This window comes from Rattus norvegicus, chromosome 16 (assembly GCF_036323735.1).
Source record: "Rattus norvegicus strain BN/NHsdMcwi chromosome 16, GRCr8, whole genome shotgun sequence".
NCBI lineage: Eukaryota > Metazoa > Chordata > Mammalia > Rodentia > Muridae > Rattus > Rattus norvegicus.
The window spans coordinates 55,498,059-55,570,147 of record NC_086034.1 but is presented as its reverse complement, the minus strand read 5'-3'; the positions used below and the strand labels follow the sequence as shown (position 1 = coordinate 55,570,147).

At 40.9% G+C, this 72,089-nt stretch overlaps 1 protein-coding gene across 3 annotated transcripts in view; it reads right to left on the bottom strand.

The window, feature by feature from the left end:
• Zfp42 (zinc finger protein 42) overlaps positions 1-1,245 on the bottom strand; it is an 8,981-nt gene extending 7,736 nt beyond the window's left edge. The window contains exon 1 of one of the 3 annotated variants that reach the window (NM_001402569.1): positions 824-1,245. The gene's annotated coding sequence lies outside the window, so the exon portion shown is untranslated. The remainder of the gene's footprint in view (positions 1-823) is intronic. The other 2 variants (XM_006253172.5, XM_039094996.2) reach the window with 2 other exon arrangements.
• Positions 1,246-72,089: the final 70,844 nt, after the last annotated feature.

Here is a 72,089-nt window from a genome sequence, read left to right as displayed (position 1 = left end):
CCAAGAGTTGCTTGTAAATGTAGTTTAGGGAAAATGGTATTTCCTAACACATCAAAGCCATAGAAATAACATTTACTTTTCTTGGTTGGGTTATTTATCAGAGGTTTGAACACTATGCTGTCCTCCACCCAATATGCATGAGAATAGCAAATAAAGTTATATAAAGTGATTTATTAAGGTGTTACTCTATGTGGTCAAAACTGATTTGAACTCCTAATCTTCTCTACCCTTCTTTCCAAATTCTGGAACAGACACGCACCACCAAATAGGCCCCCAAACCTCTAATTAGTCAAAACAATCATCCAAAACGCTTACTGGTAAACACAGAGAAAGACAAAGTCTAATGGCATGGGATAAAACTAATGGTTCATTTCTCAAACACAAAAGAAATACTTCGATCACATGACAATGGTTCAGGCAATCAACATAGAGTGAAAAATACGAGACCCAAAATCCACGGTTATCAGAGCCGTGCTTCCTTTATGTGGGGAACACAGAGGGTAAACAGTATATTAACAAAATGGTTTCAGATAAAGGAAAAATTCAAGTATGCGATGACGTACAGAGGGACACTGTAAGAACCCATGCAGCGTTCTCAGACATAAGTGCTATCCCCCTGTACTGTACACCCCCTGGGAGAGAGGTGAGATTAGATTCCCACAAATCCCTGACTTTAGGAAGAAGTGTGCAGTGTCACTGTAAAAAAAATCTGATTCAGGTTGTCGGGAAACAAAATAACCCAGGATAAAGGTTTAAGTACAGAAAGACGCCATATTTACTACGGAAGGACGCCATATTTACAACAAGAGGAAGCCATGTTCACCATAGAAGCCTTCGTTCTTTTTTCCCCTCTGGTTTTTTGAGACAGGGCTTCTTTCTCAAGGCAGCCCGGCTGTCCTGGAATTTGCTTTCTGGACTAGGCTGTCCTCCAACTCAACACAGATTGCCTGCCTCTGCCTCCCTGGTGCTGAGATTACAGGCAAAAGGACACCGACACAGTCAGGCTTGAAGCCGTAATTCTTAGAAAAGCCGGTCAGTAGTACCTCGGCCTGAGGCCAACCGCAAAGGAGGCTGGGAATTCTACGGACAGTCATTTGCGCTGTAGTTCAACACCAAAGGAAAACCACTAGAGGGTTGTAAAGGAGCAGTAGGCGCTGGTTAAAGTTAACGACTTTTCTGGATCTACTCCTGAGAAACAGAAGTGAAAAGAGAACTCGGGCAATTTGATAACCAAGAGATCTGGAGGTTGGAATGCAGAGGGTGAGAAGACATTTCTTTCCAGTTTGCTGTTTGATTGGAAAATGGAGTGAGAAAACTGGAAAATCAAGTAAAGAAAAACAATTACTTTTAAGAGCAGTTTTTTTTTCTTTTCCTTGAATAATCTAGGGAAATTTACAGAGGTAAGTGGAGAGAAAAGGTAGGTGCCCTGTTACCTCACTACCTTAAGCATTTTAATGTAAATCGATCGAGGTAGCTGAGGTGAAATAAAGCTCATGAAAATTTGAAACAAAATTCAAAACACAATTTCAATGAGATTCCAGCCTGAATTCCCACTTTCGTTAATGTGCATCTACCTCGCTCCTTTATGTATTTGAAAACGTGGTGGCCAGTGGCCCAAGGTAGCTGGCGATCGATGCAGTCTGAAAGCCAGCATTTTACTTGTCAAGATCTTCACCAATTTGCACGAGTCAAAACTCTAAATTGGTGATTTTCAAACCCTTCCCTCTTCCCTGTCTTAATAAAAAAGAAAAATCCCAGCCATTTCATGAAACAAAACTTACCTAGTACCCCAGCGATGTGCTCTAATTATTCCTTCTGGTTTACTGTCTGAAACCCCAAGAAGAAACTTCCACTCGCACCCAGAGCAGCAGTGGAGACTTAGAGGTTCAGGAGTTCCGCTCCTTGGACTCCTCCCTTTTTAGAAGGATGAACCTTTACTGCCGCCACACCTATCAAGTCACTAACTCTGGACTGGGTAGGCTGGAAGGCACAAGGTGAAACACTCAAGGTGGGGGTGGGCGGGGGTGGGGCCCTGGCCCTTCCGGTGGATCCCGGGGTCCTAGGTCAGCAATGGGAGGGCGGGGCAGAGGCGGCTCCTGCTCTAGTTATGCAAATACCTCTTCGGAATCCCGATCGCCTGTCCTTGAGACGGTCAAATCTCTGTACCTGCGTATTACACACATGTAACCGAATTTGTGCTTTTATTACCCGATGAAAACAAAATCAAGCAGAGGATGCAATTTCTACTTCCATACACACACATCCAGAACTTTCTTTACACTTTCATCCCATCGCCACTCTGGATCCCAGTCTTGCCCCGACCCCACCACATTTAAAGTTCTCTAGCTGCCTTAACTTTTTCCAGCCATTAATGTGACTGTTGGAATCCCGCAAAACAGCCCAACCCACTTGGAGAGCGTGGGTCAAGCAGCGTTCACCACTGACTACTACGGTCTAGTGAAATTTAGTGGTTCGTATAAATACACCGGCCCCATTAAGGCAAAAAACCAAATCAATATTTAAGATCCTCTTACATTTAACCTGAAGCTTTTCTGTAATTTACTTATCAGGGAGGAATTGGTCATTTATTCTAGTTTGCTTTTTTAAAAAAAAATTCAATTGTGAGATCGAGAAAAAATTTCGGCTGATGAAAACCTAAAGTCCATTTATGAAGAAGCTTCTACTAGGTGTCCCTCTATTCCTCTGAACGAAGTAGGATAAACCTTGCTTCTGTCCTCCCTGGTACAGGTCCTTTGAAGTGAGTTTGTGGCTGAATAGAGAATAAGAAGGTGCTATCCTTCAGGTTTCCATAACACACCTCATTAAGCCATTTTAGAAAATGCACTGGCAAATTCTCAACAAGTTCTCTGACCACCTTTGCATGGGCTCTCTCTGTCTCTGTCTCTGTCTCTGTCTCTGTCTCTGTCTCTGTCTCTGTCTCTCTCTGTCTGTGTGTGTGTGTGTGTGTGTGTGTGTGTGTGTGAGAGAGAGAGAGAGAGAGAGAGAGAGAGAGAGAGAGAGAGAGAGAGAGAGAATAAAAAACGGTAACAGGTAATAGATGAAGCCAGCCCCGGATTACATAGTGAGGCCCTGGTTATTGTTTAGGTTTCGAGGAGAAAGCAGAAAGCCTTTCTTAGTAATTCAGAGCCTGAGCCACACCCTTTTGTTATCACGTCTTTAACCTCGGACGGAAGGCACTGAGCAAACTGGATTAATGTGTAACCCCTCTTTCAGCCGGAGTTCGTCTGCCCTCTCATGCACATCAGGGTGAGGCCGTAGCCAGGGACTCGAAGACAATATCAGGACTATCCCGTCCGGCATTCCAGTCCATTCGCCACCTCACAAATCCATTATTATTATTTTTTATGCCATTGTAATTTTGCTTTCCTTTCCAAGTATCTCCTCACACTCCAAAGGAACCCTAAATGAACAAACTCATCTGCTCACGTGTGACTTTACTTACGGGAAATTTCGTTTCTCCAAAATGAGTTAGGGAAGCAATTCGTGCACAAAAGAGAAGCGGGCTGTCATTTGAAGTGCATGAAAAGGAGAATTTCTTCATGTCTGGTGGGTCTTGCTTGCAAACCCAGCGTTTGGGTGGCTAAAGCTCTAGGAAGATTTTTGAGTTGAGGCAAAGCATAGTGAGATACAGACTACCCTGGACTAGACCCTGAAGCAGGCAAGCATATAAACGGCAACAATAAAACGCAAAAATGTGGGGCTGGAGGGATGGCTCAGTGGTTAGGAGCACTGACTGCTCTTCCAAAGGTCCTGAGTTCAAATCTCAGCAACCACATGGTGGCTGTAATGAGATCTGATGCCCTCTTCTGGTATCTGAAGACAGCTATGATGTACTGATAGAGGGAGGAGTTCGAAACAGGGTTTCTCTGTGTAGCCCTCACTTTCCTGGAACTCACTCTGTAGACCAGGCTGGCTTTGAACTCTGAAATTCCCCCTGCCTCTGCCTCACAGAATACCATTTCAATACCTAACAGATCTTTCTGCCTCTGAAATTCTGGAATTAAAGGCATGCACCATCCCCTCCCCGCTGTGTACGATATTCTTTTACAGAAATGCTTGAAAGTCATGTGGTGGTGGCATCAGGACCTCATGCCTGTTTATTTTTATTTTGTGGTTTTTCCAGACTGGTTTTATCTGTGTAGCCCTGGCAGTCCTGGAAGTCACTCTGTAGACCAGGCTGGCCTTGAACTCAGAGATCTACTTGCCTCTGCCTTCAAAATACCGGGAGGAAATACAGTGATTAAAATTCCTAGCACTAGGAAGGTAGAGGCAGGGCGGGGATGGGGGGTGGGGAGGTGGGGGGTGGGGGGATGGGGGAATGAGGATCTCTGAATTTGAAGCCAAACTCCTAGTTTACAGAGTACATTCCAGGGAAAGGTGGTCTTGAAAACCTATGTAAATAATCAATTAAATAAAAAGATTCTTGAGCAGGGTGGTGGCCCATAAATAAAGGTCGAAAGGATGTGGCTTTGAGCAGGAAATCAGGTTCTAAGAGCTCAGATTTTATGAATATGAACAGTGCCTTTTAGGAAGATGTTTGAGTGAGGGGGGGGCAGAGGACCATAGAGGGGGTGTCCTGTGGAGCAGGTGATCACCTCCTATGAGCTCTGACTTTGTGACAGTGAACAGTACTCTTAAAAAAATGCTTGAGGCCAGGGTGGTGGCCCAGGAATTTGAGTTCAGCCTGATTTACATAGTGAGTTCCAGGTCCTTGGGTTTGGGGGAAGGGTGGGGTGGGACCTAGTACATAGCGAAAGCTTTGTGTCCAGAAAAAGGAAGAGAGAAGCTTTAGAGAGCCCTTAGGTCACTCAAGGACACATGAGATGCATCCCCCCCTCCCCCCAAGGAACGGGCCTTGAGGCCTTGATGATCTTGAGGTCTGATGTTGCCCTGATCTGAGACTTCTTGCCCTCCAGAAGTACAAACGAATTTCTGCTGCTTAGGAATGATTTAATCTATTTTTGGAAGAGTAGGTTTGAAGATTTAGACACCTTGTTCTAGTGACCTCCTTTTCCTCCATGCTCTGCTGAAGAACCCACTAGAACTGGCCTCACCTGGGGGCTTTCCTGAGCTAACTCTGTCTTACATTACTTCTCAAATTTCCTTCTCGGGGTTTTGAATCAAGCTCATGTAGAATGGTCTTTTAGTTATTATGTTATGCATGCAGTTGAATGTATGCATGGATTGAAAAGCTATTATAAGGAGTTTCCATGTACACTTTAACCAGCCTGTCTTAATATATTATATAGCCAAGTTCCATTTACTGTAAGAATTTCACAGTGGCAGAGCGATACAAATCAAACTCTAGACTTCCTTGGACTGAAGGAGTTTTTCCATGAATGTACTTTTATCTGTTCCAGGATCCAATCCAGGATGCCACTTTGCATTTAGGATCAAGTTAAAAGACAGACATCCAGTTCTACCACCATCAAATCCCAGTTCCAACTCAGAAAACAAAATTTATATCTTGGAATATGTGTTCTTGTACCACTCCCAGAACAGTTAGCTAGCCCGACCTACAATCCCCAATTTATGCTCTTTGCAAACCTCTCAGTGAGAATTGAGAGTTCATAGGAACCTTTGAGAAGCCCAGTGCTGTGCCTACCTCTACCGAACCGTCTAGAATTAAAACAGTACGTTTTATATCATTTAACCTTGAAAAGGAAGTTTGTATGTGAGGTGTGGAATGTAAAAACCAATAAGATTTACATCTGTCTAGGCAGAATGTAAAATGGAGACTGTGTAGAGCAGTTTGGTTATTGGTTTGTGAGTGATATTTGAAAAAGCGGCAACACATGATGTTCATAGTTTGCTAGTGGTGCTAGCTAACCTTATCCCAGCAGAGCAAGACCTAGAAAATAAACACATTGGTAACATGTCGCTCCATATAGCTTTATAGTCATTTAGGACTGCTGAGATGACTTAGCAGGTAAGGAAGGGTACATGCTGCCAAGCCTGAAAATCTGAGTTTGATTCCCTGGACCACATACATGGTTGAAGGAGAGCAGTCACTTTAGCAAGTTATCTCTGACTTCTGCATCTGTGCGATGGCACACGTACTCTGACAGATAGATAGATAGATAGATAGATAGATAGATAGATAGATGGATGGATGGATGGATGATGGATGGATGGATAGATAGATAGATAGATAGATAGATAGATGGATAGATAGATAACCTCCCATACTTGAATTTTAGGATCTTAATCTTCTTTCTTTCCTTCCTCCTTCCTTTATCTCTCTCTTCTTTCCTTCTCTCTCTCTCTTTCCTTCTCTCTCTCTCTCTCTTTTTTTTTTTTTTTTTTTTTGGTTTTTTTTGTCCGGAGCTGGGGACCGAACCCAGGGCCTTGCGCTTCCTAGGTAAGCACTCTATCACTGAGCTAAATCCCCAGCCCCCCTCTCTCTCTCTCTTTGTTTCTTTGTTTCTTTGTTTCTTTGTTTCTTTCTTTCTTTCTTTCTTTCTATCTTTTGGACAGGATTTTCAAGATCCCAGAACTCACTCTGTAGACCAGGCTGTCCTTGAACTCAGAGATGTGCCTGCCATGAGCTTCCAAGTGCTGGGATTAAAGGCATACACCACCACCACCTGGATCAATCTTCTTTTCAAATTGAGGTACAACAAATTAATGGGCAGGAGCTTGAAAACGTGGCTCCAAGGGTTGTGTTTACATTTATGGTTATACAAGAAAAACTGCCATGGATGATTAAACAGGTCTGTTTATGATCTACCCACCACCCTACTCCCAAGCAAGTAAACCATCAAAATTGGAATGCACTGTATTATTTTAAAATGCCAACTTTCATTTATATCTACATTTAATATCTTATTTGTTTATTTCTTTAGTGAGGCTCTGTCTTACTAAAAGTAAAATAAAATTGCAGCATGCGAATGGCAAAGGGCAAGTGGAAGTGAGTGGAAGAGGGCCTGGTCTCCTCCAGGAGTTGGTCACCTCTCTTCACTATGGTGAAAGGCTCTGCTCTGACGATTACCCCATACCTGTCCAGCTAGCATCAAACTGGAACAGAGGCTGACTTTAAACTTCTGATTCTTCCTGCCTCCACTTTTGAAGTTCTAGAATCTCAAGCCTATGCTGGATTTTCTTTAGTGCTAGGAAACAGGACGACTGGGCAAGCATTGTAGCAATTGAACTACTTACTAGCCCCAACCATTAATGTTTTAAATATAATTCATTAAAACGATGAAAGGATAGATAGAACACAAGAGAATAGAGCTTAAATTCGACCCAAAATGTGAGGTGACTTGACTCACAACTATGGTGGCCCAAAGGAGACATGCAAAATGAATACAATATATGTCTAGCCTGTCAGTGAACACCTACCTATACTATATTCCTAGTAATAGGAGATAGAGACAACAGGGTAAGGCAAGGCTAGTCAAGACTATCCTCAGCTACATAGCAAGTTCAAAACTTACTGGGCTGCATAAGACCAAGTCTCACTAAAACTAATATAAAATTTTAGTATGCACGAGCGATCAGGAAGCCAGCAGAGCGGCCCTAGCAGGAGCTAGTCAACTCTTTTCACTTTGCTAGAAGGATCTGCTCTGACAAATACTGTCTAGGATGCCATATCTGGTGGCAGAGGATCTGAGGTATAGCTTAACTCTTTCGTGGGGTTGGCAGAAGTGGTTATTCAAACAAGGGCTCAGGAGCAAGTCTTAGAGATGCCTTGCTGGGTAAGAATCACATCTGACCTGTAGGTAGATGGTGGTGATCCCCTCACCCTCTCTCTGCTGAGGTTCACTCAGAAAGCCAAAGTGTTTTATGAAATTGCACATTGCAATTTTCAAAATTCAAGAGTAACTTGAGTACTGGTTCCGGGCTGAACCATGCTGTGGATCTTTTCCATGAACTGTCCTTCCTTTTTACTAGCAGATTCTTCCAACCTGTCATGTCACTGAGATTCTTGTCTACCCAGTCGCTATGTCTTAGGTGTTACTTCCCCTGCCTGCAGCCTTCACAGTTCTATTTACAGACACAGGATCACTATTGAGACATTTTCATTCCTTATTGTATGTTTAGAAAGCAAATAAGTATATTATTAAAATAAAATGTATTATCAAATTATGTTAAAATGTAAAATTAAATGTATATTTGACATCTTTTCATAAAATAAAATGTATTATTGAATTATGTTGAAATGTAAAATTAAATGTACATTTGGCATTTTTTCATTATGGTTATTTTACTTTTAGTGATACTCAATGGGTTAGACGTCCTCAAACCAAAGATTCACTGAACGGATAACTATGCTTCCTCTACAAAAGTGACCAAGTCTCTTTTGTTTCTAATTCAGCCTTCTTCATATCTGTCTGTCTGCCTGTCTGTCCATCAATCCATCCACCATCTTCCTTTCAGCCATCTATCCACCTACCTATATCTGTCTATCTACCTATATCTATCTATCTATCTATCTATCTATCTATCTATCTATCTATCTATCTATCATCTATCTATCTATCTATCTATCTGTCTGTCTGTCTATCTACCTATCTATCTATCTACCTATCTTAAATAGATCTCACTGTGCAGCCCAGGCTAGCTCTCTACTTATAATCCTCCTGCCTCAGCTTCCAGAGTGCAGGTATTCCAGTCATGTTGCCACCACATCCAGCCAACCTTATCTGGCTCAAGAGCACAATTAGATAATATTTGCCTCTCTGTTAATTTTGATTGAATTTTAAAAGTATAGCAAACTTTCCTCTAAAGTATAAAAATTTCAGCAGCTTTTTCTTGTGATTCCCTCCCCCCAAACATACATGTATGTATATACGCACGTATGTATGTATTTTATTGGTGACCGGGAAGGGGCAGACGTGCCATAGTGCACACATGGAGGTCAGAGGACAGCTCAAACCATGTGTATCTAGAGATTGAGCTCAGGTCACCAGGCTTGGCAGCAAGCTCCTTTCCTACCCTGGTTTATTTCTCGGTAGTTGTACTGTGTAGTTCAGGTGACCTTCGGCTCACCGTCCCCACCCAGCACAGTGTTTGTGGTCTTCAGTGATTCTAAAATCCTCACGGGTGCTTCTTCCACAGTCATCTTTCACGTGCTTACCTCAACTATTCATTCTTAGTTCACAGTCTGAAGGTGTCACTACCTACGTCTGTTTTCCTCTTATTCTCCATTAGAAAATCTAATTTTGGGCTAGATGGCTCAGGGTCGAGAGCACTGACTGCTCTTCCAGAGATCCTGAGTTCAATTCCCAGTAACCACATGGTGGCTCACAACCATCTGTAATGGGGTCTGATGCCCTCTTCTGGCCTGCACCAACTGTTCACACAAAACACTATATACATACATAAATAAAAATAACAATATAAAAAGAACAATTCCTTTTTAATATATACATATATACATATACATATATACATATATTATATATAAGTACACTGTAGCTGTCTTCAGACACACCAGAAGAGGGCATCAGATCTCATTACAGATGGTTGTGAATCACCATGTGTTGCTGGGAATTAAATTCAGGACCTCTGGAAGAGCAGTCAGTGCTCTTAACCACTCATCTCTCCAGCCCCAACAAGTCTTTAAAAAATGTCTAATTTAATATCTTTTTCTCCCCTTCTCCGCCCTTGTCCTCTTCCTCTTTCCCTCCTCCTCCTTTCTTTCTTTCCTTCCCCCACCCCCAATATCTTATATATCCCAAACTGACTACATAACCATAGCTGACCATGACCTACTGATCCTCCACCTCTAATACTGAGTGTTGTGCCAGCATGCCTGGCTACAATCTTTTTTTTTTTTTTTTTTTTAAACCACTTTTTATTTTGAAAGATCTTTTGGGACTTTGAAATTACACATGGGGATTGTACAGTCGAACCTTCAGCTTCCTTGTTCCTTTTCCTATCCAATTACGCCCCAGTACAGCTGCCACCCTACTGAAAGAGCTCCGTCTCCTTTGAGTTTACATTTAAAGAGCTGAACCAAATACATTCGCGTGCTAACATTTCCCGGTGCGAGTATTGTGGATCCTCTTCTGTGGACCACTGGTTAGATCACGGTCTATGACTCTCAAGGATAGTGTCGCCCTCTAGAGGACATTAAAATGTTTCTGGAGATGCTTAATTTGGGCAGACACCTTGGTCAGTTCCACCATAGCAGGAAGGAGGAAAGAAAATGAGAAAGGGAGGAATCTGGTCAGACCAAGAGCAACTTTTTGTCACCCTCCTCCTCCTCCTCCTCCTCCTCCTCCTCCTCCTCCTCCTCCTCCTCCTCCTCCCCCTCCTCCTCCTCCTCCCCCTCCTCCTCCCCCTCCCCCTCCTCCCTCCCCCTCCCCCTCCCCTCCCGCTCCCCCTCCCCCTCCCCCTCCTCCTCCCCCTCCCCCTCCTCCTCCCCCTCCTCCTCTTTTTTTTTTTTTCTTTGAGACAAGAGTTTCTCTGTGTATCCTTGGCTGTCCTAGACTCGCTTTGTAAACCAGGCTGGCCTCAAACTCAGAGATCCACCTTCAGGGTGCCGGAACTAAAGGCATGCACCACCACACCTTGACCTTAACAACTTCTTCTTAATCCTATCAACTAAGTGTCTTATTACAGTGAGAAATAAAAACCAGTCGGAAAGGAACGAGCCTTCGTGTCCTTTACTGCCCACTTATGTACACCTGCACCTGCGCACTTCACTCTCCCTCTTGGTACGGTGAGTTAGCACGGTGGTCTGTGCTAACCTCTATGGCGTCGTCTTTTGTATTCTTCGGTGTTGCATCCTCTTGTTTAATTGGCAACATTGTTCAAAGGATATCCATCCCTCAAAGAGAAACAAAGGAAAGGGAAGAGAAAGAAAATCAGTTATCTATTTCCCTGCTTCACCTTCTCGGGATCAGAGCTTGGGCCTTACCCAGCCGGAAGGAGCTCTGTCTGAGCTATATCCCCACCCCCCATTTTTGTTCCCCACTCTCAACTTCACTGTTCCCTTCAGCATACAGATACCCATGCGCTGACCATGTAACAATTCCCTTCATTCCACAGCCTGCCCCACACAGTTTTCCCACGGCCTTTACTACTATTCACGTTTTAAAAGATTTATTTTGAAATTTTTAAAAATTTATTTGAATCTATGTGTGTGAGTATGCATATGAGTATGTGCATGGAAGTGCAGTTGTCTGCAGAGGACATATTGGAATTATTGGTGGTTGTAAGCTCCTGATGTGGGTGCTAGGAACCAAACTCCGGCCAGGAGCAACAAGCACATGTGTCGTTTCTTGATTTTTTTTCTTTCACTGTGCAGCCCTGGCTGTCCTGGAACTCACTCTGTAGACCAGATGGTCCTGGAACGCCCTCTGCGTGCTGACATTAAAGGTGTGCACCACTATCTCAAGCTTGCAGCAAGTGAAATAGCAGAGCCATCTCTCGGATGCCCTGCACCATTCCTTACAGAAAGACTCTCTGCCTTTACTAAAATGAGATCACACCAGCACCATGGCATCGCTTGATAGAATAACACCTCTCAGGTCCGACCAAACACCCACTGAATCAGAAACTGCCCTTTAGCAGGGTCTCCAGGATCACAGTGACATTAAAACTCCAGCAGCCCTAATTTGTCAAGTCGACTTTCTGTTCTCGAGGTTTTCTTTAATACATTTCACTAAATCTTTCCTCTCTGTTTTCCTATGAAGCAGTTCCTTTAAACCTTACCAGTTTTCTCCACGAGGTTAAACCCAAAAGCTCACTTTCCCCTTTTCTGGTTCCCATTTTTGCTGGCTCATCCCTCACTTATGATAGCTGCAAAACCCATTCCGCCTTCAAGCTCCCTCAGTTTCGACATCAGTAATGTGGCTGCCTGGGTTCAATCTCTGGGTGTCTTTTCTTATACTCTAACTAGTCTCATCTAGTTTAAAAGCCATTCATAGAATCTGTGGGTATGACATCTCGTGGTTCATAGTTCAAGGCTTAGGGCAGAGACAAAACATGGGGCATCTCCAGAGTTCCTGGGAGAAATTAATCACTCGTTCTTTCTTTTTTCTTTTTTTAGATTTATTTATTTATTAGATATGTACACCATCGCCGTCTTCAGCCGCACCAGAAGAGGGCATCAGATCCCATTACAGATGGTTGTGAGCCACCATGTGGTTGCTGGGATTTGAACTCAGAACCTTTGGAAGAACAGTCAGTGCTCTTAATCACTGAGCCATCTCTCCAGCCCCCAATCACTCTTTCTTAACAGTGGATATTTCCACCCCTCAGTACCTTTAGCTTCTGATGTTTTCTAGTTTAACTTATGCCTCAGTTCAAGCTCCCTGGAGACAAAATCCCTATCTCATTTACCTCTGTGTCCCACCTTTCAGTCTTTGCCTTCACCATGCGGGTTCAGAGAATTTTCCTATATACACAAGGCTCTTGAATATTTCCTTCCAAGATTGATTAATTGATTGATTGATCGATTGATTGGTTGAGACAGGGTCTTACTACATAGCCCTGGGTCAAAAAAACTTTTTTGCCTGCCTTGGACTCCCAACTGCATGAGCTTAGCCCAGGCTTAGCCCAGCTGGTTCATGGGTGCCAGAGACCTATCTCCAGCAGGGCGATCACATAGCCACTTTCCTTTATGCTGTTGTGTAAAGGGTTTAATGAATGGATGAGAGAGGGTTGGATACTTACTGGGTTTGCAAAGTGATACCCAGTGAAAGCCACAGAGCGCCCAGCAGAGCAACGGTGAAGAGCTCAGTATATAGTGAATGGTGAAAGCTGTACCTAGACAGCGTGTTTTCATTCCAGCCAAGATGACTTTCTCCCTCTCTTTGTATCTTGGCTTTCGTGGGATCATCATGCAGAGGTCCTGGTCATCCCTTCTAAATCTTATTTTGTAGGCATACGTTATCCACTCCTGTGCTTTGTTTCCATCATTTTCAATTTGCTTTGCATTAACCCGAAGCGATTAGCTCCATTGTCTCCGCTGTCCACGTCTCACTCCATTGTCAGAAAAGTGCCTGGCACACCGTTTGTGCTCGGTACATGTTTGTCACACCAACAAGTGAATAAGTAAAGACAGCCAGAGAACATGGGGGAGTCTTTGACCTGGAACTTCTGTCAAGAGTTAAATGTAATATTTTCTATTAGCTGAGGCAGGAGACACCTCAGTTGGTTAAGGCTAAGCTGGATGACCTGGGCCCTAGCCCTGGACCTGCCTGGTGAAGGCAAAGTACAGGGTCATCGTCCTTGAACCTACACACATGCCCTGGCACACTCAATGTCCCCTACAATAAAAAAATAAAATAAGTAAGGAAGCAGGTAATTAAGTAAATAAAATGAATATAATAAGAATTTTAAAAATACAAAATTTGTATTAAAACTTGGTGTTGGTCATGGTGGCACGCATTTGCAATCCCAGCACTCAGAAGAAGAAGAGAAATGCAAGCTTGAGGCTAGCCTGGGCTACAGGCTACACACTGAAATTTCATATCAAATACAAAACAAAACAAAACAAATCAAGCCAGATGGTGGTGGTGATGGTGATGGTGGTGATTGTGGTGGTGGTGTGTGTTCCTTCAATCCCAGCGCTTGGGAGGCAGATGCAGGAGGTCACCGAGTTTGAGGCCAACCTGTTCTACAGAACAAGTTCCAGGACAGCCAGAGCTACACAGAGAATCCCTGTTCAAAAACAAACAAACGAATGAACAAACAAACCAAAACCAAACCATCTTTCAAATCCAAACCCAAGCCCAAGCCCTAAGCAAAACCCCAACTTAGCCATGAGGAGATGCTGAGAAGGGCGCTGACCAGTGAAAATCTTTGTGAGAGGTGAAATGGCAAATGTCTTAGACACTACTTGTCAAGCTAAGATGGAAATATTTTACTATGGACTTTGTACTTGTGTTCAAAAAATCTTGACTAATAGACTGATTTGACAGTTTACTTGGCATAAATGACATGTAAGTAATTGGCACAATTTAACCACCATTTGTATTGAGCTTCAGAAGAGGACAAAGGACAATACACAGTATTTTTAAATTATTTATTCCAGCTACAGTTTTTCTCTCCCTCCTTCCTTCTCAGGCTCTCTCCTTGAACCTCTATCTCCCCACAATCCACTCCATCGTCGTTTCCCTTCAGAAGAGGACAGGCCTCCAGGGATATCAACCAAATATGGCATATCAGGTCCCAATAAGACTAGGCACCTCCTTTCATATTAAGGCTGGACTAGATAATCCAGCGGGAGGAAAGGGGTCCCCAAAGCAGGCAAAAGCCCCAAGGACAGTCTCCGTTCCCACTCTTAGGAGCTCCACCAAAACGCAAGCTACACAATTATTAACATAAACTTAGAGGGCCTAGGTCAGACCCATGCAGGATCCCTGTCCATCTCTGTGGGCTCCTTAGGAGCTCAGGTTAATTGATTCTGTGAGTTTTCTTGGGTGTCCTTGACCCCCATGGCTCCTACAATCCTTCACTGTCTTCTGAAGGATACCCGAGCTCCACCTAGTGTTTGACTGTGGGTATCTGTACTTGTTCCATCAGTTGATCAGTTGCTGGCTGAAGCCTTCTCAGATTGACAATTGGGCTACGCACTAATCTAAGAGCAGAATATCATTAGGAGTCATTTCACTGACATTTTTGTCCCCTGCCAGTTGTGTTTGGTTCTACCCTAGGTCTCTGGGCCATCCAGCCTCTAGGTCCTGGCCTTCCAGGCTGTGCCAGGGATAGGTTCCCTCTCATGAGTCTCAAGCTGGACCAGTCATTGGCTGACCACGCCACTCCATCCATCAATTTCTGTGCCACGTTTACGCCGGAACATCTTTCAGGCAGGAAAGATTGTAGGTCAAAGGTTTTCTGACTGGGCTGGTGTTCCAATCCCCCCGCTGGAACCCTTATGTGGTTATAGGAGATGGCCCATTCAGGCTCTGTATCCCCCATTGCTAAGTGTCTTAACTAGGGTCACCCTTGTAGATTCCTGGGAGTTTCCATTGCACAAGGTTTCTACCATACGTCATAAATGTCCCCCTATTTCAGGTGTCTCTCCCAGAACTCTCTTCCTCTGTGCTCCCCTGACTGACCTGATTCCTCCTTGTCCTGTCCCTGTCCCCATCCACACTCAAGTTCACCCTTTGTATCTATTCTATCTCCCCTTCCCAGGGAGGTTCATGTTTGCCCTTTCAGTCCACTTTCTTACTCAGCCTCTCTGAGTCCACATACACAGTATTTTTAAACCAACATGTAATCTTAGGTGAGCAGTTTTGGCAGCACCTAGAAACGTATATGTGTGTGTGTGTGTGTGTGTGTGTGTGTGTGTGTGTGTGTGTGTGTGTGTGAGAGAGAGAGAGAGAGAGAGAGAGAGAGAGAGAGAGAGAGAGAGGATTTCATACTGCTCACCAGACTTTCTGAGGTTGAAACTAAATCTTAATAAAACATACAGACATTTCAACAGATACTTAAGTCTTGGGAGCAGAGTACCAGATCCATATCTAGGAGGGCATGAACTGGTTTTAAGGAGCAAAATGTAATGGCTGATTCTAAGATAGCAGTGGATACCAAGATTAACTCTGACCCGAGGAGTGTCTACACAATGAGTTAAGGGGAACAAATAACCCAAACAAGGCTTAAAGTATTCATTTTCACCTTGTGCTAAAAATAAGGGTGGAGACATAGACGTCATTGAATCTAATGAGTAGTCTAAGATAGCGTAGGTGTTTGCCGTTAGACAGAGAATGGAAGACAAATCTATTTTCTGACTTGACAGTAATAAAACACATATTTTTGTTTTTCTGGGACAAGGTCTCACTTTTGTAGCTTAGGTTTATACACGGCTATCTTTCTGTCTACTGGGCAATTCAATTTATAGCTATGAGCTACCAGGTTTAGTCTGAAACATTCATTGTCCTTGTTGAGAGTCTTCATTCAATGCTTAGTGACAACTCGTCAATTTCCTTTCCTTTCTTTGGTGTGTGTGTGTGTGTGTGCGCACGTGCATACATACACATTCATGCTCATGTGTGAGTAGAGATGCCTTCAGAGGTTGTTGGGTCATCTGTTGTAGTACTATGTGGTTGGGAGCCATCAGATGTAGTTGCTGAGAATTGAACACAAGTCCTCTGCAGAGAGCTAGGCTGCCTCTTGCCTACCTCTATTTTGAGACAGGCTTTCCCAAAGATGTCCTGTGGTTATATTGGCTAGCCAGTGATTCCCAAGGTTATGCCTGTCCTGATCTCTTCCCATTCCCAAACTAGAATGACAGACTTCCTCTCTCTCTTACATCTTTTTTTTTTTTTTTTTTTTTAATGTGGATGATGCAACTCCTGTGCTGGGGTAGCAGGCATGTACTCACAGAGCCCTCTGCTCAGCCCTGAGCTTCAAAAAAAATTTCCTTAAGGCTTTAATATGCTTGCAGCAGAGAGTGAGTCGTCAGAAGGTAGGAGGTTTGTTCTTTGTGCACTTGACCAGGTTCGGGTACAAAGGAGACAGAAAGAAAATGTTGTAAAAGTTTGTCTGCTAGAGGCTCTATGGAACAAGGGCTGTTGAAGTAGTGTCGGATTCTTGTGTGTTTATATATAAGAAGGGATTTGCTTTCCACCTTACTGAGGAGAACATAAATTATTTTATAGATGTTATTTGGGAACAAAGGGAAGAAGGAAAATTGTGTTCAAGTAGACCTTCAGAGGGGGCAGGGGACTCATATCCTGAGATAAAAATCCAACATGAAATAGATCGTGCTTATTTGCTTCGATCTGGGGAGTTGGGGTGATTTACTTATGCACTCTATTGCCCTGACATCTTTATGAAGTCACTTTAAGCGTTCCTATATTTTTAATTAGAAGTCATTTTGCCAGTCTCTCTTCCCCTTGGCAGCAATGGACTTAAATGGCTTTAGAATAAAAAATGAATAATGATCAGTACCTTTCCCTCTAAACATCCCAGCTTGACCAAGGAGAAAGAGTCACTCCTTGAATATTGAAAGTTTTTCTTAGGCAAAGGTCGAGCAAATGAGGTTTTCCACTTCATGCTCCGGGTTTCCTTCAGTTTCAATAGTTTGCAGGACAGGAGTTCCAACTCAGAGCTGTGCATTCGGAGGTGGTGGTGGGGAGATGTCTGTCCCCCTACTGTTCATCCCCTCTAGGGAGCCTCTGTGAATCCTCCTGGCTTTGAATGAGAAGACTTGAGTCCTAAGAGAGGAATGTGAACTTCAAGGGTGTGTTTCTGTTTGATATCTTCACCGCAATCCACCACTGTCTAATCTTCATGCATCCAGACCCAGGATGGGCGAAGACCATGAAAGAGCAAAAGATATTTCGCACAATTCTACCTCTGACTTTCTTTCCTGTATAGTGTCTAGTAGAAGTCAGAGGACAATTTGTAAGAGTTGGTCCTGTCTTTGAGTCATGTGAATCCTGGGGATGAATGTCCTCTGGTTTAGTAGCAACAATGTTTACCTGATGAGACCTATTTCCATATTGAGGAAGGAAATCACAGGTGTACTTCTTCCATTGTCAGAGGGTGGGGCATGTGCAAAGCTGGAGTGACTTTAACACAACCTTTACATTTGTGTCATGTGTCTCATTTCTAAGGCCAAGATCGATCACACATGGACTCAGTTATGACAGCATCTGTTATAGATGCTTTGTTTACTACCATTCTGAGCTCCTCTACAGATTATGAATGAGATATTTAAGAAGTACATTATAGCTGGGTATGGTGGTCACACCTCTAATCCCTGCAGAGGCAGTAGGATCAAGAATTCAAAGCCAGTGTGTGCTATATAGTGAACAGTTTTCTGCTTCTTTTCTTCTCCCCATCCCCCATCCACTCTCTCATTTTGTGCTTGTGCCTCAAAAACTATCACACATTTATTTTCTAAATGGATACTATTAGTGCACGGTACAGAGTAAAAGGTAAGGAAAACTATAACACAAGATCTCGTTTCTATTCTTGATCTTCAACAGCGGAACTATTTTCCCAAGGACAACCAATTGTAGCCGTTATTTTTCTTTTTCTTTTTCTTTTTTTTTTTTTTTCGGAGCTGGGGACTGAACTCAGGGCCTTGCGCTTGCTAGGCAAGTGCTCTACCACTGAGCTAAATCCCCAACCTGTAGCCATTGTTGTCTAAATATTTTTGCTCCAACTTTGCAAACTTCCACAAGCAACACATTGCATACATGGTTATTTATTTGTAGTGGTTTATTAAATGCAAAGAAAACCTCATTGCTTCCTAGTATTCCTGAATAAGAACCCAGGAGACAATTCTTGAAGTTTGGTGTCTTAAGAAAAAGAAGAAACGACAGAGATCCTTGCATATACAGGTCACCCCATGGGGATTCATCCTGAGTTTACTTATTTATTGGGACAGGCATTCTGAAATAGTCATCCCACTCCCCACACCAGGGTACCAAGAACAAAATAGTAGCTTCATGACATAAATCTTTCATTCTTCACAATGACATTTAAGAGCTGTTTCTGATTCCAAATTAAGTTATTCATACACAAGAATGAGAGTTAGTAATATTGTTCGATAAAAAGGATATATGTCACTATGTTCTATATCAAAATTAACACTGAAATTTTTTCAGTAAAAAATATAGACTTGAAAACTTTTTAAAATATAATTTTATTGAGTGTGTGTGTGTGTGAGTGTGTGTGTGAGTGTGTGTGTGAGTGTGTGTGTGTGTGTGTGTGTGTGTGTGTGTGTGTACCTCTGGGTGACAACATACTTGTAGAGGTCGGAGAACAAATTGTTAGAGCCAGTTCTCTCCTTCCACCACAGAGGTTCCAGGGATATGAAACTTAAACTTAAGTCCTAGGGCTTCACAGTAGGTGTTCTTAGGAGCTGACTCACCTTGCTGACCCTCATAGAAAACTTGCTGACCTTCTAAGAAAACTTCTGTCTTGACCACTAGAAATCGATGGAAAAGTTTGGCGAGCATTATAAATAGAAAAATCTCCGTGGAACTAAGCCTATGTAAAATGCGAAGCAAAGAATAGGTGTTAAAATTGGTGTGTGGGAGATGAGCAGCCCTTCACTGCCTCAGTCAAATGAATTCAATTTAATGATGGAGCTGTGCGTGATTTAAATAAGAAAACAGAGATGAACCCCAACCACAGCAAAGAATGTCTTTTTAAACAGGATTTTTTTTTTTTACGCAGTGCAACAAGAATATTTATCTTGCGCATCTAAAATTAAGATAATTTGAAAATTTCTGTCAAACAGATGTTGAATTAAAAATCATTATTACAACTCTGAAATACAACATTTTAATAAAGGTTTAAAAAAAAAGGTTAGTCCTATTATCTACAGACAGCTAATCTGTTTTTTGCTTGTAGGAAAAAAATAATGAAAGAGAATAGCAAGAAAGGACAGGGAAAGTATGAAAAAGAAATTAGCTTTTTTTTTCCATTGTCAGTATTTAAAAATCCCATGATTTTAGATATTTTTTAATGGCATCCTGAATTTATTCAACTTCTTTGAACCCACACTTCATTCACTGACAAAATTCTATCACTAGATTTTATATTAGCAATTTAAATGAAAATATTTTAGTATGCTTTTAAGATATTGATTTTCATGTGGCTGATTTATAACATAATGTGTGACTGGTACAGAGTGTAGTATCTATGTTTATATGTTACATTTTATTTTATTCATTAGAAGCAGTCAATTAGAATTTAAACAATTAGAAGCAAGCACATCAAATTTCATATAGTCAAATCTAACCCACAGAGACTGTGAATTGAAAGTGAATCGTCTCTATTAGATTGCTTCATGGTCATGTCTGTGAGATATTTGCTTGTTTAGGGATTGATGTGAAAAGACATTGCGTGGTGTCATCCCTGGGCACGTGGTCCTGGGTTGTGTAAGAAAGCCCTTTGTTGGGCATCCAGCCCATAAATATACAGCCACCAAATCTGGACAATATTGTTGATGCCAAGAAGTGCATGCTGACAGGAGCCTGATATAGCGGTCTCCTGAGAGGCTCTGCTAATACAGAGGTGGACTCTTACAGCCAATCATTGAACTGAGAACTGAGCGTCCCTATTGGAGGAGTTAGAGAAAGGATTGAAGGAGCTGAAGAAGTTCTCAACCCCATAAGAACAACAATACCAACTAACCAGAGATCCCAGAGACTAAACCACCATCCAAAGGGTATACATGGACAGATCCATGGTTCCAGCTGCGAATGTAGCAGAGGATGGCCTTATTGGGCACCAATGAGAGGAGAAGCCCTTGGTCCTGCCAAGGCTTGACCCTCTAGTGTCAGGGTGGGAAGGCAGGAAGGGGTAGGTAGATAGGTGGGGGAATACCTTCATAGAAGAAGGGGAGGGGGAAATGGGATAGGGGGTTTATGGACAGAAGACCTGGAAAGGGGATAACATTTGAAATGTAAAAAAAAAAATCCAATAAAAAAACATTCATACACATAAAGTAAATTAAATAAATCTAAATTTTTCTGAACTTGGAAAATGAATTTGGACACCCATTTGTTAAATATAAATAGTATTGCTGATGTAAGTATCAGGTGACTTGTTAACAGTAAGGTACCTGAGGTTGAAATTCCTCCCTATATTCTCCAGATTTTCTTAGTAGAGAAGTTCATTAATTGACCAAGATTCATTTAAGACTCTTCTTACAAAGGAGAAGCCTACATGGTCCATGTGGGTCTTAAGCACAACAAACAGAAGTTGCTGTGTGAATATAGTTAAAGTAGGCTTTAGAGCAGGTAAGAAGGCCAGGATAAAAAACACATGGTGTAATGATTTAATTCATCGAGACAAAGTAACAACCTTAAATCTGTGTCAGCTGATCACAGGGCTACCAAACATAAAGCCGAAGCTGATGAAACAAAGGAAGGAAACAAGCAGATGGTTCTAACTGTCGGCTTCAGCATCACCTCAGTAATTAATAAACCACATGAAGAATCAATAAGGTTCAGACTCGACCAGCAGTGTGGACCTACTTGACCTCACTAGTCTATACAGAAGGCTCCACTCAGCACTGAAAGCCATGCATGGACTACTCACCGAGCTAGACTAGCAGATGTTGTCCTGTCGATTTGGTCATTTGTTTATTTATTTAGTTTTCAGCAGTGGGTATTGAAATAAGCGTTGCATACTGTAGGCAAGTGTTCTTACAACTGAGCGGTACCTCCATTCCTTCATTTCTTTTCAACTTTTTAATAATATTTTTTTGAGTCAGTCCAGGGAGAACTTAAACTTCTATCAGTCCTCAGCCTCCTAAGTAACTGAGATTATAGACAAGATGTGCCTGAGTTACCAGACCAGAGTGTGTGGTATATTTACACTTAAATGTTTAACATCGATGCAACATATGGTCAACTAGTCAATAGCACTTAATAATTTATATGCTTGAATTCCAGTTTGTTCTATTGATCTCGACCTTATAGCTTCATTTTTAAGGTACATATTAGAAAGAAAACTGTATATTGTAAAGAAGAAAGAAAGTTAAACTTGAGCCCATCAATTCTACCAATACCAGAAAAAGAGCCATATAATTTCTTTGCCATTCTCTGTCCTTAGAAGCTTGAAGACATACTCCATGTAAATGAGTCATTACAAATATATGCAATGACATTTTGTTGGTAGTGAAACAAGTTTTCTGATTATATCTAGTTTTGCTGCTATTATCAATGAGAATGACATCATGGGATCAAAGAGATGTCCTAGATTTGAGAATATATTATGTCATGCTTACTATATGGCTCCTAAGAAATTTTTTTAATAAAGGAAAACATTTAATTGCAGCTGGCTTACAGTTCACAGTGTTAGTCCACTAGCATCATGGTGGGAAGTATGGTAGCATGCGGGGCAGTCATGGTGCTGGAGAAGGAACCAAGAGTTCTAATCTGAATCAACAGGAAGCAAGAAAAGATTTCACAACATTCTTGCTCCTCTTATTCAAAAGTAGTAGCACTTGGAAAAATCTTTTTTGTCCACAACTATCCAGATTTGCTTTACCTTGCTGTGTTAAACACCATAAGAAAAAACAACTTCAGGGAGGAATGAGTTTGTTTGCCTTCCATGTCCCGGTCGCTGTCCATCACTGAGAAGTCATGGCAGAAACTCAAGCACAGAGGACAGAGAGAGCAACTGTGGAAGAATGTGGTGTTTTGGCTCGCTCCCCATGGCTTACTCAGAGGGCTTTCTCTCTCTCTCTCTTTCCGACACATGAACTTTCTAACAGTGTGATAAAGCACTATGACCAAGGTGGCACAGAAGGAAGTGTGCCACAAGAGTCATTTTGGAAGACAGAACCTCAGCAACAAAACAGGACCTGAGAGTCATGAGCTGAAATTAACCCTTTCTTCCCCAAGTTGTTTACACTCATGTTTATTGCAGCAACTGAAACCTCTACTAAGATACAGGGTTTATTTGGGCTTACAGTTCCAGAGATCTTTTTGGGTCATCCATGTTGATGAGGCTTCACGAGAATTATAGGCAACTAAAGAATGTTAGGGAAGGAGGCAACAGTTTTTCCCAAGGAAGAACCTCTCCATAGATTATTTTTTTATGCCATGTGGTCAAGCATGGAATCATGTATATAAATAATAGTAAACAGATGGCACAAGTTGTATTTCTAAATTTAAACACACACATGTATGTCTGTATGTACATGTGTGTGCATTTCTAAATTTAGACATGTGCGTTTGTGTAGTGAATTTGGGAGAGGAAGCAGAGTACCTGGGAAATATTGGAGAGAAGAAAGAAAAGAGGGTAACGGGGTAATTAGTGTAATTATAATTTTAACACACACACACACACACACCTCAAAGTTCTAATGACATATTTCTTCCAGTAAGTCCATACCTTTTTGGTTCTTTTTTTTTTTTTTTTTTTTTTTCGGAGCTGGGGACCGAACCCAGGGCCTTGCGCTTCCTAGGCAAGCGCTCTACCACTGAGCTAAATCCCCAACCCCCATACCTTTTTTTATTAAGATTTTATTTATTTTATGTATGAGTTAACTGTGGCTGTTTTCAGACACACCAAAAGAGGGCATCAGATGCCATAACAGATGGTTGTGAGCCACCATACGGTTGCTGGGAATTGAACTCAGGACCTCCGGAAGAGCAGCTAGTGCTCTTAACCGCTGAGCCATCTCTCCCGCCCAAGTCCGTACCTCTAGACCTACCGACATAGTACTATAAGCTGGAGACTAAGTATTTAAATGCCTGAGAAATGGGGACATCTCATTCAAACCATCACAGCCTATATGAGTGCATGTGTCTTGTGTACACATCTGGTGGAGGTCAGAAGAGGGTGTCAGATCCCCTGGAACTGAAGTTATAAATAGCCGTTAGCCCCCATGAAGGTTATGGGAATGGAACCCAGATTCTCTATATTAAACCACTGAGCCATGTCTCTAGCTTCTGAATCCATTTCTGAATTTACATTAGTATTTGGATTTGTGCCTGTTGCATCACAGAGGTCAGAGGACAACTTGCAGGAGTCAACTCCTCCTTCTATATGGATGCTAGTAGCAAGTACCTTTACTTGCTGAGCTATCTCAAAGGCCTGGTTAGCCTGTGCTACATGACCATGCTTTAAAAGCAAGCATGAAATAATGGATATCTCAAAATAAATAATACATATTTTTAGTATTTTACGTGAATCTCATTTTAAAAGATTCAGCCACGATACAAAAAAGCATTTTGCTTTTAGCACAAATGTATAAAATCTAATATTGATTCTCTTTGTTAAAACAATAGAATGGCTTCTGGTATTCTGTTATATATTCAATAGAATATCTGTTCAGCTTAATGAAATATTGTGTCATAATTTGTTTAGGGAGAATGGGAGAATAAAAGGAAGACTTAAGCGTAGGAACTCTGTGAACACAATTTTCCTTTTTCTTTTCTTTCTTTAAAAATTTTAAACAGGTTCAGAATGCTGTAAAAAAAATCCTGAAATTACAAAGCTGTTCTCACAAAACACTTAAGATTCAATTCCCCTCCTTTCTGTGCTAAGGAAGTTATTAGAGGTGAAAAATTAACACTAATTTTGGGGAAACATACTTCTGAAATGAAAGGAATACCCTTTGTTAAGGAAGCCACTGTTCCTCTCATTTCTTGTGAAAGTAATGTTTTCATTTTACTTCACACGTCAAAGTAAAACAAAGATAATCATTGTCGTTTTCATCCAAATCCTCAATGAGATTACTGCCATTCTCCCCTTGGCAAAGCTCAACGTCTAAGTAAACAGCTGTTGATTTATTTCCCCTCCTCCTTGGAGGTTTGATCACAGTTCTTACATTTTCAAATTTATTAGTAGGAAGCAACCCAAGGAGATAAAAGACCACAAAAGATGCAAGTATGCTGTAACAAGCGCATTTAAAACGAGATTCTTATAGTGAGGGGAATTCAGAAAGAGAAAGATTTAGTCCAGCAGAAACACACTATGAAACAACCAAACAAGGGAGATGCAGAGAACAGACTAAAGATCATAGGCTAATTCATTGTTGACCAGTCTCTCCCTCCCCTACTCCCCCTCCCCTCCCCCTCTTTCCTCTTCCCCCTCCTGCCCCTTCCTGCTCCCTCTCCCTCTCCAGTTTTCTCAAAGCTTGTTCTCTCCTCATCCTTCAATCTTCTTTTTTACAGTCCAGTCATTATCCCCTTCCTGGCCCACCCTCCGACTGTTCCTCATTCCATTCCTCCTTCCCTGTCTCCCAAAGGACATCCCTACCCCTCATTCCCACCCACCAGACCTTCCCACACTCTGAGGCTTCAAACCTCCCGAGGGTCAGGTTAGTTACATCTTCCTTCCTGAGGTCAGACCAGGCAGTCCTCTGCTGTAAATGTGTATGTGTCGGGGTGGTGGGGTGGTGGTGGGGGGTGGGCAGGTTTCGTATCAGCTGGTGTATGCTTGCCTGGTTGGTGGCTCAGTGTCTGAGAGATCTCCGGGTCCAGGTTAGTTGAGATGCTGGTCTTCCTATGGTGACCCCGTAGGACCAGTCTCTTACAGGCATGCTGTAGATGGGCAAAGGACACTAATTGGAGCATTGCTTGCAAGACATTGGATGTAAAGTGTTGAAGCATTAATGACGTAAGTCACTATTCCATGAAGAGGGCTTGTGGCATTGTCTGTGAAGTGTGGTGGCACCGCACAAAGGGTGTTCCTTTTTAGTTCTAATTAATAGCTTAAAGTCATGAGGAGTTGCGAAGCCCTACCTGCCTCATTGCATACGTCCAGTGGAGTTCATGTCTCTGGAAGGGTGCAGGAAAACAGCATTCCTTTGGACAAGTCGGAAAACGACCAAATGTAAGCAGTGAACGACAACAAAATTGATGGACAGAAGAACATATTTCCAGAGACGCTGATGGAGCTAATTCTACAGAAGGCTTATATTTTGAGCAACATTGTGGGGACAGAATAAACGAAGGCTGTAATGTATCGCTCCAAATTTGTTTGGTTGCCTAATATATTATTCTCTCCGGTGCTACTCGCTCTCTAGTGTTAAACTGGCCTAGTCAGTAAAAGTTCTACAGCCCACTGACCACAGAAACTTGCCTAAGTGTGAGGGGGCTACTTAGGGCCAACCTGAACTTTTGACAACACCTAGTGTCTGGGAATGGATCTACCTCCCTGATTTTGAACCAAGAGAGTATATATTAAGAACTATTGGTACCACCTTTCCTGTCACTAAACAAAGTCAACTCACAGTGGAAGGTCAAGGAGACGTGTGAAAGAGATGAGAGAGGTTTTGGTTGTATTGAACCTTCCCTTGCAAGAATCTAATTTTCTTTCTATTTTATGAGTTTCATCCACATTTTTTTCTTAAGTCCTATGAAACACCACATTGTTTTTCTGTTGTGTATTTTTTTTTCCTGTGCTCTTTAAGGTGTCCTGGACAACATGGGCAATGAGCCAAGTATAAAAATGATACAGATTTGATCACTACAAAGATTATTTTGTTAGCCAGAATAGCTGAATGCTATTAGTAGTTTTGGATACTGAAGTAACTACAAATTAAGATTATAAACCACTGCGAGCTCTACGTATTGTAGACGATAATATATATGATGACTTATATAGTTACAGCCACAAAATCTGTTTGAAATACTTCAACCCATCACTGTCATGATCGAATAGTATTTGAATTTTATCAAGATTATAGTTGTACAAACATTCAAAGCAAGATAGTCATTAAAAACTTCTGATTGACTTCTCACTTAATTGAGGCTAATCCCAGATTAGGCAAAATTAATCATCTCATAATTTGAGAGACAGCGTATGACAGCTTTCCAATATTTTATTGCTGTGTAACAGTAACCAATTCCTTACCTAAACTGTGAAAACAATGTTTTTTTTTTTCCAGGCTATTTCATGTTGCCTTCTCTCAGAGTGAACCTCTCCTTAACCCAACTTCTATCAGGTGGTCATCTGGCATTTATGCTTGAAACCTGGCATTGGCAAAATGCCAGTATCTTCAGAATTTCTTACCCACTCTTCTAGAACTTTACTTGTCTTTGTTATACTGAGGGATCTTAGTTCATTGAAGGCTTCTCTCTGTCTATCTAACTAGCCAGCTCCCAGCAGGTACATAGTCTGTACTCTTCAAAGGACCAGGGACTAGGCAGGTCCATTTCCAACAATGAAGGGAAATGTTTTAAAGGTTAAAGTCTGATGGCTTTCAGGAGGGGCATTGTAAATCATGACAATGTGGCTCTCTGAGCAAGCAGGAGGACCCTGGGAGACTGCTGGTTTCTGGGAGACTGCTGGTTTCAGGAGGACGAGGGAAGGAAATTGTAGAAGAGTGGGTCAGTTCCACTTGGAGATTTGTCCTTAGTTAATATGGCTCTTGTGCATGAATACACCAGTAATAATCAAGATATCTAATAATTGTCATTATTTAGAGCACTGCCTTTATGATCATCTAGCAATGACATCCCTATGCATTAAGAAGAGCTTACTCAGCAGCTGGGGAGATGGCTCAGCTGCTAAGAGCACCAGCTGCTCTTCTAGAGGACCTGGGTTCCATTCTCAGCACCCACACTATGGCTTCCAACCCGTTGAAACTCCATTTTCAGGGGATCTAATACCCCTCCTCTGGTCTCCAGGCACACCAGCTATGGAGGTGGTTCACAGACTTACATGCCTACAATTTTATTTAATTTTTTTAAAAGATTTATTTATTTATTATATATGAGTACACTGTAGCTGTCTTCAGATACACCAGAAGAGGGCATCGGATCTCTTTACAGATGGTTGTGAGCCACCATGTGGTTGCTGGGAATTGAACTCATGACCTCTGGAAGAGCAGTCGGGTGCTCTTAACCGCTGAGCCATCTCTCCAGCCCTTAATTTTTAAATAAAAATTTAAAAGTATATATATATATATATACTCTTTTTTTTTTTTTGGTTCTTTTTTTTCGGAGCTGGGGACCGAACCCAGGGCCTTGCGCTTCCTAGGCAAGCGCTCTACCACTGAACTAAATCCCCAACCCCTGCTCCATCCACTCTTTTTTTTTTTTTTTTCTTTTCTTTTTTGGTTCTTTTTTTCGGAGCTGGGGACCGAACCCAGGGCCTTGCGCTTCCTACGTAAGCGCTCTACCACTGAGCTAAATCCCCAGCCCCTGCTCCATCCACTCTTATACAAGTTTCTACACGCTAAGGTTAAAGTACTGTGGCCAGCCCAGTCTCAGCCACTCGCTACTAGTGTTGTATTCTGGTAATAGATCGTGAGTGATGAGTAAACAGACCCACAGGGATAGGGAAGAAAAGCATAAAATTATCATAGGAATAAAAGAGATTAGGAACTCACTACAGGAACTAGTGTGCTTGATATGTCACAGGTAATTTAACACTAACAACAGAAAAATGAAAAAACAAAACAAAACAAAAAAAAAAAACAACTCACCAAGTAAATATCGTGAAACCAGCCACACATGGTAGCACATGCCTTTAGTCCCAGCACTCTGGAGGCAGAAACAGGTGAATCTCTGAGTTCTAGGCTAGCCTGGTCTACAAAGTGAGTTCCAGGACAGATAAGATTAAATAGAAAGACCCTGTCCCAAAAAAAACCAAAAACAAAATCATGAAACTATCCAGAAACGGAATAATTTGCTACCATAATTTAAATATAATATTTGTGGATTCTTCTGAAAAATATCTACTTGCTCAGATGTTTAATCCCCCTTGGAAAAAGTCACACTCAAACCCACTGAATGAGAACTGAGGGACTGGACCCAATTTGATGTCTCCTTTAATTGCCAGGCTATTGCTTCATGTGGAAAGATGTCGGGCTGTCTTTTTTTTTTTTTTTTTTTTTTTGGTTCTTTTTTTTTTCTTCCCCCGGAGCTAGGGACCGAACCCAGGGCCTTGCGCTTCCTAGGCAAGCGCTCTACCACTGAGCTAAATCCCCAACCTGTCGGCTGTCTTTTTAAGTTGAGCTAAGGTGCTTGGAATACCAGCAGTCACCAAGGGAAACAACCTTGCCCTTTGGTAATCTCTAAGAGTTTGGAACTCATTCTTGCTCTTGCTTCAGAATTGATCCTTCTTACCCAGCTCTGCCTGAGTTTCTCTGTCCTCACAGATCGCTCAGACATGGAGCTCATAGATGCTTACACATTTAACTGCTACTCTTCCAGCTGTCAGCTGAGAGACCTTTAAGAGGAACAACACATTTACTATACTTTGTATCGGAATTGCTACAGGAAATAGCATCCTATAACTGTCTGTCGACTGAGTAGATTTCCTTACAAAATTTTAGGAGATCGTTCTATTTAATTCAAGTCCCTCTTCCTCTGGCTCTTAACTTAAAATATCACACTGGTCATAATGAACTTAGATATTAAAAATACGAATTTATTTGCATCTGGTGTTCCTCTAGGTATGACTGATTTTTCAACATTTTTCTCCTCTTACATAAGTTATGGGTAGAGGTTTTTACCTCTGCTCTTGGTGTTTATGACTCCTCTTACAAAGAATAAATGGTTTTGTTTCTCGATGCTAGAGAATTAATGTAAGGAGTCATATACAAGCAGTAGTTCCAAGTTCCAAGGGGGGAAAACATACACTTATTTTCCCCCTATATTCTTATGACCTAGATTAAGCTGTGTAATTCATAGCAAAATGTGGAACAAAGTATCGCTTAGGAAAATGAATGAGCAAAGCAGTTTCTCTGCTGGCTAATTTTAGAGCTCATCTTGAGGAAGTTGGAATCATGTGAATACATGCATCGTAAACATCACGTTTCTGCTTCTGAGCTGGGAATAATCCCGAGAATACAAAATTGTAAAACAGACGTAATGACTCTTTTACTCCCTTTAGCCTGTTTATTATTACTGAAACAATTTAAGAGTTAATGCTAAAAAAAAAAAAAAAAAGAGTTAATGCTAGTGCTGGGGATTTAGCTCAGTGGTAGAGCACTTGTCTAGCAAACGCAAGGCCCTGGGTTCGGTCCCCAGCTCCAAAAAATAGAAAAAAGAAAAAAAAAAGAGTTAATGCTTTTAAATTTTTATTTATTTATCATTATTTGGTATATGTCTCACCAGAACTCTCTCTCTAAAATACCAAATATTTATTTTAAATATTGTTTTAAATTATTGTAAAACAATATTTAAGACCATGGATTAATAGAACAACAATCCTTGGCTCACATGAAGTACAAACTCCAATGTATTTTTAAATCACAAAATTCTATCAATATACCTTCTTTTCTTATTTCTATGTGAAAAATAGACGTTTTCATATAATATATTCTGATTATGTTTTTCCCTACCCACAACTCCTCCCTGATCCTTCTTGACTCCCCCACATACCCAAATCCTCCCTTTCCTTCCTTCCTTCCTTCCTTCCTTCCTTCCTTCCTTCCTTCCTTCCTTTCTCTCATTCTCTCTTCTTTCTCTCGCTCCCTCCCTCCCTCCCTCCCTCTCTCCCTCTCTCCCTTCTTCCTTCCCTCTCTCTCTCTCATTAGAATACCAACAGGCATCTATAAAACCTAACTTTTCTTTTGTGAGTGGTTATCAAATTGGACATTGCTTTGGGGTTAGGGATGGGGTCATGTGTACACTTGGCCTCTCGGTGCTGGGAACCCTTCTGTCCTAGACCTGTGCATGCTGCCATAGGAACTTTCTTATTCATCCCTTAAATGTCTTAGAAACTCAACCAGCAGCCCAGGCAGAGCCTAAATGTGGGACTGAGAGAGGGTGGTGAGTTCCTATGTGTTGCACAGAAAAGGAAATTTACTGAGGAGATCAAACTGTGAAAGGATATTCTTCATGTCCTTTATTATTAGTGAGAGCTATCAAAAGAAGGAGACAGATCAGTTCATTCAAATCTTGTTAGCCCAAGTTCACATCAGGACAGCTCTGCAGAAGGCTGGACACAGTGAGACTTGGTGCACAGTTCATTTATTTGTCTTACAGAGGATTTCAGAAAATATTGGAAGCCTCCAGGCATGTTTACAAGAAGGCACCATTGAAGTTAAGCCTAGGGAACAAACTGTAAGGCATTATAAAGCCAGACTGAGGAAGACAGAGCTAGAGGACAGAAGAGTTCACTGTGAAGAAAACCCAGCTCTCCGCATATCTTCCGCATGGCAAAGACACGGCTGAGGCTCTGGATTATTTGGTACAGTGTTTGCCTAGCAGGCAGGAGGCCTCGGGCTTGAGTCTGGCTGTATCTGCAATCCCGGCACTAGGGAGCAGGAGCTAGGAAGACCAGAAATTCTAAGTTCTTTTTGACTGTACAGTGAGTCCGAGCCAGCTTGTGACCTTGGTAGGGTGGGTGGGTATGGACCACTTGGAAACTAGAGGCCCTTTCATGAGCCTGATCTGTTCTCTATGAAACTTTTAAAAGCTTCCAAGGAGACCCTATGGTATAGTGGCCTGCTGCCTTGTTCCTCAAGTGTGAATTGCAGAATAGCATACATGACTGCATGTGGCACTGTGGGTTATGAGGCATGAGAGGTCTGTTGGGCCAGGTGCAGGAAGTCTCGAGGATTGTTCTTAGAAAATTAGTCCCTCAGGTCTCCTGAGGGACAGGGGATGGATCATTTCCTCTAACAATTTCATCAATTGCTTTTATAACTTTACCATTTGCCCTTTGAGGTCTAGTGCCTCAAAATTTACATCTTTTTAACTTGACTTTTTAAGAAACAATCTCTTTGTTTTATTTTATTATCTATTCATTATTTAATATATATTTTTTTGAGATTGTTTTCCCATGTGGCTTTGGTTGACCTGGAATTCACTCTGTAGAGTAGGTTGGCCTCAAATTCAGGGATCTGTCTGCCTTTGTGTCTAGAGTGTGGAGGTTAAAGGCATGTGTCATCACAGCGCAGCAGAAAATCCTTTTCTTAAGTAAATATTTGCATATATTCATTACACATGGCAATGGGCTTTGTTATGATGTTTTTCATGTCTCGTATACATATTTTTTAAAAGATTTATTTATTTTATATATATGAATACACTGTAGCTGTCTTCAGACACACCAGAAGAGGGCATCAGATCTCATGACAGATGGTTGTGAGCCACCATGTGGTTGCTGGGAATTGAACTCAGGTCCTCTGGAAGAGCAGTCGGTGCTCTTAACCATTGAGCCATCTCTCCAGCCCCATATGTTTCATATATATGTGTATAATGTATTTTGATCATATTTGTATTTCATGATCATTTCTTTCTTTTTTTTAAAGATATATTTATTTATTTTATGTGGGTACACTGTAGCTGTCTTCAGACACACCAGAAGAGGGCAGCAGATCTCATTACAGATGGTTGTGAGCCACCACGTGGTTGCTGGGAATTGAACTCAGGATCTTTGGAAGAGCAGTCAGTGCTCTTATCCACTGGGCCATCTCTTCAGCCCCCATGATCATTTCTTAGCCCCTCTGCTCCTGCTTTTTACCTTTCTCTTTTTTTTTTTTTTGGTTCTTTTTTTCGGAGCTGGGGACCGAACCCAGGGCCTTGCGCTTCCTAGGCAAGCGCTCTACCACTGAGCTAAATCCCCAACCCCTACCTTTCTCTTTCTAACAAGATCTCCCTTCTATATGTGTGTGTGTGTGTGTGTGTGTTCGTTCCCATCTGTCCTGATGATTTCAATGTTGCTTACCTGAAAATAAGCAGGGGGTTATTTTTAAGAGCATGGACATAATTTTATGGCAGCACTACTGTAGAAAAGGCCTGTTCCTCTCCAAGCAAGGCAAAGCCGTCTGTGCTAGTCTATCTTCTGTATGTTATCTACTAACTTCAATGCACAGGTGATAAAATTACATAATGTTTTCGGTAAAACATGCATGTGATTTTTCTCAGTTCTTTCAGCCACCTTTTGAGGAGCAATATGATGTCTAACAATAAATCATTCAGACACTGCAGGAGCACTCTTGGCAATGTTAGGGAAATCTGTGTCTCCTGAGCTGACTAATGAAAATGAATGGAGTGACGACCACGTTCCCACAACTCTCCCCAACCTTTGCTGCTCTTCAGTAGACAGCAGCTGGAATTGGATAGAACACGGAGATTGATGTGAGGATTAAAGGTTATGAGCTCTGAAGACAGCTGAACACTTAGACTCTCTAAGTACGTGAAAGAGAGTCAGGCTTTTGAGGTAGAATTCTGTGAGCTCTTTTTGTTTCTTGGCTGTCTATTGTGTGTCCAAGGCTAATTATACTAATTGGACCAGAGGGCACTAATAGAAATTCAAGAAAAAGCCATTCAGGAAAAAAGAGAGGTCTCAGAGTCACTTTGTTGGTAGATAACTAAAGGGACAGAATCAGGGAGCAATCTCATCGTTCACCAAGCACGATAAGTATATGGAGTGGATACAGAATTCGTCCACGCAGAGGTCATATTCTGTGTTCATGACATCATATCTCTTCGGTCACTGAATTTGAGGACTGAAGATGGAGTAAATTAAGCTCATAAGGAAATAAAATATCATATATAAAGGATCAGGAAATCCATAAAATAGAATCAAAATTATCTGTGGCTTAAATATTTGTCAAAAATAGCTATGGAATGTTAGCTATGCCACAGAAGTAAGGCACTTACTTGCTGACCCCTAGCCCCCTTCAAAAGCAGTAATAAAAGCATCAAGGTGCAGAATACGTGCATAAGTTCTGTTGTGAGAGAGTCCCTCACAGGAGAGCAGGATCTTCAAACCACTGAAACATTAGGTGTTTTGCATAGTCAATGGAGCAAAATGAATTACTGAGAGCTAAGCTGCAGACTCAGCCCCACCAATGTGTTTTGTTTTTGTTTTAAATTTATTCGGTAAGGGTTTGTTCAGAGCCTGCTATATCCCAGCAAATGCATTAGTTGGAGAGGTAGTGTTAGAATGAGATCTAGGCAAGAAGTTAGGAGAACCCGGAAACCCTATCCCTGGCTTTGGAGGAAGGGGACTTGCTTTGGAATAGGATCAAATGTCAGTGTGTGTATTAGCATGAGTGGACTTAGGCCAATTGCTCAATACTTAGAGTAAACATATGAGAGAAAGAACGGCAACGAACAATTTCACGGGGACTTTTACAATTCTAGTGAGAGGGAAGGGTGTCAAGGGAAGAACTGAGAAAGCAGGCAGAAATGTGGTCATGAAAGACTTTGTGAGCAAAGCACAAGGACTATTAGCTTCAGCTTGAAGCAGAAAGGAGCCGAGACACATTGAAGCAGCAAAAGTATGAAACACGTTTAGAGGTTACTTTTAAAAATCAACACTTACTGATATGGAGATATTAAATAGGAGAATAAAACAAACTGATTTCAACTCCAACCTGACTCTTAAGTTCTGATAGAATGAAGTGTTTAGATGTGCCACATGATATGATAAAGTAAAATGTACATTTTTTCCAATTTTTCTTATATACTTAAGACATGGACTTAATATGAGCCAAGGTAACCAGCACTTTCACAATCCTCCTGCTTCAGGTTCCTGTAAGCTGGGATTACAGGGATGCCTCACCATATCTGGCTTTGATGTATTTTGAAGGGATATCTGTATGGGAAATGACAAATCAGTGCTTTAGGAATGGCCAGGTGGCTAAATCTCTGGGTGAGAAAAGGAAAGTTCATAAAGTAACGTATAACATTGTCATTAACTTAGTGTGGTTTTTACTAAAAACAAAAGTCAATACATAATAATAATAATTTAAAAAATAAAATAAGTAATGGCGAGTGGCTAGAGGACAAGCAGACACAATCTGTGAACTTAGAATCAGACACTGATCTAAGCACTTAGCCTATTTCTACAAATAGCCTGTCCTCTGGGAATTTGCAAGCCAATGGATGATATCTGTTCCCGTTGGTAAAAAGAAATGCTTGATGTCTGTAGTTGAAACAGTAAATTATATGACAATTGGGTGGTAAATGCTATCTAAGAAGGAAAAGCAGGATGTATAAGCACAGTAAAGATTAAAGTGAGTAGCAATTTTAAGTTGGTCAAGGTGAGATTCCTAGAGATGGTGATATTTGGGCAAAAATGTTGAGGAGGAAACCCTTGCCAACTCACTTTTAGAGGAAAAACTCTAGGAAGTGAGAGGAGCTAATGTAGTCTCAAAAGGAGCGTGAACTGTCCACCCATGAAAAGGCGGAAAGGCCAGGTGTGTGTGTGTGTGTGTGTGTGTGTGTGTGTGTGTGTGACAGAGAGAGAGAGAGAGAGAGAGAGAGAGAGAGAGAGAGAGAGAGAGAGAGAGAGAGATTAAATCAGAAAGATAAGAGAAAAGCTTGATATTAAGGACTTGTCCTTTTTTTTTGTTTTTTGACACTCGTGGCTGGGACTCTCTTTATCTGATTTGTGACTGTGCTAACCATGCCATGATGTATATGTTAATTCCACTACGACCCAGTTGTATTTTCTTATTTTATCGTTGTTAAGATGGATTGCCAAGATTGATATGCTGACTTTGACTTGCTCAGAGTAAGAAATAAACTTTAGATGCTAATGTAGATTAAATAGATAGCAGCTGTCTAAAATAAAAGCGTAAAAGTCACACATAACTGGTGGCGTGATACTCACCTTTAATCCTAGCATGTGGGAGGCAGAGGCAGGCAGATTTCTGTGAGTTCAAGACCAGCCTGGTCTACATAGTGAGTTCCACAATAGTCAACAGTATGTAGGGAGACCCTGTCTCAAAAAAAGTGCCACATGTTTCTTATTGTACAAATCAAATTTTTTCATTAATGACTCTGACTTAAAGGTAAATATGGCTTAGGCAATTATTCCCTACCATTGATCTTTTGACGGTTTGGTACTTTTGGTGGCTCTTTGGGGGGATGAAGGTTAGGAGATAATAAAAATAAAATATGTGGGGGCTGGAAAGATTGCTTAGTGGATAAGAGTTCATATTACTCTTGTAGAGTATGCAAGTTGGGTTCCCAGCACCCCATGTTGGGTAACCAATGGAATTCTGATGGTATCTAAGGTTGACTTTATAGGAGGAAACACATGCCTTATACTGTAAATCTGAGCAAGAGCCTGTGGTTGGGTGAGCTCACTACTTCACTCAGCTAAATGGACAGAGTATCAAATTGCCTTCTGAATCTGTGTATCTGTGCCTGTAGATTAGTGCAGCTCCTATGGCTATCAAGGAAGCTTACTTGTACAGTGGACAATGTAGACTCATCCCTGGCCGAAATGCACAGAATATGTGTCTGTGGAATGCTCATCCATACATTAGACAACTGTATTACACACTCTTGCCCCACAGCTCGTTAGAAAAGGGTATGGAAAGAGTAAGAGCCAGTGATCAGAGAGGACAAAGGTAACACGATGTATTCTGGACAAGACAGGACTATTACACCCATGAACTCAGAGCAGCTGTGGTTACCTACACAAGACCAGTACAAGGCCTGCACGACCAAGACAGTCAATATCCCAGCATGGATAGGGGGAAGAGAGATAAACTCTCACCCCTAAGGATAGAGCTATTGATAGCTGATGGATACCAGGGGAAGAAGAGTCAGATTTCTTTAGGATGTGGTCCCTGTATGCTGCATCCCTTTAATATAGTTCTTTATTTGGTGGTGACCACCCCCCAACCTAAAATTACTTCACAGCTGTAATTTCACTGCTGTTGCAAAGTGTAATGTAAATATCTGATATGTAAGCCCTGTGAAAGAGTCCTTTGACCCCCAAAGGGGTCATAACACACAGGTGGAGAACCACTGTTCTACTGAATGTCACTACAGCTATGAACATATGAGTGGTGCAAATTATACCAGTGTGTTGTTATTAAAGGAAGAAAGATAGAAAGAAAGAAAGGAAGAGAAAGAAAAGAAGGAAGGAAGGAAGAAAAGCAGGCAGACATGCAGGAAAGGAGGGAAGGAAGGAGAAAGGGAGGTTGGGAGGGGAGGAAGAATGAACGTGAATTTGTGGGTTGTGTGTAGGAGGACCCAGGAGTTGGGAGAGTGAATGTGATCACAATACATTTTCTTCATTTGTGAAATTCTCAAAGAATGAATAAAAACACTATTTTGTAAAGAACATCTTTCATTACATAAATAAAAGACAGAAAAACTTTTGATGATTCTATGACAACTCCAATTGATGACCTTTAGTTATATCCTGGATCCATCCTTCTTTTTGGCCTTCTGCCCACTGCACTGGACCCTTTAATAAGTGGGAAATGTGAGTCATGGGGGTTTGCCTAGGCTTTAAATTTTCTTTTCTAAATGAATTATTGTCAGTTAACTGATTAATTACTGTTTCTATATGTGCATCTTATGTGTACATGCCTTTTTTTTGATTTTTTTTTTTATTAACTTGAGTATTTCTTATATACATTTCGAGTGTTATTCCCTTTCCCGGTTTCCGGGCAAACATCCCCCTCCCCCCTCCCCTTCCTTATGGGTGTTCCCCTCCCAACCCTCCCCCCATTGCCGCCCTCCCCCCATAGACTAGTTCACTGGGGGTTCAGTCTTAGCAGGACCCAGGGCTTCCCCTTCCACTGGTGCTCTTACTAGGATATTCATTGCTACCTATAGGGTCAGAGTCCAGGGTCAGTCCATGTATAGTCTTTAGGTAGTGGCTTAGTCCCTGGAAGCTCTGGTTGCTTGGCATTGTTGTACTTTTGGGATCTCGAGCTCCTTCAAGCTCTTCCAGTTCTTTCTCTGATTCCTTCAATAGGGGAACTATTCTCAGTTCAGTGGTTTGCTGCTGGCATTCGCCTCTGTATTTGCTGTATTCTGGTTGTGTCTCTCAGGAGCAATCTACATCCGGCTCCTGTCAGTCTGCACTTCTCTGCTTCATCCATCTTGTCTAATTGGGTGGCTGTATATGTATGGGCCACATGTGGGGCAGGCTCTGAATGGGTGTTCCTTCAGTCTCTGTTTTAATCTTTGCCTCTCCCTTCCCTGCCAAGGGTATTCTTTTTCCTCATTTAAAGAAGGAGTGAAGCATTCACATTTTGATCATCCGTCTTGAGTTTTGTTTGTTCTAGGGATCTGGGGTAATTCAAGCATTTGGGCTAATAGCCACTTATCAATGAGTGCATACCATGTATGTCTTTCTCTGATTGGGTTAGCTCACTCAGGATGATATTTTCCAGTTCCAACCATTTGCCTACGAATTTCATAAACTCGTTTTTGATAGCTGAGTAATATTCCATTGTGTAGATGTACCACATTTTCTGTATCCATTCCTCTGTTGAAGGGCATCTGGGTTCTTTCCAGTTTCTGGCTATTATAAATAAGGCTGCGATGAACATAGTGGAGCACGTGTCTCTTTTATATGTTGAGGCATCTTTTGGGTATATGCCCAAGAGAGGTATAGCTGGATCCTCAGGCAGTTCAATGTCCAATTTTCTGAGGAACCTCCAGACTGATTTCCAGAATGGTTTTCCCAGTCTGCAATCCCACCAACAATGGAGGAGTGTTCCTCTTTCTGCACATCCTCGCCAGCATCTGCTGTCACCTGAGTTTTTGATCTTAGCCAATCGCACTGGTGTGAGGTGAAATCTCAGGGTTGTTTTGATTTGCATTTCCCTTATGACTAAAGATGTTGAACATTTCTTTAGGTGTTTCTCAGCCATTTGGCATTCCTCAGCTGTGAATTGTTTGTTTAGCTCTGAACCCCATTTTTTAATAGGGCTACTTGTTTCCCTGCGGTCTAACTTCTTGAGTTCTTTGTATATTTTGGATATAAGGCCTCTATCTGTTGTAGGATTGGTAAAGATCTTTTCCCAATCTGTTGGTTGCCGTTTTGTCCTAACCACAGTGTCCTTTGCCTTACAGAAGCTTTGCAGTTTTATGAGATCCCATTTGTCGATTCTTGATCTTAGAGCATAAGCCATTGGTGTTTTGTTCAGGAAATTTTTTCCAGTGCCTATGTGTTCCAGATGCTTCCCTAGTTTTTCTTCTATTAGTTTGAGTGTGTCTGGTTTAATGTGGAGGTCCTTGATCCACTTGGACTTAAGCTTTGTACAGGGTGATAAGCATGGATCGATCTGCATTCTTCTACATGTTGCCCTCCAGTTGAACCAGCACCATTTGCTGAAAATGCTATCTTTTTTCCATTGGATGGTTTTGGCTCCTTTGTCAAAAATCAAGTGACCATAGGTGTGTGGGTTCATTTCTGGGTCTTCAGTTCTATTCCATTGGTCTATCTGTCTGTCTCTGTACCAATACCATGCAGTTTTTATCACTATTGCTCTGTAATACTGCTTGAGTTCAGGGATAGTGATTCCCCCTGAAGTCCTTTTATTGTTGAGGATAGCTTTAGCTATCCTGGGTTTTTTGTTATTCCAGATGAATTTGCAAATTGTTCTGTCTAACTCTTTGAAGAATTGGATTGGTATTTTGATGGGGATTGCATTGAATCTGTAGATTGCTTTTGGTAAAATGGCCATTTTTACTATATTAATCCTGCCAATCCATGAGCATGGGAGATCTTTCCATCTTCTGAGGTCTTCTTCAATTTCTTTCCTCAGTGTCTTGAAGTTCTTATTGTACAGCTCTTTCACTTGCTTTGTTAAAGTCACACCGAGGTACTTTATATTATTTGGGTCTATTATGAAGGGTGTCATTTCCCTAATTTCTTTCTCGGCTTGTTTCTCTTTTGTATAGACGAAGGCAACTGATTTATTTGAGTTAATTTTATACCCAGCCACTTTGCTGAAGTTGTTTATCAGCTTTAGTAGTTCTCTGGTGGAACTTTTGGGATCACTTAAATATACTATCATGTCATCTGCAAATAGTGATATTTTGACCTCTTCTTTTCCGATCTGTATCCCTTTGATCTCCTTTTGTTGTCTGATTGCTCTGGCTAGAACTTCAAGAACTATATTGAATAAGTAGGGAGAGAGTGGGCAGCCTTGTCTAGTCCCTGATTTTAGTGGGATTGCTTCAAGTTTCTCTCCATTTAGTTTAATGTTAGCAACTGGTTTGCTGTATATGGCTTTTACTATGTTTAGGTATGGGCCTTGAATTCCTATTCTTTCCAGGACTTTTATCATGAAGGGGTGTTGAATTTTGTCAAATGCTTTCTCAGCATCTAATGAAATGATCATGTGGTTTTGTTCTTTCAGTTTGTTTATATAATGGATCACGTTGATGGTTTTCCGTATATTAAACCATCCCTGCATGCCTGGGATGAAGCCTACTTGATCATGGTGGATGATTGTTTTGATGTGCTCTTGAATTCGGTTTGCCAGAATTTTATTGAGTATTTTTGCGTCGATATTCATAAGGGAAATTGGTCTGCAGTTCTCTTTCTTTGTTGTGTCTTTGTGTGGTTTAGGTATAAGAGTAATTGTGGCTTCGTAGAAGGAATTCGGTAGGGCTCCATATGTTTCAATTTTGTGGAATAGTTTGGATAATATTGGTATGATGTCTTCTATGAAAGTTTGATAGAATTCTGCACTAAACCCGTCTGGACCTGGGCTCTTTTTGGTTGGGAGACCTTTAATGACTGCTTCTATTTCCTTAGGAGTTATGGGGTTGTTTAACTGGTTTATCTGTTCCTGATTTAACTTCGATACCTGGTATCTGTCTAGGAAATTGTCCATTTCCTGAAGATTTTCAAGTTTTGTTGAATATAGGTTTTTATAGTAAGATCTGATGATTTTTTGAATTTCCTCTGAATCTGTAGTTATGTCTCCCTTTTCATTTCTGATTTTGTTAATTTGGACGCACTCTCTGTGTCCTCTCGTTAGTCTGGCTAAGGGTTTATCTATCTTGTTGATTTTCTCAAAGAACCAACTTTTGGTTCTGTTGATTCTTTCTATGGTCCTTTTTGTTTCTACTTGGTTGATTTCAGCTCTGAGTTTGATTATTTCCTGCCTTCTACTCCTCCTGGGTGTATTTGCTTCTTTTTGTTCTAGAGCTTTTAGGTGTGCTGTCAAGCTGCTGACATATGCTCTTTCCTGTTTCTTTCTGCAGGCACTCAGCGCTATGAGTTTTCCTCTTAGCACAGCTTTCATTGTGTCCCATAAGTTTGAGTATGTTGTATCTTCATTTTCATTAAATTCTAAAAAGTTTTTAATTTCTTTCTTTATTTCTTCCTTGACCAGGTTATCATTGAGTAGAGCATTGTTCAATTTCCACGTATATGTGGGCATTCTTCCCTTATTGTTATTGAAGACCAGTTTTAGGCCGTGGTGGTCCGATAGCACGCATGGGATTATTTCTATTTTTCTGTACCTGTTGAGGCCCGTTTTTTGACCAATTATATGGTCAATTTTGGAGAAAGTACCATGAGGAGCTGAGAAGAACGTATATCCTTTTGCTTTAGGATAGAATGTTCTATAAATATCCGTTAAGTCCATTTGGCTCATGACTTCTCTTAGTCTGTCGACATCACTGTTTAATTTCTGTTTCCATGATCTGTCTATTGATGAGAGTGGTGTGTTGAAATCTCCCACTATTATTGTGTGAGGTGCAATGTGTGTTTTGAGCTTTAGTAAGGTTTCTTTTACATATGTAGGTGCCCTTGTATTTGGGGCATAGATATTTAGGATTGAGAGTTCATCTTGGTGGATTTTTCCTTTGATGAATATGAAGTGTCCTTCCTTATCTTTTTTGATGACTTTTAGTTGGAAATTGATTTTATTTGATATTAGAATGGCTACTCCAGCTTGCTTTTTCTGACCATTTGCTTGGAAAGTTGTTTTCCAGCCTTTCACTCTGAGGTAGTGTCTGTCTTTGTCTCTGAGGTGTGTTTCCTGTAGGCAGCAGAATGCAGGGTCCTCGTTGCGTATCCAGTTTGTTAATCTATGTCTTTTTATTGGGGAGTTGAGGCCATTGATATTGAGAGATATTAAGGAATAGTGATTATTGCTTCCCGTTATATTCATATTTGGATGTGAGGTTATGTTTGTGTGCTTTCATTCTCTTTGTTTTGTTGCCAAGACGATTAGTTTCTTGCTTCTTCTAGGGTATAGCTTGCCTCCTTATGTTGGGCTTTACCATTTATTATCCTTTGTAGTGCTGGATTTGTAGAAAGATATTGTGTAAATTTGGTTTTGTCATGGAATATCTTGGTTTCTCCATCAATGTTAATTGAGAGTTTTGCTGGATACAGTAACCTGGGCTGGCATTTGTGTTCTCTTAGGGTCTGTATGACATCAGTCCAGGATCTTCTGGCCTTCATAGTTTCTGGCGAGAAGTCTGGTGTGATTCTGATAGGTCTCCCTTTATATGTTACTTGACCTTTTTCCCTTACTGCTTTTAATATTCTTTCTTTATTTTGTGCGTTTGGTGTTTTGACAATTATGTGACGGGAGGTGTTTCTTTTCTGGTCCAATCTATTTGGAGTTCTGTAGGCTTCTTGTATGTCTATGGGTATCTCTTTTTTTAGGTTAGGGAAGTTTTCTTCTATGATTTTGTTGAAGATATTTACTGGTCCTTTGAGCTGGGAGTCTTCACTCTCTTCTATACCTATTATCCTTAGGTTTGATCTTCTCATTGAGTCCTGGATTTCCTGTATGTTTTGGACCAGTAGCTTTTTCCGCTTTACATTATCTTTGACAGTTGAGTCAATGATTTCTATGGAATCTTCTGCTCCTGAGATTCTCTCTTCCATCTCTTGTATTCTGTTGGTGAAGCTTGTATCTACAGCTCCTTGTCTCTTCTTTTGGTTTTCTATATCCAGGGTTGTTTCCATGTGTTCTTTCTTGATTGCTTCTATTTCCATTTTTAATTCCTTCACCTGTTTGATTGTGTTTTCCTGGAATTCTTTCAGGGATTTTTGCGATTCCTCTCTGTAGGCTTCTACTTGTTTATTAATGTTTTCCTGTGTTTCCCTAAGTGTGTTCATGTCTTTCTTGAAGTCCTCCAGCATCATGATCAAATATGATTTTGAAACTAGATCTTGCTTTTCTGGTGTGTTTGGATATTCCATGTTTGTTTTGGTGGGAGAATTGGGCTCCGATGATGGCATGTAGTCTTGGTTTCTGTTGCTTGGGTTCCTGCGCTTGCCTCTCGCCATCAGATTATCTCTAGTGTTACTTTGTTCTGCTATTTCTGACAGTGGCTAGACTGTCCTATAAGCCTGTGTGTCAGGAGTGCTGTAGACCTGTTTTCCTCTCTTTCCGTCAGTTATGGGGACAGAGTGTTCTGCTTTCAGGCGTGTAGTTTTTCCTCTCTACAGGTCTTCAGCTGTTCCTGTGGGCCTGTGTCTTGCCTGTGTCTGGGCCGGGATCCGCGGGTGTGGGACTTCCGGTAAACACAGAACGTGCCCGGTCCTAGAGAAATTCTGCTTCCCTGTGTCCCAAGCTCACCAGGCAGCTTTCTTGCAGCAGAAAATTTGGTCTTACCTGTGGTCCCGAGGCTCAGGTTCGCTCGTGGGGTGCTGCCCAAGGGCTCTCTGCAGCGGCAGCAACCAGGAAGACCAGTGCCGCCCCTTCCGGGAGCTTCAGTGCACCAGGGTTCCAGATGGTCTTTGGCTTTTTCCTCTGGCGTCCGAGATGTGTGTGCAGGGAGCAGTCTCTTCTGGTTTCCCAGGCTTGCCTGCCTCTCTGAAGGTTTAGCTCTCCCTCCCACGGGATTTGGGTGCAGAGAACTGTTTATCCGGTCTGTTTCTTTCAGGTTCCGGCGGTGTCTCAGGCAGGTGTCCTGCCGCTCCTGGGCCCTCCCCCACGGGAGCCCAGAGGCGTTATACAGTTTCCTCTTGGGCCAGGGATGTGGGCAGGGGTGAGCAGTGTTGGTGGTCTCTTCCGCTCTGCAGCCTCAGGAGTGCCCACCTGACCAGGCGGTTGGGTCTCTCTCTCACCGGGTCTGGGAGCAGAGAGTGTACATGCCTTTTTTTAAGATTTATTTTATTTATTATATATCTAAGTACACCGTAGCTGTCTTCAGATACAACAGAAGAGGGCATCAGATCCCATTACAGATGGTTGTGAGCCACCATGTGGTTGCTGGGAATTGAACTCATGACCTCTGGAAGAGCAGTTGGGTGCTCTTAACCGCTGAGCCATCTCTCCAGCCTGTGTGCATGTCTTTTTAAAATGAATTATTCAGTCAGTTAACTGATTAATTAGTGTTTTTGTGTGTGCATCTTATGCGTATGCATGTGTGCCCAGAAGGTAGATGGTGAAATGGGAATCTTCATCAATAACACTCCACCTTGATCTTTTCTATTGGATATTTTATTTCTTTACATTTCAAATGTTAGTCCCTTTCCCAGGGACTAAACAATCCACTTTGATTTTTGAGATACAGTCTCTCATTGAACCTGGTGGGTGTCTCATAAAGCCTTGAGATGTAACTGCCTCTGTGTCTCCAGTGCTGGGATTCCAGGTCTGCACCACCATGCCTGACTTTTTCATGCGAGTACTGGGGAGTGGACTCCAGTCCAGTTTTCACGCTGGTGTGACAGGAACTTTATGATCTAAGCCTTCTCACTAGACTTTGGCTCTGTATTTTGTATTTTCAGCATACTCACTAAAAATGAAACCTCAGGCAGGACGGTGGTGACACATACCTTTAATCATAGCACTTGGGAGGCAAATCTCTGTGAATTTGAGGCCAGTATACAAAGAGAGTTCCAGGACAGCCAGTGTAGTTACACAGAGAATCCTTGTCTCAAAAACAAAGACAAACACAAACAAATGAACAAACAAACAAAAAGCCCACCCAGGACTGGAGAGGTGGCTCAGCAATTAAGAGTATTGACTGCTCTTCTAGAGGACCAGGGTTCAATTCCCAGCACCCACATGGCAGCTCACAACTGTCTGTTACTCTAAGATCTGACACCCTCACACAGACATACATGCAGACAAAATAGCAAAGCATATTTATATATAAAATACATAAAAATACAGAATTGAAAGAATGAAACCTCTATTATGCTAGAAAGAAATGCACACAAATGAAGTAGAACACATTCAACATTTAACACAAGAACCTTCCGATCGCATTATTAATTGTTTAGCATCTAGTCTCTGACTGCTCCCAAATCTGTCAAAATATTGAACATGCTTCAAAAACTTCAGTCTTACGATTGGCTGCACAGTCTTGGTATTTAATAATATACTGTGGACATTTCTTCTGTTTCCCAAGAAGAGTTCAAAGTTTGCTGCTAGAATATCTAATTTAAATTAATCTTATGATATATGTCATTCAACATAGTCTATGGGTTGGGGAGAAGGGGGAACAGATCCTGCATCAAATAATCAAATCTGGTTTCTTTTGAAAGATTTATTTTATTTAAAAATTGTGTGTCTGTCTGTACATCTGTCTGTCTGACTGTCTATAGGTATGTGTATAAGAGTGCAGGTTCCGAAGGAGGCCAGATGTATTGCATTTCCTGTAGCTATGGGCACAGATTGTGAGCTACCCAGCATGTGTGTTCTAATATATATATTAGACTGCGTTGATGTGATGGCAGGCACCTTTTGGGAGCAGGTTCCACCGTGTGCTCGGGGATTAATTCACAATGAGGCTGCATACAGCACCTTCACCTGCCGAGCCATCTCTCCATCTCCATTCTCTCAATTTTATTGGTATTTCAGATACCAGTCTATTCCCTGCCCCACCCCCACTCCCTTCCCTCATAGTATTTTGCCATAAACAGAAACAAAAGGCATTTACATTTTTAATTAAAGACCCTCAAAATACATGTATTAGAACCATGAAGATGTGTCAGTCACCTCGTTTGTGTTCTATTTCTGCAGGATTTGTCCAGCCTGGCCTATTGGATGCTATCTGTACCTTTTGTCCAGTTTAGGACCTGTATCTCATTACACGTTTGGGTAGCTATTTAACCTTGCACAAACACCCATATGGCAAGGTTTGCAACCTGGCGCACAAGATAAAGGGAAGTAATTACTGCTCACACTTAACATTTTATCTTCTTGCCATTTAATGCTTTTTATAGACGCGCTGATAATCTGAGTGATTAAACAACGGCTGGGCTTTTCCATTCTTCCTGTGCATCTTTACGGTGGGAACTCCACAAAACCAGTGGATTTCAAATAGTTATAGTTGAGATCTTATCTGATGCCGGGAGACACTTTATCATATCTGCTGAACTGGAGCTCGCACAAGACGAAAGAGGAAGCAGCCGGGCAGTGGACTGAGTGTTTCATCTCACTAAACACAGGCCCGGCTCACAAAGTAGAAACATTGTCTATTAAAAATGACTGAAAATGTCACAATAGTGCTTCCTTACTTCCCCTAATAAAAGTATCATATTAAACCATTCTCTGAGCTCATCATTGTGGGGCTGGGGCTGGAGCATAGTGGTAAGGCATTTGTTTACCATGTACAAAGCTCTGGCTTCCTTCTGGTCTCTAGCACTAGAACACCAACTAAGCAAACATCACAGTGTTTTATATATATGTATATATATATATGTATATATATATACATATATATACACACACATATATATGTCTATGTATATATACATATGTGTGTGTGTGTGTGTGTGTGTGTGTGGTGTATATGATCACACATACACATGCCACAGCACTCACGTGCTCATGTAGAGGTTAGAGGAAAACTTGAGGGAGTCTCTTCTCTCCTTCTACCACATTGGTCCTTGGGGCTTGAACTCAGGTTATCAGACTTGGTGGCAAAAGCCTTCACTGTCTGGGCCATCTTGCTCGCCCTGCACTGGTGTGTAATGAATAGTGGAAACTCTCTATTAGAGTTAGAAGTTTAAATGTGGAGGAAGGGTATCTGTGTCACCATGCTGATATCATTTAGGTCATAACCATAAAGTATAAACGCAATCAGTTTCCTGAAGTCTTCTGCATGCCCGTGTGTGTGTGTGTGTGTGTGTGTGTGTGTGTGTGTGTGTGTGTATGTATGTATTTTGTGAATCATCAAAACAGTCATACCAGGTAGAAATGAACCTTAATAGAGATGAATTCAGCACTGACAGGTTGACCTACTGTCATGTGGCAGCCCCTTCCGGTTATAGGGACTGAGGTTAATGTGTCAAACATACACATCAGTCAACGATCCTTCCTGGGCAGAGATATCCCTGGTTAATTTTGTAGGCAGCAGCTCCTCACACAAATCGCTTAGCCCACACACAAGGACAATTAACAAGAGTAGCTGGCATTGAGGAGGGGCAAGACGTGGTGGCTAATAGGCTCCTGCCTCACTCCATACCAGAAGTTTCTCTTCTACTCATTGCCTCATTTCATTTCCAAAGGGCTGGAGAGTTTAGCTGTGGGCTTTGGAGTAGAGAGAAAAAAACTAAGCAAGATTGCAGACTTCCCCCATTCCACTTTGTCTGCTGCTGGCACTCTACTGATATCTGAGGCACCCACCCCATGGAGAGAATGAAAGCCTGAATACTAATCTTTTGAAATTCACAAAGTCTTTGGTTTGATGCAAAAACAAACACAAAATCCACAGCTCTCAACTTAAAAGAAACAGATTAATTTATTATGGGAAAGAATTTGAGTGACCATGATGAAGAAAATGATCTACATTATCCCAAATTTCATATTTCAACGTGAAGGAAGTTTCATGAAGTTTTATACTTTTACAGAACAAAGAAAGTGTTAAATCAAGGCAACTTAAGAGTGTAATGGGGGAACACCCTCATAGAAGAAGGGGTGGGGAGGGATAGGGGGCTTATGGATGGTAAACTGGGAAAGGGGATATTTGAAATGTAAATAAGTAACAAAATATACAATAAAAATAAAATAAAATGATAAAAAATGCAATGTTGGGTGCACCAGAGAGGCAGTTACTGAGATGGGGGAAATCTCTCTTACAGGTTTTAGCTATTACCGATGACATTTTTAGCCTCTTGGTTGGTGGAAGCTAGTGGTTTGCTAAGATAATCGATTTCAAAAGGTTTTTATCTATTAATCACAGAGTGTTATTTCTACCACAGAGCTGGGCAACGGATGGCTGTACAGGGACTAACGCTAGCCTGAGAGAAGCTAATTTGGTTCTAGGCCTGCAATATTCCAACCTCTTCTCCATATCATTGGGTTTCAAATCAGGCAATCTGCAGATGCCCAGGAATTCTCATTGACATTTGTAATATTTAATTTTCTCAAAAAGGAGCTCACATAAATGCATATACATGAACACCTGCAAGTACATATGTTAGGGTATGAGTGTAGAAAAAGACTGGACTGCTTTTAGAATTTCAGGAAAGGCAATGGCAGATTTGCATATTTTCTTTTAGAAACTTTGTATGAACTGCTTTTGTTGAACCGAGTACTGAAAAGACATGCATTAAAATCAAACATTTAAAAATTCTGTAGCCTCCTTATAGTCCACTGGAAGTGTAAAGGTCAATGATTTTTAGTGTTTTCAGAGGGTGCATATCAGACATCCTGTATAGCAGATATTTACATTACAATTTATAGCAGTAGCAAAATGTGTCTTGTGAGGTGGTGAATGCCTTTAATCTTAGCACTTGGGACTCTGAGGCACACAGATCTCTGTGAATTTGAGCAAGTTCCAGGACAGTCAAGGCTGTTAACACAGAGAAACCCTTTCTGAAAAAAAAAAAAAACAAAATAACAACAACAACAACAAAAAGTAGCAAAGTTAGTTATGAAGTAGGAATGAAAATAAATGTATGACTGTGAGTCATCAAGACATGAGGAAGTGTATTAAAGGGTCACAGAATTAGGCTGTGTCTTAGTCACGGTTTTATCCCTGAACAAACATCATGACCAAGAAGCAAGTTGGGAAGGAAAGGGTTTACTCAGCTTACACTTTAATGTTGCTGTTCACCACCAAAGGAAGTCAGGACTGGAACTCAAGCAGGTCAGGAAGCAAGAGCTGATGCAGAGGCCATGGAGGGATGTTTCTTACTGGCTTGCTTCCCCTGGCTTGCTCAGCTTGCTGTCTTATAGAACCCAGGACCATCAGCCCAGGGACGGCACCACCCACAATGGACCCTCCCGCCTTGATCACTACTTGAGAAAATGCCTTACAGCTGGATCTCATGGAGGCATTTCCTCAATGGAGGCTCCTTTCTCTGTGATAACTTCAGCTTGTGTCCAGTTGACACACAAAACCAGCAGGTTGAGAACCACTGCCCTAAGGAAGTACTATGCTCAGGTTCCTTTCTTAAACTGGAGTGCTTATCCATATAGGAATATCTTCTCAAAACTCTGACATCCTCCAATCTGGTTCCTGAGCTTTGGCTCAAAGACATAACATCTCAAAATGGCACCCCATCTATTTTTCTTCCTTTTTGAGGTGGTACTGCTATATTCTTCAGTTAGGTATGGGATTCAGTATTAGCGTAAGTTGTTTTTTATCTCAAGGTTCTTCTGCATCGTCCACCTAGAGTTCTGGAATTATAGATGGGTGCTACCATACCTGTATATATGTATGTATGTGTATATATATATATATATATATATATATATATGTATGTGTGTGTATTAGATTTTATCATATTTTCATATGTGTATTTTTTACCATATTCACCCCTCCATTACACTCTCTTGTGCCCTCCCATTTCAACTGATCCCCTCAAACACTTTACTTTCTTCTTTTGTGTTTCGTGACACAATGAGTTTAGTTTGTGTTGCTTACAGAAGCATGAGACACTTCTCACAGGTACATTATTAACTGCCCACAATGCTCAGAGAGCAGAGGGGCCACATGAGCCCTTCCCCTTTCATTGCAAGACACTGACAGTGTAATCATGTGCAGGTAATCGTCAGTGATGTAAGCGTAGGAATACCAGGACCACTCTCCCATTCCTCCAGCTCTTAGATTGTTTTTTTCCCACGTCTTCTGAAATGTTCCCCAAGCTTTGCAGGAAAATGGTATAGATATCTAGCGTAGGGCTGAGCATTTGACAGGCACTTATTTTTGGCACTCGTTTTTTTCTGATAACTTAAATTGCTCTTTGGTTTGGTTTCTGTTTATGATCGAGTTTTAATGCTCATTCTTGTTCATTAGGTGTTCTTCAGACATAACGTTGTGTGTGCACATGTGTGTGTGTGTGTGTGTGTGTGTATGCACATGTGTGTGTGTGTTTCTTCTTTCAGTTGTTTTTTAGCTTGAATGTTTTTTTTTTTTTTTGGTTCTTTTTTTCGGAGCTGGGGACCGAACCCCGGGCCTTGCGCTTCCTAGGTAAGCGCTCTAGCTTGACTGTTTTTATTTGTTCCTTTTTCTTTTCCTTCCAGAGCATCCAGCCATGAAGGATTCCCAAGCCAACAACTGAAAAGAGCAGTTCTCTGAAAAATTCTTGATCAATTTGGATAACATTTCAGTTCTCTGATAAATGCAATTTATGACAGGGGATAATAAAAATATGCATTAAAATATACAGCCATGTGATAAACCTTTCCTCTTAAAAGCACTGTGAGCAGTGCTCACACTTTCAGTCCGGTGTTGACATTTAAGATGCTGACTCTTAAAAACGGATGGCTGTAACTTTAATAAAATGAGCATGAAGGCAAGGGAGGAGCTGCTTGTAATTCCCGCTGGTGAGACGGAAAGGAAACGTATCCTTGTGAGTGCATAGGATGCCCGTGTAAGAGAGGCCACAGTAGGGTGGAATCTACTTCATTCCCTCACTCTTTTTAAACTTTTTTTTTTTTTCAGAGCTGAGAGCTGAACCCAGGGCCTTGTGCTTGCTAGGCAAGCACTCTACCACTGAGCTAAATCCCGAACTCCCATTCCTTCACTCTTTTGGCAGAAGTTAGAGTTTCCCCACCATGTTGGGAGCTTCATTGTACATTTCATATGTTAGCTTCATCATCATTATTATGTTAAAATTTCATATCTGATCGTACACGTCCCGGGCTAACCTCAAACTTACTATGTAGTTGAAGATGGTCTTGAACTTCTGACTCCAGAGCGCTGGGATTAAGGGCTTTGAGCAGAACTGAAGATCAAACCTAGTGCTTTCTTCATGCTGTGTAGGCACACTACAACGGAGTACATCCCCAGCTCTCCCTCTCTGCTTCTAATATTTTCTTTACAACAAACACATTAATTCTCCTTGAGTTTTTCATGTTTTTTTTCCTCCCTCCATGTAGATGTCTTAGTTTTGGGCAGTATAATCTGGGATATGTTATTATTAGCGTAGTGTTACTGGTCATGTGACCATTACATTTTCCCCATACTTCAAGTACAGTGGTTATGTGCCCATTTTTCTTTACTTTTTTTTTTTTTTTTTTTTTTTTTTTTTTTTTTTAGTATGGATTCATGACATTCAGGCTGGCCTCAGCTTCACTTTGTAGCTCTGGCTGGCTTCGAATTCCTCATTATCCTGCTCCTCACTCCCAAGAACTTTGGGAACACGGGCACACTACCAGACTTAGCCCACCATTGTTTTGACAACAGCTCTCCTCTAACTTCACACTTTCCCTGGCTTTCCCTTTGAGTGACTGACATTCTTTATTCATTAGCCCCGGCACTGTAGAATCCCATCAGAAAATGCACTTCGGAATTTGTGTTTTAGTACAACGATAGTGTGTCGTCCACTGGAGGCAAGACCGATGTGTATTCACCAGACTTTCCCTAGCATAAGTGACTTTCCTTGGATTTGCTCCTCTGCTGATAAAAAAGTTCTATTATTGTTTGGAATCACAGGGACTAAGATTTGGATGTAATGTTAACAATTAATTTGAGCCTGGATACTGAATCCTGCAGTTTGGAGAAGTGGTTCTATCTCTGGGGTCGATATTCTTGTTCAGGCTTTTCCAGATCATTATCAGGCTATGTTTTCCGTCTTTCGCATTACTGGGCATTTTTCCTACTGAGAACTTCATTTTCCTTGTCTCATTTTCTTTAAGTAATTTACATCTTCTATTAATTATCCCGAGGCTAATTTATCTTGGGCTTCGCAACTCACTGTCTGCCAAATCCATTTTTTTTCCACGGCTTTTGGAGTCTTTCTGAATTCATCTAAAGTTGAGCCTTTCCATCATTCCTCTTTCCATCACAAACATCAAGTGAGGATAGGCGTATCATCTGTTCTTAAGGATTAATGCCAGGAAGTTTTGCTAGAACTTGTTTTGGCATTCTTAAAATAAATGTTCATTTCCCCATTCTGCTTCGAAAATTTTGTGAGCACCTTTCAGTAGTAAACAGAAAGCAAATAGTTTCTTATATTCCTCTTCACCACATTCTTCTTAAAAATCTGTGTTTTTTAAGTCCAGGTTTTTCTTGATGAGTGAGACTCTAGCTCTCTGTAGGCAGCAACATTCCTGGGCAGGTCATCTTGGGGTGTATAAGAAAGCATAATGAGTAAGCCGTGAGAAAGAAATAAGTCACTAAGCAAGCAGTATCCCTTCATGGAATCTGCTACAATTCTTGCTTTAAGTTTCCTGACTCTGATCAGTAATAGACTATGACCCAAGAGTTGTAAGATGAAATAAACGCTTTACTCTACAAGTTATTTTATCTCAGCATTTTATCTCAGCAATAGAAATCCTTAGACTCACCATTTCCAAATAAGGTTTCTTTCTGACGTACTGTAGTTAGGATTTCTTTCTTTCTTTTTTATTTAATATTATTTTTACAGTCCAGATTCTATACCCCTCCCAGCCTACCTTCCGACTGTTACACATCCCATACCTTCTCTCCCTATCTCCACGAGGATGTCCCTACCCCCAACTCCCCCTCCCCAGAACTCTCCATCCCTCGGGGTCTCTAGTCTCTTGGTGCATCTTCTCTGACTGAGTCCAAACAGGCCAGTCCTCTGCTGTATATTTGTTGATTTCAATGTATATTTTTGAATGATGTAATCCAACGTGTGTAGATTATGAGGAATTAAAAAATTGATCTCAATATTATCTGCACGGAGTCAATATCACAGCCCAAGGATCCAATAAGTCCATGTACAGTAAACATTCAAGCAAACTGGAATAATTTTCATATAGAATGAATATCAGTTATTGAAATTTGGAATGGATGAATTAGTCAATAGTAAGCGATTATAGCTATGCAAATTACAGATTATATAATTTCATAGTATGATAAATATTCATATTATATTAAATGCATAATCTTTATATAAATATATTAATTTAATTGAGTAAATTATTTTCTGCTATATCAGCTATATGTTGAGTGTTTAAGCATTCAATCTATATGTACTTATAGTCTAAAAGGAAAACAATAGTTATTCCAAATATTAATTTATAGAAATTATAAATATAATTCTTGTGGTAAAAATAGGATCTCAACATATTTGTCTTTATAATTGCATGAGTTAATGGTCAAGGAATCTGGAGTACTTTATAAGGAAACAAATAATAATGAGCTATTTATATTTTGAGGAATGCTTATTAATAGAAAATAGTTATATAAATGCATGGGAGGGCTAAGGATATAGTGATGTTGGTAGAGTGGCTATATTGTATATGTGAGGTTTTGGGTTTGGTCCCCAATACTCAACAAAGCCTGTTATTCAGGTCCTTTGAAGATCAGAAATTCAAGATTATCCTCAGCTACACATAGAATTTTAGGATAACTTGGGCTGCATGAAACCTTGGCTGGAAAATGAGATAGATAGATAGATAGATAGATAGATAGATAGATAGATAGATAGATAGATAGATTAGATAGATAGATAGATAGATAGATAGATAGATAGATAGATAGATAGATTAGATAGATAAATGGGTGGGACGGGAGAGAGAATTCTACAAATGATTTGTGGGAAAAGTAAACTTTGTGAACATGTTCTCATAAATGATTCCTTACTTAAATAGCTGTGCATTCCATGGCTTCCTACCGTACTTGGCAGGAAACCTCACTTTCTTGCTACAGCTTACATAGTCTCCCTTTCTAGTCCCTGTCTTCAAACTTCAATCTAGTCTCCGATTGTAGTCCTTCCGTTCTCTAATAGCTTGGTTTTCTGCAGCCACATTTGTTTTCTTTCTTCTCCTCAAGTATGCCAAGGTTGTTCTGACACAAGGCAGTTGGGCTGGGGATTGTTCAGCTTATCAAACTCTTCTCCAACATCTCAGACAGAGAAACCTTCTTGAGGGGGAATCCATAACAAATGAGATAGCTTTCTATGCCAGACTTCCCCTCCTTTTATGTTGCATTTTTTACTAGTTTTCCATTTCTGAAACCATCTACTTTAAAAGTAAATTCATATATGCCATCTCTCCTTGCAAGAATGGCAGCTTGATGACAGGAATTGCTGTTTATTTAATTAGCTGGGGACACATTTTCCAGAAAAGCATACCTATTCAACCAATACAGAGATTTAGATGATGCATTTTTTCCCCTGAGACTTTGAGACAAGATCTAAAAAGGCTCAGTGGGATAATGAGCCTAGGGATAGGCTGAAATGGTGGCAGAATCATTTCATCAAGGTATGGTTAGCTCTGCAAGCTTACAGCCTGCCCAGAGTAGAACATGCCTAGTACTCTGCCAGGACTCAGTGCCAGTTTGGTAAGGAAGGGAGTATTCATCCCTGTCCATTTGCAGTCACTGTAAAAGTGCTTCGTGCTTTCACTGTCTGAAAGCCTTTTACTTCCTAATCCTAAGAATCTACACAGAGAGCTGACAACATCCTTTTCTGTGTTAAGTAAGGCTTTCTTCTGCAGCAAAAACTAATCTAAAGAAAATATTTCTCTTGTAGAGTCAAAACAGCATTTTGGATCCCCAAGGTGGTGGCACAATCTTTAACATCAGCACTCAGGACGCAGAGGTACATGAATTTCTATGAGGACAAGGCCATCCTGGTCTACAGAGTGACTTACAGGACAGTAAGGGCATAGCATTTGGTTCAAGCTATTATTTGTATGTAATTCATGCCCTCGTCTCAGAATTCTCTTTGTCAATCAAATAGAGAGTTTTCCATGGCTGGTCAAGAAGACAGTGTACATGCTGTGTTCACAGACTGCCAAATGCTCATGTTCATCCCCAGGAACTCTTTGAATTTTTCTCTTTTCCTTACTCACCCAAACCTAAATATTTAATGTGTGAGATTCTGTTTTGATGCACATGGCTCTGTGCTAACTCTGGGTTATTACCCTGCCTGAGGACATGAACCAACTCTTATAGACTATGGAGAGAGATGTCTATACAAGGCTGTCAGTCTCACTTGTAATAATCAATAGGCTTTTTGTTTTTGTTCTGGTCTTTAAACCAGCATCTGCCACATCCTCATAATAAAAAAGGAATGGGTTTCTCCAACTGTATTTTATTACCTCTTCAGATTTGTGCTTGAAGATCAATATTGTTGCTCAGTTGATTGTATCTCATCACCATTAGTCAGTTTTCCCCATAGGCTCCTTTTAATTTGCTGAAATTAGCTACAATCAGAGCTTCTTATGCTTGTCTCTAAAGTCCACATTCAAACAAAAAAAGTGTTCTCTAAAAATAGTTTAACCCTTTTGGATGCATCCTTCTCACTACCAAACCCTGCACACACACCACACACACACACACACACACACACACACACACACACACACACACACACAGAGTCTTAATCAGAGTTACTATTCCTGCACAAACATCACTAAGAAGAAGCAAGTTGGGGAGGAAAGGGTTTATTCAGCTTACACTTCCACATTGCTGTTCATCACCAAAGGAAGTCAGAACTGGAACTCAAGCAGGTCAGGAAGCAGGAGCTGATGTAGACGCCATGGAGGGACGTTACTTACTGGCTTGCTTCCCCTGGCTTGCTCAGCTTACTCTTTTATAGAACCCAAGACCACCAGCCCAGAGATGGCACCACCCACAATGGGGTGGGTCCTCCTCGCTTGATCACTAGTTGAGAAAAATGCCTTACAGCTGGGTCTCATGGAGGCGTTTCCTCCAGGGAAGCTCCTTTTTCTGTGATAACTCCATCTTGTTTCAAGTTGACACACAAAACCAGTCAGTACACACAGACACACATACAAAGGAAAATCCCAACAGTTCTCTAGTCTCCCTTCCCATCATAGCTCAACACTGCTCTTATTAGTAAAGGAAGAAGAATGATACTCAAGATGGTCTAACAGGAGTTGTTGTTTGGTCAATTACATATGGGTTATATTTAAACAGGGATAGATTCCCCTTGTAAAGTGGGTTAATCTTAGAATTAAAAGAATATGAATGTGATATTCTGGGTAGTTGGGTGTAGCCACTGTTAACTCATAGTTTGGGGAACTCTCTTGTCTTTGGAAGCTCTTTTTAAAAAAATAAAGAAAACCAGGACGAACTAAAATCCCTGAAAAACGAACATAATGAGAAGTATATGATACTCCACAAATAAAAGTGGCCATGTACTCATTGTCATGGGTTGCTTTCTGTTGTTGGGGTTTCCTCCCCCCAAAAAATGTGGGGAGAAAAGGGTTTATTTTGTAGTCCATCATAGAGGGAACCCAAAGAGAAGTTCAAGCAGAAACTGGAAGCAAGAACAGTAGCAGAGGCCTTGGAGAAACATACTTCTATGGCTTGCTTTTTTTAAAAAATATAAGTCAGGAATACCCGCTTAAGGGCGGTAACCTCCCACAAGATGCTGGATCCTCCCACATTAATTATTTAGCAAGGAAATGCCCCGTAGACACACCCGTAGGCCAATTTGATTGAATTAATTTCTCAGTTGACGTTTCCTTTTCCCAGGTGACCCTAGTTTGTGTCAACTTGACAGAAACTATACTTCGGGTTAATGTGTATGAGGTTGTGCAAAATCTAGGTAGATGAAGACTTCTGTGGGTGTGGGGAAGGCACACCCTAGTGTGGATGCATGAACAATTTCACTCATAATTGTTGATTTTATTTGTTTTCTGCTTATAAGTCTTAGTTGGCCAGATGCTGCTTATAATCTAATGCTAATACTGGTTCCTGAAGACTTGGCTGCCCCAGAGATGAGAGAGTTTGTAGACACAAATGATGTTATGTAACTTTGCCCCCGAGTTATTTCTGATTGGTAAATACAGATGCCAACGACTAATAGCTGGGACAAAGAGACATAAATGGGATTTAGGATTCCTGAGTGGAGGTAAGAAGAAAACCACGAGGAAGAGGAGGAAGGTAAGCGAAGGAGAAGCCACTGTGGGTTAGGTGAATCATAAAAAACATGGCCCTGAGAGCTGGCCAGTTGGAGTTAAGAGCAGACCAGATGAAACATAGTAATAACTTGGGGTTATCAATAGGAAGGAAGATTCTAATAACATAGAGGGTAGCTGTCTGCCCAGCTCTTATGCTGTTTAAAGCTTATTGTAAATAATAAAAGTTTGTGTCTTTTATCTGGGAACTGAATGATGAAGACAGGTTAGAAACTTCAGGTTAGGATTAAAAATGTCTACAACATAATGTATTTAGTTTGCAATAGCCTTTCAGTATTGATTATCTCCCCATTTAGGAACTTCATATTTAAGTTCAATAATAAGAGGTTTTAGATGATTATGTTTTATTTCATCATTATGTTTAAGACTATATTCTAGGAGTTCTTGATTGTTACACACAGAGTAATCACTACATGTTTGCGGAGAAGATTCATTCCTTTGTGGCCAATCAGAGTTTTTTAAGGTGATCACTGTCTAAAAAATTACATTCTAAGTATACTTAAAAGTTATCTTGGAGGTATCTAGTCTTTTTCACGTGCCCGAAAGCACTGTGTGTATGTGTGTGTGTGTGTGGGGGGGTCTGTGTGGGTTCCTAAGTAAGTATGGAGAATGCATATGAATGTGTAGGTGTGTGCCTTCATTCACATACAAATAGGGGCCAGAGCAAGGCGTTGGGCATCATATGTTTGGTTAGAGTAGCTGTTGGTAAGCTTTGGGATGTGCCTGTCTCCACCTTCACAGTGAAGTTCCTTGAAAAAAGATTAGAATAGTGATGGGATTGACGTTCATGGAGTCAATGAATCAAAGTCATGCAGAATTCCTAAAAAGGGCATTTACGGGTCACAGTGATAATTCTAGAGTACCTTTGGGGGTAATGACCTCCATTTTTAAAAAAAGGTAACTCATATGTTAACTACCATTATGAGATCATATTCTAGACCTTACTTGCTTTCTGTTTTTATACATGTAGTTAAGAGAAAACTACAAAAATTCAGAGGTATGATACATAAACAGAAAACAATTTTGTAGCTGTTCATCGATAACATCTATTGAATATTTACCTCCTTTGTTCTAAGTCAAGTCTGGAGACTGGTAGCAGACAGATTGAACAGAAAGTCAACAGGTTTGAAGAGTAGGCTTTCTCAGCATAAACTAATGGCTAAGTGAAACATGCTTGTAACATTTGCTCAGCTTAGCTTTCTCGTGTCTTGCTGGTGTCGTGTGTCCTGTGTCATGTAAATGTTTCTTGAGTGCCTAATGGGAATGAAAACAATGTAAATCCTATTAGAAAGAGAGCCAGTAGCAATGGCTTTGCACCCAAGTTGGGATTAATCACTAAACAGCCATGAGATTTCTTAGTGTGAATTTACCATCGACTGGCTTCTTCCTGTGTAATTAATGGATAGAACTAATTCTTCCTACTTCTGAATGTTCTCATTTTCAGTTATTATAATTATCTAGCTTTATATCTCTCTTCTAGAAGATGTCACGCACTTGAAGGATGGAGACTACCTTATTTTCTTAGATAATTTAGAGCCTAGGCAGTGCTTGACATGTGGCAGGCATTCAGTAAACATTAGCCGTATTAAGAGTTTAATTGATTTTTGTTTACCTCCACTCAACTCTTGTCTTGTCTCTGTGATCGTCCCAAATATGTTCTTTTTCTTGTCGCTGACCCATGAAGCAGAGCTGTACTCTCCACTGGTTAAAAGCTTAGATTTAACATACCTGATGCAACATTGCCTGTGCTACTAAAAATCTTGTGTTTCTAGTCTAAAGTTCTAAAATGCACAGCCCATTACCCAGGACAAATCTTCTATATAAAAGATGTGAAAAAGTAACAGGAAATTTTATGGAGGCTCCCGGTAATCATCTTCCCTTTCACCCCACTCTTCACCCCATTATAACAAGCATCTATTATGTTCTGCTGCATCAGACCTCTTCAATACCTAATGATTGTTAGCAAAGAGGCAACAACCCGAAAGTGAACAAGCATTAGATGGCTGAGGTTTGATAAAAAGCTGAATTGTTGCTAAGTAAAAACTCAGTAGGCACATTGTTCTTTCAAACACAATGCAGGTGTTATGTCCCATTTCATGCTGCAAATTTAAGGCAATCTTTCAGGTAAGAGCAGACACATCAAGGAGCTAGAGTCATTTGAAAATGACCAACACTACGCGCCACCTTTCTTTTCTACCTGGGAGTGATGAATGACATCATGATAAGTGACCCTGTTTGGTGTGGAGTTTCTAGGTCAAGGAAAGGAGATAAAAAGGAAGAGTCATGAAGGAAGGGAGGAAAAAAAGAGAAGGAAGAAGGATGGAAATGAAACGTCCTCCCCACCTCTGTGGTACATACGCAAGACAGGCATCCATGCAGGGGTGGGTATAGCATTTTCAAAGACTGATCAACTCATCACTTCTTCAGTTGTGTATCTAATCCACACACTGATTGTGTTCCTTGTTTTAGTCTTAATTCCAGCGTTTCTTTTCATTTCTAAAACTCATTTCTTCAAAGGCTCTCCATAATGGTTGGTTGTTTCTACACTGATTCCATTAGTTACCATTGTTCTTTGGCTTGCTGTGTTCTACTTTAGGCTTCTGTTTGACACCACTCAGCAGGATCTGACCTCGGGACCTTAAGAGTTACTTTCTCCTTCTACAGAGAAAATGATTTCCCCAAATAAGTATGTGATTTGCCACTTCAAAATTTCAAGGCTCCCTTCAGTTACCTCACTGAGGAATGCCTTCTTGGACTAACCTGTATTTCAGAGGTTCTGACTCATGGCCCAGAGGCACACCCGATCTATTTTTTTGTTTCTTATGCCTTGAGAGTTAGGATAGTTTTTATTTTTCAAATGGCATAGAAAAAATCACAAGCATTTTTTATTTAAAAAACAAAACAAAACAAAACTAAAATCAATGTCATCCCTGTTTGGTCCTGGGAACCTCTTGGGTCTCTGGCATTTGGGACTTTCTAGTGGCTACGTCCAGTTCTCCATCCCCGACTGCTATACTCCTCTATTCAGTTTCCTGACCCTTTGTACCTCTCCCCTCCAGTCTCTTCCAGCATCTGATCCTGCCCCCTTTTCCCCTCCCCCTCCTCTTTCCCTCCCAGACCCCTCCCTCCCTCCTCTTCCTGAGATTATTTTCTTCCCCCTTCTGAGTAGGACTGAACCATCCACACTTTGGTCTTCCTTCTTCTGGGTTTTGTATGATCTGTGAGTTGTATCATGGGTATTCTGACCTTTTTTGGCTAATATCCACTTATCAGTGAGTATATACCATATGTGACATTTTTGTGATTGGGTTATCTCACTCAGGATGATATTTTCTAGTTCTATCCATTTGCCTGTGAATTTCATAAAGTCATTGTTTCAATAGCTGAGTAGCAAGTATTCCATTATGTGAATGCATCACATTTTCTGTATCCATTTCTCTGTTGAAGGGCATCTGGGCTCTTTCTAGCTTCTGGCTATTATAAATAAGGCTGCGATGAACATAGTGGAGAATTTGTCTTTGTTATATGTTAGGGCATCTTTTGAGTATACGCTCAGGAGTGGTATAGCTGGGTCCATTTCCAATTTTCTGAGGAAGTGCCAGACTGGTTTCCAGAGTAGTTGCACTAGCTTGCAATTCCACCAGCAATGTAGGAGTGTTCCTCTTTCTCCGCATCCTTTCCAGCATCTGCTGTCACCTGAATTTTTGATCTTAGCCATTCAGACTGGTGTGAGGTCAAATCTCAGGGTTGTTTGGATTTGTATTTCCCTGGTGACTAAAGATGTTGAACATTTCTTTAAGTGCTTCGCAGCCATTCAAGATTCCTCAGATGCCAGGGATCCAAGAGGATCCCAGGACTCAACATGAATGGCATTAGCTGAAATACCCAACCAAGAGGAAATAGGACCTGTAGAGACCATATCCAGTGGATAGGCATGGCCCCCAGTTGAGGGATGGGGCCATCTATCCATTGCAAAAATATTAATCCAGAATTGCTCCTGTCAAAAAGAAATTCAGAGACAAAGAGTGGAACAGATACTGAAGGAAAGGCCATCCAGAGACTTCCCCACCTAGGGATCCATCTCATCTGTAGACACCAAACCCAGACACTATTGCTGATGACAAAAAGTGCTTGCTGACAGGATCCTGGTATAGCTTTCTCCTGATAGGTTCTGCTAGAGCCTGACCAATACAGATTCAGATGCCAACAGCCAACCATCTGAATACAGGGACCCCCGTGCAGGAGTTAGGGGAAAGACTGAAGGAGCTGAAAGGGGTTGCAACCCCATAGGAAGAAAAACAATATCAACCAACCTAAAGCTCCCAGGGACTAAACTACCAACCCATGGCTCCAGCTGCATATGTAACAGAAGATTGTCTTATCTGGCATCAGTAGAAAGGGAGGCCCTTGGTCCTGTGGAGGCTTGATGCCCCAGTGTAGGGGGATGATAGGGCACTGAGGCTTGAGTTGGTAGGTGGGGGAGCATCCTCATAGAGGCAGGGATGGAGTGGGAGGGATGGGGGTTTGTGGAGGAGAAACTGGGAAGGGGACTAACATTTGAAATGGAAATAACGAAGTAAGCAATAAAAAAAGAAAAAACCCTCAGGCCGGAGAGATGGTTCCATGGTTAAGAGCACTAACTGCTCTTCAGAGGTCCTGAGTTCAATTCCCCAGCAACCATGTGGTGGCTCACCACCATCTGTAACAGGATCCAATACACGCTTCTAGTGTGTGTCTGAAGACAGCTACAGTGTACGTATATAAATAAAAATAAATAAATCTTTAAAAAAAGCAAAAATTATTTTAAAAGAAACCCTAAAAACAAAAACATACTGAGCCATGAAGGACTCCAAATATTTAAGGTGCTTTTGAGCCAAAAGAATAAAGCGACAGGCATTAAACCACTTGACTTTCAAACATACTATGAAGACATAGTGACTAAAACCCATTGGCATAAAGCCAGCTGCCAATTCCAGGGGATTAGAATAACTACCAAAATTATCTAGACAATGGATTGCATTTAAACATAGCTACATGCTTAGTACACATAATGGGGATAAAGTTTGGGATGGTAGTCTCTTGAATGCATATTCTTGAAAGAATGAACTACTCACATGTAGAAGAATGTAATTTTTTACTTATATTTTCCTCATATGGAGAAAGGAACTCCAAATGGATCTAAGACTTGCATATAATTTTTCAAATTATGAAACTAACAAAAGAAAACACAGCAACAGTGTTTTATGACATCAGGCAGGACGTACGTCCATTGTCTAATGTCTCAGAATCCCAGAGAGCAAGGCAAAACTAGGTGTGAGATTATGTCAAACTGAAGCGCAAAAGAAACAATTCACAGAATGAAGAGACAATCACCAGAAAGGGTGTTAATACCTAGAATATTGGGTAAGGACCTCAATAGCAAAGGTCCTTATTGGGTTGGTTTTTTTTTGTTGTTGTTTTTTGCCTCCTTTTTCGTAATGCTTTCTGAGCCTTTGGAGGAGGAAATATGACATATATGTATATATATATACACATATATATGTATATATATAATATATACACATATGTATATATACACGTGTATATATACATATATACACATGTGTATGTATATGTATATATATATAATATATTTATTTCATTTAGGGATTAACATTTAGCAGTCTCTTATTCTCCGAACTTTGTGAAGTTGTGGGGCTCCATTGGACATCTTTTACTGCAAACAGAAGCTTCTTTTATGAGGGCTAAGAGATGAGTTAATCTGTGAGTAAGGATAAGGCAGTAGGAGTTGACATAGTACTATGCGCAATCCTTAGCCAGATGATAACAGTAGGTCATCTCTTAAGGTCTATGCTGTTTAGCCGCAGTTTGTTGACTCTATCATAGTGCCAGGTATAGGTTTCATTTTGTAGGATGGGATTTAAATGCAATCAGAAGGTAGTTGGTTGCTCCCATAGCACATGTTGCCATGTCAGTTGTTGCTCACAGATTTCGCAATTGGCTGAGACTACTGACTGCTTTCCTGTAGTAGCATGTATGGCTCCTTCCAGCACTGTGAAACATAGCCATTAGGGATGGAGTGTCCAGGTCTGTACCAGTTTTATTTCTTCATGTTTTTGACTAGTCAGGTATGTGGTGTTTTCATCAGTGCAGTCTTACTGTCAAGTTCTGGAGAATAAACAAAAATATTAGAAATAGCTTGAATTATTTGGAGGCTTATAAGACCTCACTGCTCAGTAACTCCATAAAAAAGTAACTCATTCCTGGGACTGGGCTTTTTCCTTTATGTAGCCTATAGAGCCGTTGTTTGTTACCTGGTTGCAGGATAAAACCATTTCAACTATTTAACATACGTATATAAAATATATGAAGCTTCAAGTGTGGTAGGTTTCAATAAAGTTGATTGTTTTTAAAAGTAGAATATTTGTCCCTCCCAGTTTGTTTTCTGTCTTCCTCTTTTCTTTCCTATACTGATTTATCTCCCTCTCCCTGCAATTTCATTTTATCCATTTATAGAAGTGCATTTCTTCTCCCATCACCGTCTCCTTTTCCTTGAAAGGCTTTCCCCATAGTTCCTCAATAATTTCCTCATTTTTTAATGGGTATTTCGAACAAAGAATCCTTATCTAAAGATCCAAGTCTAACATCCACAGATAACAGAGAGAATTCAATATTTGTCTTCCTGAGCCTGGGTTACCTCACTCAGAATGATTGTCTCCCATTCCGCCCACTTATCCATGAATTTTATAATTTCTTTTTTTCTCAATAGCTGGATAATAGTCCATTGTGTGAACATACCACATTTTCCTTATGTAAATAAAGCAGAATGAATATGAATTAGCAAGTATCTCTAGAGTAGTATATAGAATCCCTCAGCTATATGCCCTAAAATAAAAGGTCTATCCTGCCAGAGGCCGACTCCAACAGTGAGTTCAGTGATCCAAGGAAGAGATGTGGAGTTGGTGACTGTGTAAAGCAGGAACATACACACTTGATGGAGGAAGTAAGGTTCTAACATTTTGTTCTCCCAAAGCTCATATTCCCTGGCAAACTATTTGAAGCAGCATAAAATTACAATGTTGTTGCATTCTATTTTTCTCTTAGTGGATGGTTATAAGGAATATAAGTAAAAAGAAAGCATGGTCCCCAATATTGAACCTCTTATGTATTACAGGTGAAAAACAAATTATTCCCAGGGACCCACATACGTCCATGCCGAACCACTCGTTATAGATTGACGAAGTGTAGGCAAGCAAGGGACTTTTCTTAGCCAGTTTTCCTACTGGTGAGCTGCGCTTTGCATTTACAAAGAAAGAATCATTTTATTACTTATCTCAAAAAGAAATTTTATAAAAGAATCAGACATCTAAACTTTTATACATAAAAAGCGATCAACCACTTCTACTTTAAATTCTCTATTCACCAACAATAATATTCTAATTTTGTTTTTCCATGATCTATATAGTAATAGGACTGTGTCACATATAATTTTTGTGTTTGCTAGCATTGACTAGGTATTATACTTGTGAGATTTACCTATGTATTTTTACCTAATAGTAGTGTGTTTGGTTTAGTTGCCTATGGGACTCTATCACATACAGCATCTTTTAGCACTAATAGATGTTATTTTCAAAATGCACTTTGTATTTATTCCTTGAGGAATTCATAAATGACTGGCACATCTCTTTGATTGACTACAGATTTGAACTGCTTGCTTCACACTGTGCTGCCCTGAGCATCCTTTGGACATCTTTTGCTGTACCTCTTTATTGAGGGGTGGGTGTGCACATCAGCTTGGGTGGAAGCTCCAATCAGGTTCCAAAGCAGTTGTATGAACTACCAATCCCTTTAGAAATGTAGTGTGTTCTAGTTAGCCCATCACTTCATCAACACCTTTCCATATATGAAGCATTAGTGTTTTTTTTAAATCTGATTCTTTTTATTAGAATGCAGACCAATTTAAAGAAGAGACTTCCAAAGTGACTGAAGTGGAAACTCTTCAGTTAATGTGAAATGAATGAATGCTTCAGTGGCAAAGCTCAGGGAAAGAAGCAGGTTCCATTCCCAACTTGACAGCCCTTTCTCCACTAGCCTTAAATTAGCCTACTGTTGCTTGTTTTCATACCATGCTCCTGTATCTTCTATTTTTAAAAAAAATGATTTATTCTGTGTATGAGTACACTGCCACTGTCTTCAGACACACCAGAAGAGGGCATTGGATCCCATTAAAGATGGTTGTGAGCCACCATGTGGTTGCTAGGAATTGAACTCAGGTCCTCTAGAAGAGCATTCTGTGTTCTTAACCACTGAGCCATTTCTTCAGGTCATACCAGTATTTTCATAATACCATTTATATTTTCACACAATGAATTACACATTTTAATGTCTATTTCCTCTCTCTCTCTCTCTCTCTCTCTCTCTCTGTGTGTGTGTGTGTCTCTCTCTGTCTCTCTCTGTCTGTCTCTCTGTCTCTCTCTGTCTCTGTCTTCCTCTCGTTCTGTGTGTGTGTATGGGCAAGGCTTTTTACATGGGTTCTGGGGCTCTGGCTCAGGTCCTAGAGCTTACAGGATGAGCAGTTTACCACTGAGCCATCTCCCCAGCTCCCTAACGTCCTTTCTTATTCATCCTGCTACCATTGTGTTTCTCAGAAGCACCACAGCCTTTCCTACTGCGTGATTTCATCCTCCCAAGGTTCCTCCTCACCTCTGCCCTGACTACAATAGGATCTCAGAAAATGTTTCTTAACACTAACATCTGTATCCTGGCAACAAACTCATTCTCAATTGAGAGCCACCATATATATAAGATTAAAAAAAAAGATGATAAATGTAGCATGAACTTTTTCTTCCCCAAATTTAACTACACATTGTATATGGAAAAACTTTTCAACTATTAAAGCCTTATTAATTCCGTTTTTTTTTTGTTGCATATCCTATTTGCCTAGCAAAAGTTAAAGGAATACAAGTTCTTGGGATTAATTCATATTGTTTGCAAACAAAACCTTCAAGAACGGTATGAAGTCTGAAAATGAAGAAGTTTCTAAGCTCTCATAGTCAGAGAACTCCTTCAGATAAGTCATGTTTTTTTTTTTTTTTTTTTTCAGTGATGCTAGAGATTGATCCTAGGGCGGTGCACAGAGTGGGAAAATGCCCTGACACTCAGCTGCACTTCTAGGACTTTCATTATCATTTTATTTTGAGACGAGATCTCACTAAGGTGCCCAGGATTGCCTTGGTTTTACTGTGTAGTTCACAGTGGTCTTGAATGTACTCTGTAGCTTACAGTGTTCTTGAATTTACTTTGCAACTCAGCCTGGCTTTGAATTCACTGTGTAGCCCATGGGGGCCTTGTATTTATAATCTTCCCTAGGTAATTGGGGTCACAGGCCTCCAGCCCTAATGACAAACAATTTATTGAAAAATCAATATATACAAACATATATAATTATATGTATGTATGTATGTATGTATGTATGTATGTATGTATGTATGTTTGTTTGCATGTAGTATTGGGATTTCAAGACAGGATTTCTCTGAGTAACAGCTCTGGCTCTCTTGAAACTCACTCTACAGCAGTCTACCCTCAAATTCACAGAGATTTGCCCGACGCTACCTTCTGAGTGCTAGAGTTAAAGGCATGTGACACCACACTGGGCTTAGGGACAAATAGTTCACAGTAAACATGAAGTTATAACATGCATTTATATGTGCATATGATACAAAGTTTCCTCTTTAATCCATGTTGAAAACTGTTGCATCATATCCCTCAATTATCTAAAGAAGCGTGTTCACTCCAAGCATCTTGTATGGTCCGAGCTAGCCTATGCATCCCGACATTCACATTTTGGTTCTCAACATCTTCTCTTGTTTGAAAATGATCCACTGGTACAACTGTTTTTTCTTTCCTTTCCCACGATTCCCACCTTCCTCTGAGAGATGCGATGAGAGAAAAGCTTTGTTAATGATACCATCTTCACACTGCTACAGTCACCTTCAGGGGTAAACTGTGAATAGTAATCAGAGCAGATGGCACTGGAAAAAAAAATAGTGACTGCTTGAGCAATAAAAGAAGGAACCAATGTATAAATGTCTCCCCTTCAAATGGTAAAAACAACACTACAGCAAACTCAATGCTGTATTTTATAACTAGTTTTCAAGTGAGATTATATATATATATATATATATATATATATATACATACACACACATATATACATATATACACACATATATTACCATTTTAGTAATAACAGAAAGGCAATTTTTATATTTAACATTTAGCATTTGTTGACTCTTGGCATAGCTAATCGCTAGTTGTCTGTATATATCCTTCCATTCCTATATTTCTGCCACTTAAAGAGAGACATATTTTGACTGCTGTCATAAGTTGCAACGTTGATCTGGTGTAAATCTTCTCTTATAAGAATTCTTAATAGAAATGAGTTACTTTAGCAGTCAAGAAAGGCAGGCACCCGTCTTCCGCCCTCATCCTTCCCCTCAAACTCCCTTCATTTGCTACCCTGACTTAAAGGTCACAGCCACACAAGTAACACTGAATGATGATTAAATTAAGGGTCTCCTCCGGTGTGAGCATTTCAGCCACTGGAGATTGGAATTGAATTTCTTAGCCTGTTATTGAAGCATCTCAATTTTAAAATCCTTTCTGATATATGCTGCTCATTTCCTCCTCAATAAATATGTCACTTTCTCGCTTTCAACTACAACTTTGATTCTTTCCGGAGTAGCAGTGAGTGTGGCTTAAAAGGCAGGGAGCAGGAGACCCGACCGCCTGGTCAGGTGGGCACTCCTGAGGCTACAGAGCGGAAGAGACCACCAACACTGCCCACCCCTGCCCACATCCCTGGCCCAAGAGGAAACTGTATAAGGCCTCTGGGTTCCCGTGGGGGAGGGCCCAGGAGCGGCAGGACCCCTGCCTGAGACACCGCCGGAACCTGAAGGAAACAGACGGGATAAACAGTTCTCTGCACCCAAATCCCGTGGGAGGGAGAGCTAAACCCTCAGAGAGGTGGACACGCCTGGGAAACCAGAAGAGAATGCACTCTGCATACACATCTCGGACGCCAGAGGAAAACACCAAACGCCATCTGGAACCCTGGTGCACTGAAGCTCCTGGAAATGGCGGCACAGATCTTCCCGGTTGCTGCCGCCGCGGAGAGATCTTGGGCAGCACCCCGCGAGCAAACTTGAGCCTCGGGACCACAGGTAAGACCAACTTTTCTGCTGCAAGACCTGTCTGGTGAACTCAAGACACAGGCCCACAGGAACAGCTGAAGACCTGTAGAGAGGGAAAACTGCACGCCCGAAAGCAGAACACTGCCGCCATAACAGGCTGAAAGAAAACAGGAAAACAGGTCTACAGCACTCCTGACACATAGGCTTATAGGACAGTCTAGCCACTGTCAGAAATAGCAGAACAAAGTAACACTAGAGATAATCTGATGGCGAGAGGCAAGCGCAGGAACCCAAGCAACAGAAACCAAGACTACATGGCACCATCGGAGCCCAATTCTCCCACCAAAACAAACATGGAATAACCAAACACACCAGAAAAGCAAGATCTAGTTTCAAAATCATATTTGATCATGATGCTGGAGGACTTCAAGAAAGACGTGAAGAACTCCCTTAGAGAACAAGTAGAAGCCTACAGAGAGGAATCACAAAAATGCCTGAAAGAATTCCAGGAAAACATAATTAAACAAGTAGAAGCCCATAGAGAGGAGTCACAAAAATCCCTGAAAGAATTCCAGGAAATCATAAATATACAAGTAGAAGCCCATAGAGAGGAGTCACAAAAATCCCTGAAAGAATTCCAGGAAAACACAATCAAACAGTTGAAAGAATTAAAAATGGAAATAGAAGCAATCAAGAAAGAAGACATGGAAACAACCCTGGATATAGAAAACCAAAAGAAGAGACAAGGAGCTGTAGATACAAGCTTCACCAACAGAATACAGGAGATGGAAGAGAGAATCTCAGGAGCAGAAGATTCCATAGAAATCATTGACTCAACTGTCAAAGATAATGTAAAGTGGAAAAAGCTACTGGTCCAAAACATACAGGAAATCCAGGACTCAATGAGAAGATCAAACCTAAGGATAATAGGTATAGAAGAGAGTGAAGACTCCCAGATCAAAGGACCAGTAAATATCTTCAACAAAATCATAGAAGAAAACTTCCCTAACCTAAAAAAAGAGATACCCATAGGCATACAAGAAGCCTACAGAACTCCAAATAGATTGGACCAGAAAAGAAACAACTCCTGTCACATAATAGTCAAAATACCAAATGCACAAAATAAAGAAAGAATATTAAAAGCAGTAAGGGAAAAAGGTCAAGTAACATATAAAGGCAGACCTATCAGAATCACACCAGACTTTTCACCAGAAACTATGAAGGCCAGAAGATCCTGGACAGATGTCATACAGACCCTAAGAGAACACAAATGCCAGCCCAGGTTACTGTATCCTGCAAAACTCTCAATTAAAATAGATGGAGAAACCAAGATATTCCATGACAAAACCAAATTTACACAATATCTTTCTACAAATCCAGCACTACAAAGGATAATAAATGGTAAAGCCCAACATAAGGAGGCAAGCTATACCCTAGAAGAAGCAAGAAACTAATCGTCTTGGCAACAAAACAAAGAGAAGAAAAGCACACAAACATAACCTCACATCCAAATATGAATACGACAGGAAGCAATAATCACTATTCCTTAATATCTCTCAACATCAATGGCCTCAACTCCCCAATAAAGAGACATAGATTAACAAACTGGTTACACAACGAGGACCCTGCATTCTGCTGCCTACAGGAAACACACCTCAGAGACAAAGACAGACACTACCTCAGAGTGAAAGGCTGGAAAACAACTTTCCAAGCAAATGGTCAGAAGAAGCAAGCTGGAGTTGCCATTCTAATATCAGATAAAATCAATTTTCAACTAAAAGTCATCAAAAAAGATAAGGAAGGACACTTCATATTCATCAAAGGAAAAATCCACCAAGATGAACTCTCAATCCTAAATATCTATGCCCCAAATACAAGGGCACCTACATACGTAAAAGAAACCTTACTAAAGCCCAAAACACACATTGCACCTCACACAATAATAGTGGGAGACTTCAACACCCCACTCTCATCAATGGACAGATCATGGAAACAGAAATTAAACAGTGATGTCGACAGACTAAGAGAAGTCATGAGCCAAATGGACTTAACGGATATTTATAGAACATTCTATCCTAAAGCAAAAGGATATACCTTTTTCTCAGCTCCTCATGGTACTTTCTCCAAAATTGACCATATAATTGGTCAAAAAATGGGCCTCAACAGGTACAGAAAGATAGAAATAATCCCATGCGTGCTATCGGGCCACCACGGCCTAAAACTGGTCTTCAATAAAAATAAGGGAAGAATGCCCACATATACGTGGAAATTGAACAATGCTCTACTCAATGATAACCTGGTCAAGCAAGAAATAAAGAAAGAAATTAAAAACTTTTTAGAATTTAATGAAAATGAAGGTACAACATACCCAAACTTATGGGACACAATGAAAGCTGTGCTAAGAGGAAAACTCATAGCGCTGAGTGCCTGCAGAAAGAAACAGGAAAGAGCATATGTCAGCAGCTTGACAGCACACCTAAAAGCTCTAGAACAAAAAGAAGCAAATACACCCAGGAGGAGTAGAAGGCAGGAAATAATCAAACTCAGAGCTGAAATCAACCAAGTAGAAACAAAAAGGACCATAGAAAGAATCAACAGAACCAAAAGTTGGTTCTTTGAGAAAATCAACAAGATAGATAAACCCTTAGCCAGACTAACGAGAGGACACAGAGAGTGTGTCCAAATTAATAAAATCAGAAATCAAAAGGGAGACATAACTACAGATTCAGAGGAAATTCAAAAAATCATCATATCTTACTATAAAAGCCTATATTCAACAAAACTTGAAAATCTGCAGGAAATGGACAATTTCCTAGACAGATACCAGGTACCGAAGTTAAATCAGGAACAGATAAACCAGTTAAACAACCCCATAACTCCTAAGGAAATAGAAGCAGTCATTAAAAGTCTCCCAACCAAAAAGAGCCCAGGTCCAGACGGGTTCAGGGCAGAATTCTATCAGACTTTCATAGAAGACCTCATACCAATATTATCCAAACTATTCCACAAAATTGAAACAGATGGATCACTACCGAACTCCTTCTATGAAGCCACAATTACTCTTATACCTAAACCACACAAAGACCCAACAAAGAAAGAGAACTTCAGACCAATTTCCCTTATGAATATCGACGCAAAAATACTCAATAAAATTCTGGCAAACCGCCACACCCGCGGATCCCGGTCCGCAGCAGCTCTCTGCTCCCAGACCCGGTGAGAGAGAGACCCAACCGCCTGGTCAGGTGGGCACTCCTGAGGCTGCAGAGCGGAAGAGACCACCAACTCTGCTCACCCCTGCCCACATCCCTGGCCCAAGAGGAAACTGTATAAGGCCTCTGGGCTACCATGGGGAAGGGCCCAGGAGCGGCAGGACCCCTGTGCCTGAGACACCGCCGGAACCTGAAAGAAACAGACCGGATAAACAGTTCTCTGCACCCAAATCCCGTGGGAGGGAGAGCTAAACCTTCAGAGAGGCAGACAAGCCTGGGAAACCAGAAGTGACTGCTCCCTGCACACACATCTCAGACGCCAGAGGAAAAAGCCAAAGACCATCTGGAACCCTGGTGCACTGAAGTTCCCGGAAGGGGCGGCACAGGTCTTCCTGGTTGCTGCCGCTGCAGAGAGCCCGTGGGCAGCACCCCACGAGCGAACCTGAGCCTCGGGACCACAGGTAAGACCAAATTTTCTGCTGCAAGAAAGCTGCCTGGTGAACTCAAGACACAGGCCCACAGGAACAGCTGAAGACCTGTAGAGAGGAAAAACTACACGCCAGAAAGCAGAACACTCTGTCCCCATAACTGACTGAAAGAGAGGAAAACAGGTCTACAGCACTCCTGACACACAGGCTTATAGGACAGTCTAGCCACTGTCAGAAATAGCAGAACAAAGTAACACTAGAGATAATCTGATGGCGAGAGGCAAGCGCAGGAACCCAAGCAACAGAAACCAAGACTACATGCCATCATCGGAGCCCAATTCTCCCACCAAAACAAACATGGAATATCCAAACACACCAGAAAAGCAAGATCTAGTTACAAAATCATATTTGATCATGATGCTGGAGGACTTCAAGAAAGACATGAACACACTTAGGGAAGCACAGGAAAACATTAATAAACAAGTAAAAGCCTACAGAGAGGAATCGCAAAAATCCCTGAAAGAATTCCAGGAAAACACAATCAAACAGTTGAAGGAATTAAAAATGGAAATAGAAGCAATCAAGAAAGAACACATGGAAACAACCCTGGATATAGAAAACCAAAAGAAGAGACAAGGAGCTGTAGATACAAGCTTCACCAACAGAATACAGGAGATGGAAGAGAGAATCTCAGGAGCAGAAGATGCCATAGAAATCATTGACTCAACTGTCAAAGATAATGTAAAGCAGAAAAAGCTACTGGTCCAAAACATACAGGAAATCCAGGACTCAATGAGAAGATCAAACCTAAGGATAATAGGTATAGAAGAGAGTGAAGACTCCCAGCTCAAAGGACCAGTAAATATCTTCAACAAAATCATAGAAGAAAACTTCCCTAACCTAAAAAAAGAGATACCCATAGACATACAAGAAGCCTACAGAA